The sequence below is a fragment of the Sinohyriopsis cumingii genome, chromosome 11 (assembly GCF_028554795.1).
Source record: "Sinohyriopsis cumingii isolate HCF-2022 chromosome 11, ASM2855479v2, whole genome shotgun sequence".
NCBI classification, from domain to species: domain Eukaryota; kingdom Metazoa; phylum Mollusca; class Bivalvia; order Unionida; family Unionidae; genus Sinohyriopsis; species Sinohyriopsis cumingii.
Window position 1 is genome coordinate 20,292,000 of NC_142971.1, and position 72,089 is coordinate 20,364,088.

The 72,089-nt window shown below is 37.3% G+C and overlaps 1 protein-coding gene across 3 annotated transcripts; it reads right to left on the reverse strand.

Annotated features, from left to right (window-relative positions):
* Positions 1-10,462: 10,462 nt before the first annotated feature.
* Positions 10,463-54,113, reverse strand: LOC149787713 (uncharacterized). Of its 3 annotated transcripts, none has more exons than XM_089973906.1 (11): positions 53,862-54,113; positions 49,702-49,864; positions 47,468-47,526; positions 30,388-31,110; positions 29,392-29,834; positions 27,979-28,622; positions 27,334-27,418; positions 25,228-25,444; positions 24,456-24,696; positions 21,509-21,643; positions 10,463-20,169 (listed from the first exon to the last, which is right to left on the reverse strand). In XM_089973906.1, exons 2-11 carry the CDS (start codon positions 49,806-49,808, stop codon positions 20,121-20,123), a joined length of 2,703 nt encoding a protein of 900 aa, XP_089830032.1. In that variant the 5' UTR covers positions 49,809-49,864; positions 53,862-54,113; the 3' UTR covers positions 10,463-20,120. The 3 variants fall into 3 exon arrangements, with proteins under 3 accessions (XP_089830032.1, XP_089830033.1, XP_089830034.1); XM_089973907.1 differs by lacking the exon at positions 53,862-54,113 and adding an exon at positions 53,700-53,846; XM_089973908.1 differs by lacking the exon at positions 53,862-54,113 and adding an exon at positions 53,572-53,704.
* Between the last annotated feature and the right edge of the window lie 17,976 nt (positions 54,114-72,089).

Genomic DNA, 72,089 nt, shown 5'->3' on the forward strand with positions numbered 1-72,089 from the left:
TTACTCTAACATTATTCATCTCTCCAGCTAAAAGTGATGAAAGAAAAGGTCACAAAACGCTCACACCTATTATTGCCAGAATATTAGTACCAATATTAGAAAAATGAAATAAAAATCTGAAACAAAATGAAATATAAAGTTAAATACTCCTACGCATGAAAGTAATTTGGCACATGGCACAAAACGCTCGTGTACGAATCGACTTTCAAAACTTTTTTTCAATCAAACTAGTTTTCAATATGAAAACTCATCCTCTCCGTTGAAAACATGTGTGTGTTGGATGTATGTCATAAACACTGATAACTATTATATGGTTTCATGGCATGTAAAACGTACATGTCTACACTATTTAAGCGCATATGTGTTATGTATATTTATTTTTTATCTTTTGTTGAATATTTTTTTTCCATCAGTTTTAATTGTATTTTGGACTTCAGATCGTCCCAAATCAGGTTCACTGTGTTAACTGCTAGAGACAACGATGATGTTTTATATTTTGTAAACAAATAATACATAGTTAATATTTCACCGGGAGTATGGGTAGTTCTCAATAGAAGTCAATATATTTATTATGGTCTGGATCATGGTTTAATGGAATTCCCCAATATAAAGTACCTAGCCTACCTGATGATTGTAATATTCTATACTATAATTTTAGTAACAGAATCTATTGAAAAGAAGTTAGAAACTGCTAAGTGTGACCTAGGTCAAGCAGAGAATTTTTTAATCGTGTTTACTGAACAAAAAACTATTTATTCTTGCAATAACATCTGAAACAGAAATCAGTCTTTTTGCTGTGTTCAGTATTTGATTTGGGCTGGAATTTATTTATTCAAATTATTTATTCACTGGAAATAGAAAATGCTCATAAATAATATTCTTGGACAGATACCTTAACTTCAAATTAAGGACATTTTGACTTATGCTCCCAAGACTGATAACCTTAAAATGAAATATGAAACCGAACGATAATCAAGCAATATGAATCTACATAAATTTAACTGTTTAAAAATAGAAAACAACATTGTTATATACTAAACTGTGAAAGATAAAAATCGTTATTGTTTAAATATTTTTCATATTTGCCTTCCGTCATATATTTTCACATGTGAAATATGAAATTACGAGATTTCCCAACATGCGACGACTAATTGCATGTGCCTAAAAATGTCATCTTTGCAGCACACAAATAAAACCAACACAAACGTGAGCATTTTGTAAGAAATACAAGAAAACTGTATAATGTTTCAGTTTCAGGCGTGGAAATTATCTTTTGCTGGCCGCCGTTCGATTCTCTACGAAGTTATGTCCCCTGTACTACCTTGCCTACGTACAGAAAAAAAAGAATAAAAAACATTGTGCTCCATAGCTCTGTTGGACTGGCTTTTGTGGCTGGAATAGGTAAGATAGTTTACAAAATGTCATAATATGGCAGATTTCTTTTATGTAATGAATTATTTTCAAAAGCTGACCAATCAGAATGATTCCCACTCCTTTTGGAGTGGATTGTCCATGCAGCGTGTATCAGTTCAATCGGGCTGTTGGACGGATCACATGGAGTCGCTACCATGTATTGCCAATTAATTTAAATTCTTCTTAATTATAACCACAGAATAAATGTAGCTAAAACTTATTTTGGTTTGCATTGTTTTTTTATTTTCGACCTGCTACACTTGAATTAGAGACGAGATGACCATAGTGATATAATGTACACCTTTGACCCAAGACAATTTACAGGCATCATAGGACAGCACTTATAATGACAAAGTAAAATTTCCCATAGGCTTGAATGTAGAAGATGTCAGCAGCTGGATAATGCAAGAATTGAGATGGTTCAATTGCAGTTAAAAGTTTGTCAAGGAGGCTTTTTAAATAATTTATCAGACGTCAAAAGAACATCTAGATAACTTTCTCACTCTTCTTTTACAAAATGAATGTTATTATGACTGGAATCTATGATACATTTTATCGTATATCAGGGTTTTACAGATCAGATTCAATTGCTGTAAGCAAGGAGTTAGTAAATTTGACGAAAATTTTGATTTGTAAATAAGAACGTCCTGACAAAGCTGCTGTCAAATTTTCTCTTCTGATTTCGTTCTGATCTGATTATCATCTTCTTGGGGATCCAAAAGAAAATATTTGTGGCAGCTCGGTGAAGTTTTAGTTTTCGGTATTTTTAATTACTGCAACAAGCGAATGGATATCAACATCACATTAAATATCCTGTAATCAGATAATAGGTTTCAGATAGTTTTGATTTTATTCGGCAGAAACTTTTACCTCAGTTTTTAGATGTGCTAGCTCAAGTTGAGCGAATTTTCTGCTTCAGGTTTGCTGATGATATTTGAATTTGAATAAAGACTGGATAGATGTTCCTTTGGAAGATTTGTGTTTTGCAATTCAGCATGACTTGATTCTCGTGCTTTAAATACGACGGCTGAATCTGACACCTATAGAGCATCAGCAAACTTTTCTCGTGGTATTAATATTCGCACTTTAAGTATTCGGAAATCAAACCTGTACTACCTACTAAACGCAAGAGTCTTGACGCTTATTAGACGATTTAATCTTTGGATTTATGGAATGATGTGAATAATGTCCAGCTTGTGTGTGTGTGTGTGTGTGTGTGTGTGTGTGTGTGGTAATACTTGACAGTAAGATAATAAACCTCAAACCTCAATTGATTGTTTAATGCAAGAAAAAGGCTGCTAGAATTGTCATGGTCCCCGTTCTTCATGGTGGGATTACTGGGATTACAAGTTTCTGTGGACTTTGTCTACGATTTTTTTTTAATTTCATCCTGATGTGGTCCGTCAAGTTTTGACTGTGGATGTGGAATTTTCTCATCGGGTTCATGCTCATCAAACTCTGGAGAATCTTGCTCATCATCTTCTTTATCAGAAATCCATCACCTGCAGTATTGTTTCTGTATCATCCTAAAATAGGCCACGTTCTCTGTAAAATCTTTTGCCAACCCTTTTTCCGCAGTTTTCTTTGGTGCTTTAGGTTTTGCGCTCCCATACAGTCATGGTCCTCGTTTATGTTGCGTTCAATCTCTTGCGTTATACATTTTGGTGCCGATAATTGCTTCAAGTATTTTCGTATTTATCTCACTTATAGTACCTCTTATCGTCGCCTCCATTTTATCTGTGAGACTAACTGACTCTTTGAGGTTGCAAAAAGATTTTACCTTATCATAATTATCAAGTTCGTGTGCAGCTAGTTTGCTCTCTTATCAAACAGACAAAAAATGCTTCATATTAACGTCTATTCATCCTTATAGGGTTTAGTCTCAACAGTTTATATAAATATTTCATTTAGCCTTTGTTGTCGTAATGTGACTTAACCAGTGCGCAGTCAAATTCAGTTTATCATACCTCGCCTCAAATAGGAGTTTATTAAGTTCACATGTAATCCTCACGAATTCTGACTGTACATGTATTATGTTGTTTACAATAATCATCTAGCGTGAATATTTGAAAATAACTAAGACCAGGACTCGTAGGCGTTGCAAAACACAAATTATTGGGAATGTTTTGTATTTACTCGTACCTGTAGGTTATTCAGGATATCGAAGCTACAAATTTAAACGCTCACATTATACGTACTTGAGAAAAGTGTCGTCGTGCTGATTGTATCAGTTGATGCATCATGACACTTATTCTCGAATTAGTTTCCAACCACGCTTCCTATATTTTTTCTGATGAAAAACGCAACAGACAAGTTCTAAAACCTGGCGAAACCCCGACAGCGAAAAAGATGTGTGTGTGTGTGTGTGTGTGTGTGAGAGAGAGAGAGAGAGAGAGAGAGAGATTTGGATTTTCAACGAAGCACTAAAATTGCACATAAGTTTATCATTAATATAATTATTTATCGCTTTAGTGTCAGCAGCACACTTTGTAATTTTTATGCTCGCCATATTGATATGGTCTGAATAGTTCCGCCAGATAGCGGCAACACATCTGGCGCAGATAGCAATTGAAGTTTTGTCCGGTAGACAGAACGCAACCTTGAGATAAATTGTTGTTGGTAGCCTCTGTAAGCAGAAGTTTCGCACCTATTTTTTTTTGTGAGTGTAATTTTGTTACCTGTTTGCGCAGTCACGTCTTTAGGTTTTCGCGCTGACATTAAATTGTCCTGTCTTCATTTCGCCAGATTTTAGTACCTGACTGTTGCGTTTTTCATCAGAAACTGTTGACTCTGTTACTTGAGTTAATATCACCGACAATGATAGTAACAGAAGCTATATAATTACTCATTATTTATAGTCTGCTCACACATAATGCGCATTGTTAACTCTGTGTGTGTGTGTGTGTGTGTGTGTGTGTGTGATATTTGGATTTTTAACGTAGCTTTAACATATCGCTACGATGTCTGCAGTGTGCCAGTTTATAGTGATGTCTAGCATTGTGGCATCATGCAGCAGACGTAGCATGGTGTCCCGCCCAGTCACGTTATCCTGACACCGGTCCGACCAGTCCTAGCACTAACCTTTTAATGCTGAGCGCCAAGCGAGGCAGCTGCTAGTACTATTTTTATAAGTCTTTGGTATAAATCAGTCGAGGTTTGAACCCGCGACCTCCCGCATCGAGTCGGACGCTCTAACCACTAGGCCACTAGAGTGGTCCATTGTTAACATTGACCCAGAAGACGTCTAGATATCGTGGGACAATATTTTGTTTCTTGATTACCACCACATGAGGGCAGGTCTAACTGACTTAGGCAAGAACAACCTACTTCTAAAGATGCTACTGAATAACGAACTTAGCTATGACAATATAATTATATATAAGCTCAGTCTAGGAAGGATAAATACAAAATAATTAGTGACGTTGATGAAACTGTAGGCACTTCTGATGTGCTGTGTTCACATTATTGGAGCGATAAGAGATAATCCCCGTAAAAGAACTTGATGATGAGATAGATTCTGTGAGATTGTTTGACCACATACAAATTTATAGCGACAATATGAATAAAATCAAGGAATATCTCAAGCTGTACATAGCGAAACATGCTATGCAATTCAACATGGTCGAATCAATCTTATTAAGATATACAAAAATATATCAGACGCAGCACGGACTATTTTGTTTCTAGCTTAGACAACACCGATATCAAATCTGTTGTGCGTGATAATTGTCGTGGACTAGACGCTGTTAACTTTAAGCAATGTGGAAGAGGTTTCTTGAACGCTTGGTCTAACTTTGACCAATTTTATCTGCCAGACATGAATCGGCTGGTAGAGAATGATGTGTGGGTTGATCAACATTTACAAAACGTAACATCATTTGTCCGATTAGAGAAGCCAAAAGACAAGGTTAAGGTCACAACATCTATATCTTCAGTCCTAATACTCCACCAGGACTGCTAATGACAATCAAGTTGTCGCCCCTGATTTAATATCATGTGAATAATGTGTATTAAAAAAAACAATAGAAACCATAATGACGATTCTAGACAAACCTGGAAACAATGTCCGCTTGAAGAGCCAACCCGTGACATTTGATTGCATCTGCGCTCGGAAAACAAAACTATGTAATGGTGTTGTATAATCAGCCAAGACGAATTAAGCGCAAAAAGACTGTTGGATGATTTTTGGAACGCCATTTCGCAGGGTAGCTGTTGTGACACCTGACATAGCAAGGAAAATTGGTCCAGTTGCACCTAGTTTTTCAACGGGTGTCGAGTCTTTTTTCAGCGCAATTGTCAACAATGTGAAGATTGGCGACATTGCCAGGCTGCCTAGACATAACTTAATACCATTTCAGACTGCAGACGGAAATGCAGACCAGCTGCATAACAGTCAGGTATCTAGCATCTTGGGTTTGACACTGATTGCTGTCAGAGTCAATAGCAAACAGTATCCCGAATGTGAACTCGAATATAATTTTACAGCGCTAAATAATATTTTTGTACCGGTTTACTTGATGCTTCAACAGGTTATGTGAAAAAAATATCGGAATGTCAATACAGGAACACAAATATCTATTGATGACTTTGCAAACTTGAATCCTATTTTTATCTCATTCGGACGCTACTAAGTATATGGAACGTACAAAAGATCATATAGCAGATATGTAGATAAGTTGACTATATTACCTGCCATCATTGCAACCTCTAATGTATATGCTCGAATTACTTCAGACAGATTTCTCAAATTGGATGCTCTTAGCGGCCAAATGAAAGTGATCGTGTAAACATTTTGGCCATCTAAAGAATATTATACGAGATACATCTCAGTAAGCGTTGTTCTGAAGCCAACGCAGCATCTAGATTTAAACTGTGCAAAGAACATGGCGTGGCAATTAAACTGGAAAGCAACTAGTTGGGCCGAGGAGAACATATTCTGTAACTAACAAGAAAGCAACATATTAAATGTAACGTAGCCAGTATTACTGGCAGAGGCTTAACTTTAAAATTATCAGCAAAACAAATGTCTCGTATGGGAGGTGCTTTTCCAGCAATCTTACCTCTTCTTGCAGCTTGGTGTCCATCAAATTTGTCAGTACCTGGATCTCTTGTGTTATCAGCAGCATTTGGTGTCATATCATACGCTATAGAAAAAGCAGTAACTGGTAGATGACCTAGGCACAGCAAAAAAGGGAAATATGTTTGATGAGAGTTGTATCTAAACATTCTAGACAGAAATGCCGTAACAAGACGTCTCTCTATCACTCTCTCTCTCTGTATATATATATATATATATATATATATATATATATATATATATATATATATATATATATATATATATATATATATATATATATATATATATATATGTGTGTGTGTGTGTGTGTGTGTGTGTGTCAGGCTGAACGTGAAAGCAATTGTATTAGCTGCATATACGGGCAGCAAATTATCAATAAAGCTCTCAAAAATCAGCTGTATTCTGGCAGCGATAAGTCCAGCTGAAGAACCAAGGAGGCGTCTTGCCACTTATTCCTCTTCTAGCGGAAAATGGTGCAGGCATTCTATTGCCTTCGCTCTTAGCAAAACATTTTTGGGTGCGGCGTCGGTAAGTCGAGAACATCAGTATCCCGGAACACAACGTCACTGAGTAATTTTAACACCGAGAAAGGCTGAAAGACATAAAATCATTTCGCGGCGTGTTTTCTAATGACACGGGGCCATAAAAAAAGAATTGGGGTGTTGAGAGCCGCTTTATCACCTATTAAGACAATATGGTCTTAAACTAATAGAAAAGAGTGAGAACCAGTAAGTCTTGTAAAATTCAGCAAACAATATATTTCCTTAGAAGACACGGTGAAAATATAAAAATAACTTACTGTATTGCGAACTAAATCCCAAATAAGCCTATACTTTCTAATGCCAGTCCTAATATTCAAAGTTCTGAATAAACTTTAGTGGTATTCCAACGTTGGAAGTGCAGACGTGCTTGTGGTGGCCTGTGTTGTAGTGATGTGTCACCAGTCTTTTTTTAATCACAATAATACAATCCAAGACTATATCCTTATTTAAATTTCACTATAAATCCAAAGTCTCTTTTTCCAAGAATGTTATTATTGAGCACTTTTTAATTCCATAGAAGAATAACTTGAATTAAATTATTTGAATACATAAATTCCAACCCAAACGAAAGACTGGATAAAACAATAATACAGCTGATTCTGCTTCGATCTTACGGCACGAATGAATAATTTTAGATAAACAAGATTATATAGTCCTCTACTTCACCCCAGGTCACAATTAACACTTTCTAAAGAAAACTATCACCTAATGGAAAAGTTCATTCTGGAAGGTTCCAGATGTTGACAAGATAAAATATTGGTTACAATTAGAAGGTCTGTTTCTAAACTAATAATATAAAATGAAGTAAACAACAGGTTGAGCAGGAATGATGGCGAATTTCCAATGTTTTGGGTTCAGACTGAGGTAAACGAGCTTACAACACCAAAGTCAATGATTTAGATCAGGTAGAAAATGAATTTGAGTTCGCAGAAGGTTAGTCCAGAATTCATTTATTCATAGCATACAATTTAAAAAATGCACATTACATATACATACTACAACAATTTTCTTTTGATGGCTCTGAAACACATTTGGTTGCCACAGTGAGAAAGCCGGAGAGTGGCGACGCAGAATATTGTGAGGCGTTTGATCTGGCCCTATTGGCTGATATCAGAGACTATTTATCGGGTGACAAAGTTGTGTTCAATTCATAGTTAACTCAGCATGTGGATAGTTCAGCCACGATTGTATTTTTGTTTTTTAATCAGAACACGATGCCAAGGAAACTGCGCCTTGGACATTTTGCTCAAATTCCAGGCGCTCCTAACTATGGAAAACGAAGAGTTAGTCTTGATTAAGTTTAGATAGCAGTAGGTCATGTCAGGTCAGTACGCTTAATCTAAAAATTCAAGTATAATGACAGCATCGTGATGCTTGTTGTGCAAGAATAATGCTGAGTGCCTTGAGGAAACTTTATCTCAGACAATGAACAATCTTTTCATGGTGAAATCAATATATGCTTAATGCGGTAGGAAAATATCCGGTTTTGTCAAATCCATTGTTGGCAGCGGCTGTCCTGAGCAGCCTATCTTTGTCATGACTTTTTAATATCAGAACAACTTTGTGTTTAGTTTAGATTTATTGATATATATTGCTCGCCTGCTTTGATGGTATTTGTATCCAAGGAAACAAAATAGTTGGTCATTGTATATGTTCAAGCAGCTCAAAATATATGACAGCGCCTTTGATCTTCATGCGCTTGTTGGCAAACTTCCTGAACCAAAAGGCGGTTGGACTCTACCTGAACAAAAATATACTGGCCTATATTTGAACGAGTAAGAAGATTTCAACGACCGACACTTCCTAGAAAAGAACCATTCTGCCGAATTGAGTCTGGTGATTAAGACATTTTAAAATCCCATTACAACAGAACAACTTAGAACGTCGGCTGGTTTGTAAAGAGATATCGGCCTTGAACATCGAAGTAAAAGCGTCATGCTCGTACGCTTCGATATTTGTCACTTACAAAGGATGCGTGGTCTTTTTATACTAACCAACTTTTGTCAAATTATTCTCTCTCAAGAGACTGCGTAGAGATTTTCAATACAACTCTCTAGCTGTTTCCGTTGACGTCATCGATGATAATGTCTCCTGGGTTGAGACCATGACATTCGAAAAAAAGAGATGCGCGCTCAGTATTATTTTTATAGAATATATATATTCTAGCATCTGCAATGAGGCTGTATCATTTTTTTTTAAAGATTCTTCTTACGCATGTTGTTCTTTTTCCTCACATAACATGTCATACATATGCACGTTAATTTGGGGGATGCCATTATGACGCCCTTCCTCTATACCTAAATTGTAAGCGGAACAACGGAGAATCCTTAATGCCTTTTGCAGATAGGTAGTTAAATTACTATAACACTGAACGGAAAAAATCATAAAATTTACAATGGTGGTATGACTTGTGTGATTTAATTTAAAGCTTAATTCCAATCCTTATTTAAATTGTCTTTAAGACAACAATTCAACAAAAATACTTTCTCATTTTCTGTATCCTGTGCGAACCAACTATAACCAAATCCATATCTGAATAGCATGTCTTCAAATATCGAAACCCATCTACCTTTATTCAACTCTTCCATTTTTATCAGCACAAGATAGTGACTTCGATATCAGTTATCATCCATTTTCATCAACCTAATCCAATACTTATTACATTTACAATAATAATTAAAGCATAGATGTAGTCCTCCACAGTCTCCTCATGATAAAAGGGGGTACGTATGTCTCGGAAGGTTTAGAAATCTAGTGCAGAACTTATCATGTACCTATTCAATTATATGTGAATATTCACACACCCAAATATCTAGTGCAGAACCTATCATGTACCTATTCAATTGTATGTGAATATTCACACACCCAAATATCAGCGGTACAGGATAATACAGAGACATTCGGACCTTTCTATGTTCGATTTTTTTATACTTGATTTTCAGGCAACAAACAAGCAAATAATACGTGAACCTCCTGAATGTGTATGTAAATTCTGTAAATAATATCTCGAAATGGAGCAAAATTTTCAGACATTTTGCTTGTATGTATTACCTAGTAGTATATAATTCCAAATATATTGAATATTTTGCGAGTACAAACCTATTAGAGTATTATTATGATATCATGATATGATTGACAGCTGCATGTCTGTAGTTTAGGAAACACATTCACAGAAGTGAAGGATTGTTACTTAAAAAAGTATTGTGTACATCGCATACATCGATAGAATTCTGGATAAGATAGTCTTTCCCATTGTAATGTTATTGATGTAAGTATTACTTTTATTTACTGGTAATTGCAGTCTTCTGCGGTAAATTTATTTGCTAGTGACCGTTCTTTTTAGTACATTTTATATCAAACGCACACATCTAAAAATATCACTTGATAGGTAACGTGAGTACCCTAGAAAGATGACAAGGAGATAACATTGTAACAAAACAACTTTATTAAAACAGCTTACACAAGGTCAGAAAGGAGAAATACTGTCAAATACAACCTGCTTAAAACCATAGGCCAACATTCACCAATACGTAAACAATTTCCATTACAAACAGGAAAACTATTTCACAAAAGTAATAAACAACAGTTCCACCAGAAACGAGAGGAAAAGGTAAGATGAATAAAATAATTTCATTCCTAAACTTGTAGTTCATCCTTTAGGTATATTGTAAATTAAACAACAACGTTGTTTTACATGACCTTACCATACTAGTTTAAATGGAAAAGAACGGTTTAGATATAGTCTATCAAGCCACATGTATGTTTAAAAAACTATTTACTATCTAGAGCGGGGGCCCCGAGTGGCCGAGTGGTCTAAAGCGCTCTTCGTTACGGATCAGTGCCATCTCACCTCTGTCTGCGGTGGTTCGAGTCTAAGATTCAGCCAATGTGGGCATGTGAGAAAGCTTGCCAGTAGCTTCTCGTGGGTCGGTGGTTCTTTCCGGGGTTTTCCGGGTTCTTCCTCCACCATTAATACTGGCCGCCTTGTATAGCCTATCGTGCTGAAAAATGGCGTTAAACCCCACAACAACAACAACAACAACTATCTAGAGCGACGGCTTTTTCTATATCCATTTCTCTACCTATCCTATGCAGAATCACATGGAAGGTCAACAGACCAACTGAATTAAGATTTATACATAGTCGGCATGATTTCAAACATTTCAAACTCCAGTGAACTTTTATCGACATGATATGAAAGAAATAAAGATATTAAAACAAACAGGATTTGCATGACATACTATCACAGCATAGAAATAATGGGACGAAACACATAGCGCATAACGTAAAAATACAAGAAAGCTACGTATTTTAAAAGGCACTAATTAAATGTAAATTTAGTTTTTTAGGTAACAAAACAGCACATGCGATTACCCAAAGAATGCAAAGCAAACAAAATAAAGTCAGGGTAAGAGAAACTTAAAGGTTGAAACCACAGTTTGGGACTGAAAACAAGCCGAAATGAAGATTTAACTTACCAAGAAAGGACCCAGCAGTGTGGCACTTCGTGATACAGAAGACAATTACAGTAAAACATGGGAGCGCAAATATTAGCTGCCATCATGACAGGGGAGTTGATTGGTTAGTTAGACGGTGGGGTTATTATTTGCAGATTCGTGTCTTACGAGAATCCCACGAGGTGCGCATGTAAGGCTAGGAGGAGACTTCAACCTGGCAGATATTGACTGAGAGAATGAGTGTCCACTACCACAAGCCACAAACAATGCCCAATGCCAACATCTACTAAATATCATAAAGGACTCATTCCTGGAACAAGTTGTAGATGCAGCAACACGTGTAACTGAATTTACTTCAAATCTGCTTGACCTGTTCTTTACAAACAACACAACACTAATCAACAAGTGTAATGTCATACCAGGAATTGCTGACCATGAAGCAGTTTACATAGAGTCCAGCCTACGACAAATGAAAGTGAAGAAAGCAGCTTGTAAAGTCTTCCAATACAGGAATGCAGACTATGGCCAGTTACGTGAAGAATTTAAGTCATTACAAGAATCATTCATACGTGAAACAGATAACTTTTCTGCAAATGACACATGGAAAATGTTTGAGGAGAACATCAAACGGTTAATGGATAAATTTATACCATCTAAGACCTTATCTGGAAACAAAACAAACAAACCTTGGATAGACAAATCCATTAGAGCCCAACACAGAAGACGGAACAAATTTTTTGCAAGACAGAAAACAACAGGAAAAACAAGAGATCGGAAACTATACAAAGAAGCAAAAGCAAGATCACAACGCTTAGAACGGCAGGCTTACTGGAGATATATTGGAAATTTGATAGAAGTCGGTAACCCACATCGAGAAAAACAAACAAACAAGCAGAAGAGATTTTGGAACTACATTAAGTCCTTACGGAGAGACAGCTGCGGTGTGGCACCACTCAAGGAACACGGGAAACTACATTCAGATGCATCCGACAAGGCTAACATACTGAATCGTCAATACCAGTCAGTCTTCACACAAGACGATAAGAGTTATCTACCAAGCCTACATGGAGATCATTACCCACCAATGCCTGACATCCAAGTTACTGTAGAAGGTGTGTACAGCTTGTTGCGGAAAATTAACCCACAGAAAACTACAGGACCAGACATGATTCCAGCAAGGGTCCTGAAAGATCTAGCAGAAGAGCGTGCACCATACTTGAGTTATATTTACCAGAAGTGCCTCTCAACAGGTTATGTCCCTGATGTCTGGAAAACAGCAAACGTTAGAGCTATCTTCAAAAATGGAGAAAGATTCAAGGCCAGCAATTATAGACCGGTCTCCCTTACATGTATCTGCTGACAAGTGCTTGAACACATCATAGTCAGCAGCATGATGCAACATCTAGATCCCTAAATATTATAACAGACTGCCAGCATGGTTTCCGTGCCAGACGAAGTTGTGAAACACAGCTCATAACCCTAGTGGATGAGCTCGCCAAATCCTTAGACAGAGGGAAGCAGTATGACCTTGCAATCCTTGACTTCAGTAAGGCTTTCGATCGTGTCCCCCATGAAAGACTCCTCAGTAAGTTGGACCACTATGGCAACAGTGGTAACACACAGAAATGGATCAGAGATTTCCTATCAGGAAGATCGCAGAGAGTTATAGTAGATGGAGCAACATCAGACCCAGCACCAGTTGTTAGTGGGGTACCTCAAGGGAGTGTTTTGGGTCCCATACTCTTCCTGGTGTTCATCAATGATCGACCTGCAAGTGTCAAATCCAACACAAGACATTTTGCAGATAACTGTATAGTCTACCGGGAAATAAATGTCTCCAAGAACTGTGACATCCTTCAAGAAGACCTGAACCAACTGGCCCTCTGGGAAAGAACTTGGGGTATGTCGTTCCATCCAGAAAAATGCAGCATCCTAAGAGTTTACAGGAAAAAATCACCAATCTTGTCCGAATATACTCTTAAGGGGCACAAGTTAGCCAATGAGCAGGCAACAAAATATCTCAGGATGGAATTGTCTAGTGACCTCTCTTGGAAAAGGCACATAGACAAGATAGTGAAAAAAGGGAACAGTAACCTTGGTTTCCTGCGCCGCAACCTCCAAATCAACAATGAAGAAGTAAAAAGTGCAGCATGTTTCACTCTGGTTCGACCAGGTCTTGAGTATTGCTCGACTGTGTGGAACCCACATAATAAAGATCTAACAAATAAGATAGAGATGGTTCAGAGGAGAGCGGCTAGGTTTACCACAAATAAATATCGCAACACTAGCAGTGTCAGTGCAATGCTCAACCATCTCCAGTGGGAATCACTCGAATCCAGGCGAACCAAGGCCCAGCTAACCATGATGTACAAGATTGCGAACAACCTAGTGGATATACCAGCAGATACCTGACCCTGGCATATAGCCAAACTAGGGCAAACCACAGGAAAAAGTTCCAATTAAAGTCAGCATCAACAAATTGTCTCAAGTTCAGCTTCTTCCCATGTACAATAGGGATTTGGAACAAATTACCATCAGTAATTACAGACGCTCCTGACTTGGTATCTCACAAGCAGAAGCTTTCCAAAATCACGTTCTAATGAACTAGTCAGCTACAAGTAAGACCTAGTGATTCTCAGGGCTATGCCGGTTGAGGTTCCATATCTCATTGCCGCTATGGTAGCCGGATTGGTCTGAGTATGAAGGATTGAAAACGTACACTGACACAATTTTACTTATTTCTGCCTTTCCTATCATTACTCTTCTGACTGTCCTATCACTTCCATCTTTACTTTATCTTTGTACCACCCGTTACTTAATAGTCAAGTGTAACTGCGTCAACATATTTATAGATAGATAGCAGATCATACAGTTACTTGATACAATTACTAGTCTAAATGAATTAAAATTTCATTGGTCTCTAAAGTGATTTGGCAACTAATTTCATACAATAAAAACTGCATCTCTAAACTAACACTTGAAATATGTTGAGGTGTTTTAATTCTTGAGACATCTAACATGTCTGAACATCTAAGATTGTACTTGCCGTATTAAAAACTTATTAAATCATCCTAACATTTGGGAAGACATTTATTTAGAATTTTACAAATCTCTAGAGTCATGTACGTAAGTCCTTATGCATTCAGGTGTGGCATTTTGTTTTACCTTATGTAAATGTTTATGATAACTGCTAGTGTTTGTCTTTAACGACACTTTTTCAAAATTAATGTAGTCAGTATTAACAGATTCTGAGTAGTTACTTCAAGACAGACAAGTAAATAGAGCATTTTGAAAATAATCTACAAAATCACTCCCATCAAAATCTTTTAAACGTCCACAAGATTTGTTTATTCTGGTTACTGCTTCATAAAATCCATATTATGACTAGCTTTGTTTGTTTGTAACTATTAGCTCAAAACAAGATGGATGGCAACCATTCTTCCAGAATTACAAATGCAAAATTAAAAATAGCCCATATATTCTTTAGACGATGAGATCTGGAAAGGCCCTGCATGTCAAAATTTAGGTCACCAATGACAATAACATTTTCACATTTAACCACACTTTTGTCGATTGGCTTTACAAAATTATCCAAAAATAGTTTTGACTCACTGATGTGGGTTTATACACACCATGAATTAGCCATCTGGTCTTAAATAGGTACAGTTCATAAGTAATTTACTCCAGATACATTGACTGTGCTGATTTACGTGTATCTAACAACTTCAGAGAGACACCAATGCTAAGCAAGAGGAACAGACACCTGTAGAACTCAATGATATTATCTGCAGATGACTTCTTCTATGAACAGGCATGAGTGCGCCATACTGAGTGCCATTTTGTTCTTTGTTTCAGCTGGTAGAACACTTCCAGATGACGATCTAGTTTATGCATTGACCAGTCACTTGACACAAAATCTTTTGTTCGCAAGTCGATAAAAATCTAGTATTTGGATTATTAGCTTAACAGAGTTTCCAGCAGAAATTAGGACATAAATCACTTACAAACAGAAAGACTGAAAGACTACTTTATCCCGCCATACAGAAGAAGACTAAAAAATCTCTTCTGAATATATCCATTACTGTTCATCTGTTTTGTTTATACTATGGCCGAAGAACACAAAACTGCCAGCATTACTTTCAAGTTATGATTAAATCTCTGGAGAGTCGAATTTTTCATCTCCATCAGTCCATTTTCATTATCTTGTACTTTCACTCAAGTTCAAAATAATAGCATTCGTCCCACGACTACTATGCAGAAACATAAATGCATTGTAAAGCGAATGACCTTTTCTAACCAGTGCATGGCTTATTTAAAACAAAGGAATGTTCTCCTTTTCTTGGAGTGTGATTGGACTTTCACAGCTGGACTCTACTCACAAAACTCAATTGAATTTGATACATAAAACTTACAGAAATTGTCAGTGTTTGGATTTTAATAGGGATTAAAAAGCAGTTTAACATCATTATCGTTTTCTGTCTAAATATAATTCTAACGTGTATCTCATTATCATGCTGCCCAGTTCCACCCCATCCTATCTTCAAATGACTCGGCATTCGCAAGGTACGGATATCGAATAACCTCGTACACAGTTCAAAGTACCAGATGATAGAGCAAATATCAATGCATTAGTCTGTTATATACCATTTGGATATGACAAAAAATAATATCAATTAATAAGGAAAATTAAATTAATAAAGAATGAAACAAATAAAGAAAAAAAAATCATAAAGGTAAATGGAAGCAACATATTAAAGAATCAAACGAATGCAAAGTTCACGTAAGTAAATGGAAACAACAAAGGAGAGTAAACAGACAAAACTAAGCTTAGAAACAAAACGTTCGTTCCTGTATGCACATCAACACTCTGACATGGAAGAGAAATTATCAATCCATATGATATTATCTTAGCATATTCAGCCATTTTTACCAATTCTTGCATCATTGCAATGCATTCCATAATAATACATTTAATCTTTTCAGTCAATTAATTCATTCATTCAGTATTATTCACCCTGTCATTGCTTTTAGAATAAGAGTCCAATGTGAAAATCATAATGTTAGTACTGATATAATTAAAAATGTGGGTATCTACATAAATGTACAAATTATATTCAATTATTTATTTATCCAACTGATATAAAGCTTAAAATCAGCATCATAAAACAATAATTTTGACCTATAGTTACAATTTTGATGAATTGTTAAATCTATGATTTAATTAAGTAAATATATATAAATATATATAAATGAATATATATATATATATATATATATATATATATATATATATATATATATATATATATATATATATATATATATATATATATATGTAAGTACATTACATCCATAATCAGTTAAACCCTGGAAGATATAGTACGTTACATCCATAATCAGTTCTACCCTGGAAGATATAATACGTTACATCCATAATCAGTTCTACCAAGCATGTCAATGATCAGTGCAATCAACAGCCTGTAAACACTTTTTACATGGTTGTCATGGTGATATTCATACTGATTTGAACAGTCTATATAAGTGGTTATATATGTACAGTTGAATGCTACACACATATTTGTGATCAGATACACCTACAACCACGCACCCAACATTTACCTACCAACTTTTACACGCACATACTTGCATTCACTAACACAAGGAAAATATTCTCCATCATGTTCATTATCAGTATGAGATTGTTCAGCATATACACTAACACCTAGCCTTCAATTTTACATATTTTATTGGCAATGCATGCACAAGCCAACACCATCCACCCACCCACCCACACATTGGCACATGTGTGAAAATAAACGAATAGGATGGTATGTTTCATTCCAGAAAGAAACAAAATCTATATGCAAGTAACAAAACAGGGTAAAAATAAGTTATATTAAAAATAATATAAATATTGGTCCATAACAATGAATTTCGTTCCAAAGTGATAACAATGCATAAGCCTCACAGCAGGTTACCTCCATTAGGGAAAATACCACAAATATCATAGTGGTGTAAATTTGGTGGTAAAATGCCACTTGAAGAAAACCGTATCATTTGATAACTGTATTTCACGTAATTTAGCTTGCATCTGCTGTGGTCTTTACTCTTCAACTGTTTTGGTGCAGAATGTGATGATTTTGTCATGTAAATGTGAAAATAAAAGTCAGGAGGAACAGAGCTGTAACACAGCACCGATGATGTTACAATGTAGCTTGCAGCAGACATTGCAATGTACCGATCACATCACAATGAAGCATGGCTCAGCAGCAATACACAGGCTGGTTCTTTTCACTCCTTTCTGATTGAATTGTAATGTTACAACCTGCTGCATATCTGGGACAATCTGTTAACATCACTCATCATTCCATTGAGTGATGTTAACAGCCAGTAATGATTAAATCAGTATGTTGATGAAAACCTTAGAGTGAGGATGAAAACTTCAGATTAGCTTCCTCTATATTGTTTGTGTATGCGACTGAGAAGTTAAAAACATTGTCCAGTATCAATAATATATATCACTACTTTGCATACACTGCAAGTAGGCCATTCAAATACTGAAGGTAAAATAGCCATTATAAGAACAGGAAGCTGCCTATACAATGTTTATTGTTCCAGCCTCGAAATGGCTGCAGTGTGGAATGATGCATGACTGAAAGTAGGTTGAGCAAAGGCAAAAACTCAGTTAAATAAAGACAAAATCAGATTAATACTTTCGTTAAAAATTTTGATCAGTTACTGCTTTACAGTGCATTTGATTGGATACCAAAATAAAAAACACTTTTTATGCTAACATATTCAAAAGCAATAACGGTCAATATTCTAATTCCACTGAAGGACATAATTCTGTTGAACATGTCTAAAATAAGATGATCATCAAACTAATCTTACACCTTTGAAAGATACGACTTTATGCCAAACTTCAGTGAAAACAAACAGTGTGTATGTTGGTGGTATATGTTGATGTACTCTATCTATTGGAAAGCTATTATCAATCATGTCATCCTAATCAATCATATCATCCTAATCAATCATGTCAGCCTAATCAATCATTTCATCCTAATCAATCATGTCAGCCTAATCGATCATGTCATCCTAATCAATCATGTCATCCTAATCAATCATTTCATCCTAATCAATCATGTCAGCCTAATCAATCATTTCATCCTAATCAATCATGTCATCCTAATCAATCATTTCATCCTAATCAATCATGTCAGCCTAATCAATCATTTCATCCTAATCAATCATGTCAGCCTAATCAATCATTTCATCCTAATCAATCATGTCAGCCTAATCAATCATTTCATCCTAATCAATCATGTCAGCCTAATCAATCATATCATCCTAATCAATCATGTCAGCCTAATCAATCATATCATCCTAATCAATCATGTCAGCCTAATCAATCATTTCATCCTAATCAATCATGTCAGCCTAATCAATCATTTCATCCTAATCAATCATGTCAGCCTAATCAATCATATCATCCTAATCAATCATGTCAGCCTAATCAATCATATCATCCTAATCAATCATGTCATCCTAATCAATCATTTCATCCTAATCAATCATGTCAGCCTAATCAATCATTTCATCCTAATCAATCATGTCAGCCTAATCAATCATTTCATCCTAATCAATCATGTCAGCCTAATCAATCATTTCATCCTAATCAATCATGTCATCCTAATCAATCATTTCATCCTAATCAATCATGTCAGCCTAATCAATCATTTCATCCTAATCAATCATGTCATCCTAATCAATCATTTCATCCTAATCAATCATGTCAGCCTAATCAATCATTTCATCCTAATCAATCATGTCATCCTAATCAATCATTTCATCCTAATCAATCATGTCAGCCTAATCAATCATTTCATCCTAATCAATCATGTCAGCCTAATCAATCATTTCATCCTAATCAATCATGTCAGCCTAATCAATCATATCATCCTAATCAATCATGTCAGCCTAATCAATCATTTCATCCTAATCAATCATGTCAGCCTAATCAATCATATCATCCTAATCAATCATGTCAGCCTAATCAATCATATCATCCTAATCAATCATGTCAGCAATCAATCATGTCAGCCTAATCAATAATATCATCCTACTCAATCCTAATTAATTATGTCATCCTAATCTGAGTATCATCACAGGTAACTGAGATTCTAAGATGGATCTTCCATTACATTTAGTAGAAGTCAATAAGTGGAACAACAAAACCGCCAACAGCAGGATTTAGAACCATGAAATATATGTTACAATGACCTAGTTTTGAACAATGGCTTTTGTACTCTTTGTGAAACATTTACATAAGTAGTCATTCGACTCTACAAGCAATGATGTCCAAAAAAGAGAACCTAAATGCAAACACTAATTTCAGTGTTGGCAACAGACGGATGGTGTGAAAGACATATCATCAATTCATAAGCAGGATGTGATCTGAAGACAAAAGCATTTGGATTGCACTTCAAAGTCAATTATAATCTCTCAACATTAAGTTATAAATCTGCTCAAAAGAGATCATTACGTTCCCCTGAGCCCTTTTAAAAATGTAACCTTCTCTTTCTCTCTCCATACCAGCATGTATTATGGAAGCAATAGAATCTGGAGATCTTAAACGTTGATTACAACTTTCCTACTGAACCTGTTTCCATCTGGTGACCTAAAAGGAAGCAATAGGAGAAAATTATTAGTGCTAGAATTTATATCTAATGTGGCAGTTGTTACAACTCTATGGTCTTAAACTATGAAATGTAACGAAGCAAAACCAACAAATTTAGAAAACCAACAAATAAAATTATTTCCCTAGAATATATCTCTCTCTAACACAAAATGAAATTTACAGCATTGTGAACTCAATCCCAAATAACCCTAGCATCACAAGTACAAAAGTATAGAACGTTTTGAATAAATTATAATAACACTGAATGTCCTGGTGTACTATAATAATATAATCCAGAATGTCTTTAAATGAGTTATCAATAATCCCAAAGTTGTGTTTTAGTCCAAAATTCAATGAGCTCTTTGTAAATCTAATGAATAATTTAAACAAATAATTTATCTCAAAACATATCTGAACACATCTATAAACACTTATCTTAAAAACTCATATACTGACATTGAACAGGAATCAACCATTTGTTTACCAAATGCTTTATATATATATATATATATCATTTGATCTACACCAGAATAGTATTTTCTATGGAAAACCCTGGTCTATGACTCAGATTCAAGTAAACATTATTGTTTACTTCTTATAAACATGACAAACATCAGATAGGCAAAACTCCATTTTTTAAACCCTCTATCACGGACGTGTAGAAGACAGGTACACAATAAATATACATACCAGATGAAACAAAAGCTTTATTGTGGAAGAAATTAATGTATCAATTATGATAAATGATAAGCTAATTTGAATATGTTCATCCAATTTCCATTTTTACCAGGAAAAAAGACAGCAACACCTATGTTTGCCCATCCAATGTAGCTGCTGCAAGTAGTGTTCCAGAAGCAATAATAGAATAGAGATTATGCTTGAATGCCTTCAGTGTAAGAGTACAATTCGAGTCAGGGGTTCAATGAGATGCGAGGATAACAAGACTTGGGTTTTTTCTCACACCTGTTGAATAAAATGTTACCGAGTGTGGTGTAGCTCTTAGACAGACGGTATGCTTGCTTACAGTGGTACAGAAAACTACGCATCATCATAATGGTGGATAACACAACTTCACCAACAGCAATTTAAACCCACTTTTTCGTTAAATTATTCCTTTTACAGTTGATTTAATAGTTTCACAAAGATACTTGTTCTGGTGAACTTTACAACACCTCTGAATAAATTTGGATGTATTTATGACTTAGTATAAGAGTCTTGTATATGAAAGCTTAGTAATGAGACAAAAATTTGGCAGCAATGAAATTCTGCCATTAAAAGGTATGGTTTCATTTTTTACTAACAGCTCAGTTTTAACTACAAATTTGTTTTAGACAATCACCTTGTGATTAATGCGACTGGTCCTTTAACTGGAATCAACCCTCTTACTGGCTGCCATGTTTTCTTCTCAGAATTGAAATAGTCCACAACCAGTCCAGGAAATTCAATGTTTACCTCTAATTTTCCATCAGCTATCCTGTACAAGAAATAAAAAGGTGAGAAACAATTATACCCTGGAATAGTCAACAGACATATGACTGAGACCTTGAATAACAAGAACTGAAAATATGTAAACTATTAATCATATCCACAAGCCATATTGTGGCAGGGCAGAATCGATTCAATAAAAATTATACAAGACAATAAAACTGCAATAAAGATTTACCTGCCTTAAGTCTGTAATGCAGACATGTCTTTTCATAATTTCAATACGGTATCAATACGAGTGGCACAGAATATAAATAACTCAGAATTATATGCATTGATACATCTAATACCAGGAATATATTATATTTAACCAGATAAATGTTTATATTTTGAAATAATATTTTAGTTTCAGTTTTAATACAATTCATCCTTAATTGTGTGTACATTGGCAATAGGATACTGTTTCCATCGCTTTCATGAGTAAATACCATTATCTGAGGGAAACATGTTACGCTTTATCATGCGCAACAAAGTGCTAACCAGACAATTAATTTTTTATGCTATTGGATTGTTGTAACCTTCAACTGTGTAAAAGGATAAAGTCTTAAAACATTAAATATTTCAAGCTTTCAGCAGCTATAATTCGACAAGATAACTGGGCATAACAGAAAAATCCTTTTAACAGCAAACTCTCCAGTCCATACTGGAGATGTAGGACTTCAAAAGAGGTCTTTTTCATCCTTCCTTTACTTTTATTTTAATTTCTAAGTAATTAAATCATCTCAAATATTCATAAGTACCTAAACTGGTTATAAAATTATTTTCCTAACGTTTCAAATCAAATAATGACATGAAAAGGACAGCACACAAATCTTTGGCACAGCTTTTGACTTTGCACATGGCTTCATGGCTGAAAGATTAATTAATATGTCACTGATGCTAACAAGATACACCCCTGAACTCAATTTCGTTTCTATTGAAATGACATCATTCAAGGTAATCTTCCACAAACTCTGTATAATAAATATGCACTTGTACTTTTCTATTCTCACACATCATTAAAAGTGAAGCATTTGACCTTGAAATCACCATCAATGTGCAATCAATTTTGTTTAATGAAAACTGACAGCATAAAAAGTATGATAAAAACCCATTAACATACGCACAAGTCACTGTATTTAGACATGTGCATTTGACTTGGCCTTAAGGTCACGTAGGTCTGGATTTTCAAACTTGTTCAAAATAGTGTGGACAAGTTAGTGGTTAGATCTACGCAGTTTTCATTCAGAACCAGCTAAATATTTTAAAAGATATTTTTCTAAAACACTATATCAATTACACCATTGGTTTACGAGGGGTGGTGATAACAACACTATCTGAAATGGCCACTATTGTTCCCATTCAAGATCAGCGATGTTTTGTTTCACTGCTTTAGATTTTTAGACCCTATGCTGATCCAATCATTTGTTCATGAAACAATAAAACATGAAAGTTTTCAAGATGGCCAACAAGGCAGCAGTGCTCATGGTTATATTACAAATTAAATACCCAAATTAATACACAACCAACAATATACTCCAAAACATGCTTCGTTAAAAAGTCTATGTCAATTCAACCATCTGTGTTGGAGAAGAAGGCTTGACAAGATTTTCATGGTAGTCATTCTGTTTATGTGAAAAAACACTCAATTTCTTTTGTACATCTGTGCAGGAAAAGTAGCTAAGATATGATTTTCAACATGTCCATCACTGTGGCCATACTGAATGTCAGATCAGCGCCATTTGCATTTATCGAGTGTATCAAACATATTTGTTCCCAATAGTATGCCTAGTAATGTGATTGGTAGAACCTACTGGTACACTACAAATATTGAAAGAATATGAACTTTGAGTTTCCTTTAGAAAATGATACTAATGCTTCTACCAATGGTAAGTAAAAACAATTAAGACTCTGAAGATAAACATGTTTCACTTTTAATGCAGGATGGTATGAAGATGATCCATGCTTAGGGTAGGACCACGTGAAGTTCACTTTCAAAAGTTTCAGCAACTGTAGGAACAGTAATTACCTGTTCTATGCAATTAGCATCATAGCTTTGCAAATTTCTGCTTGTTGGCTATAAACTATATTATGATGTTCGCAGCACAAATTATTAACGCTAAAATTTAACGTTTCCATACTGCAATCGTCGTCGTAGCCGATGACGTCACATGTAAAGCCTTGCAATCTCAAAACAAGGTGAGAAAAAGTCAACTACTTAATATGATGTACATGGCAGTGTATGTGTATGTGTGTGTGTGTGTGTGTGCCATGAAATAATATATTCTCACAACAAGTCATCAGTGATACACTCTTTAGATAATAACCTCTTCGATGATACACCATTAAGATAATAAGGTCATCAGCAATACACTATTTAGATATTAAAGTCTACGTTGATACTATTTAGATCCACTAAGACAACTGCATTTTGAAATTTGCTATGTTAAGCAAAGCTAGTGTCTCCTAAACAGAAACCATACCAAAGTGATTTACACCTCTCTGTATCTCTTACATTCAACCCTGAAAATCCAGTACAAATATGACTGATGTTTATAAAACGTTAACAAGTAGAAGAAACTTGAGATAAAACTGTATTTAATTGTAGAACACACTAGATATTGTGCTACCATGTGTCCAGCAAGGGAAACAACTCCTGTCACAATTATTTATATGTGTATACATGAAGAAAATATTATAGATACGCCGCTAAAGTAAGAGTACACATGGATCATCCGTTCATATTTAAAGTTTTAAATCTTAGAAAGAAAGCATGAATGCATTACTCCATACCCACACCCCTAGCACAAAAAATGAATTACCTAGCACCAGGAAGAGGTATTCTGTACTTGATCCCTAGCTTATCAAGCCTCTTTAATTCCTTGTGACCTAAAGTATATGCAAAATCTGACCAATCAGCTGCTTTCGATGTAGGGTCCTTAGTAGTTTCCCACCATGCTTTATGCCACGCTCTCTCTGCAACAGCCAATAGTCGTGGAAATATCATGTAGTCCATTTGTTCACCTGTCCTCACGGTTTCTGACCATAACTCTGCCTGCAGGCCTAAAGGAAATGGAGAGTTTATCTTATCATTATTGTGGAGGAACAGAAAAACTAGCACAACTAGCAGAAGATGTATTAGATTAAAAGCATGGCCTGCAATGAAAAAAGTAACTACATAAAAAATGTAAGTAATATACTACGTATTCCACGTCCATATAGACGTGCTATTTTTAGGACTTTATGCAATATTGTCACATTAACTCAAACACAGAAATAGGAGAACAATGTTAAAAATATCACTGCGTAATATGTGATGAATTCATTACACCTGCCACTTTTTAAGATTTTAGAGACTATAACATGCAAATGCCTTGAAAGACATGTTTTCATAAGCACTGATGCATTTAAATGGTTTGAAAGGGGAGAGGGAATGCATCATATCCCACAGTTATATCAAGAAATAGTTTCCACTAACTAGTACGAAATAGTTTGGTGGCAATCAGGCAAGAGTGCAAGGAAATATAAGTTGCGCTACTCTTTACAGCTAAATTATGTATCCCCCAATTATGATAGGAAACTATCCATACATACCCACTATATTCTCTGGACTCTGCAGGTCGTAGCACATGGACTTATCCCCCGCAGCCCGTGGGCAGGGAATACTACCATCTTCTCTCATGTCATCTAGAGTAAATCCCCATGTCTTCTCTGTGGAAATCATCCGCCCTGCCCAATAAAGACCGCGTTCCTCAGGGTCCGGCTCATAAGGATGGTCAAAGTAGAAATGGTCACCATAAGCGAGAACAACCTAAATACAATAGTTGAAAGATTAATAAACAATTAGATTTATTTGCTACTTCCATCTTAAAACATAGTTCAGATCTTGCATCATTTGCCTGTTCTTGGCGGGCTATGCATTGGTATATTATGGTGTTTAAAGTTTTAACTTAAGAGGGCATTTAGTGGAAATTCCCAACAATGACTCTAAACTTTGCACATGATAGCACCTGTGTTTGAATCCTGACATTACAGTGCCACAGCAAGTGATTGCACTTTGTTTACTGCCCATACGAGTTTTCTTTTATTGTTTTCTTTTGCAGCTACATTCAATAAGATTTTCGTGGCCCTTGCTTCAAAAATACAGACTAAAACATATTTAGTATGGGCACTTGCTGAGTTTGGTCTTTAACTGGTAATATTTCCTAGAAGAAATACTCCCTTACAAGTCACCAGGATACTTCAGAATAATTTCTCTAACTTGTTCCACTTCATAGTCCCAAATATACTAATTTAGTAAAGTACCCACCAGTGCAATACTAAATTACTGTTTCATATCGGTGGAGGCAAGGCATGCTGGTATTTTGTTGCAGCAGTTTCAATTGGCTCAGAAAGTGTCAATCGCAGAACAGTGAAATGTCTTGGTTTGCTTTTGTGGTGTTTAACACAATTGTTCAGCACATGATATGCTAAATATAGTGGCCAGTATATTTGGTGGAGGAAGGACTCGGACAGATCTTAGGAAGAAGGACCAACCCACGGGAAGCTACTAGCAAGCTTTCTCACATACCCAATTTCTAAGATCGGTTAAATAATTCAATTTCTGCATATAGATTATTTGTGTACACCAACATTGTTTCCATTCAGGCATACATACCATGTCCATCTGCGTTGCATTCAGAAAGTTCAAAGGAGTGTTTAACATGATTATTAATGAGATTACATCTACTTGATTTGTATTGGGCAATTTATGTCATGATTACATCTACTTGATTTGTGTTGGGCAATTTCTGTCTACTTGATTTGTATTGGGTGATTTCTGTCTACTTGAGTTGTATTGGGCGATTTCTGTCAATGACTTTAACCTTGAGGCAGGAGCAATCATGGTTTAAATCAGTTGGATATACATACATTTATATTCAATGTAAATGTGTGATGTGGCAATAGCGATCGTAGCATGGGTTCTGCATAACACGGTGTCGAGCCCGTACACGGGACCATACAGGCGAGATACTCATCCTTGAATATCTGGTTATTAATTACTATCATTCCAGTGTTTCATGTGAATACAGCAAATAACATTAAAGTTTTTGTGACCGACATATCTTTAACAACAAATATTAAATTGTTGACACTTTCTCTACCTGAAAATTGAAGAAGCATATATACGTTGATAGTAATTTGCAAGTTGGACAATAACTGAGAAATAAATGTTCAACTGCTGGCTGCAACGATAATACTTAAGTAATGTTCACCATCTAGCTGTAATACCTAGAGATCAGTAATAACATTCTGTGGGCTTAAAATCACCAAAATAGATAATGTCCACATTACCAGATAACTTCATCAACTCTAACGCCCCTATATTTTGTGCTAGTGTCACATTACCATTTCTGCTATGAAGTTGAAATGGTTTAATTATTTAAGATTCTTTGGGCTCAAACAAAGGCCTTATTTGTACAAGGTCGAATTCGATATTAAATCCAATGATAAATAGAGACAAACTGATAGACCTCTTTTGGTTCGAACATTGTCCTTAATTCTACAGGTCGAATTCGATGCTAAAAATCAAACCATAAACAGAGACAGACTGACAAACTTGGTTCAAACACTGGTCTAATTATTTTACAAGGTCGAATTAGATGCTAAAAATCAAATCATAGACAGAGACAGACTGACAGAGAGGGGAGAAGCTGCTACCTTGTAACCATTGTTGGCAAACAGAACTGCTCTGTGTGGAGAATACACCTCGCTCTTTCGTTTCCAGATGTACGTATATAGATCTCTGAAAGAGCAGTACAGTATGTATGCTGAGTACAGTATTGTTATAAATGAATATGCACTATCTAAGACACTCGCCATTCACTGTTAACGGTTCTGTTCGATCACAGCTGAACATAATACCCCCACTAAAACTGCTAACGCGTGAAAAAGGTCAGGACCAAACGGGGTAGAATCCTCTAAATATCTTTTTAAAATATGTCATGGACAAACATTATAAAATGGACCATTATGTAATAATAAAGTCACTGCGGCAGAAAATATAGATTACACTTACTTATAGTACACTTGCCCATAGTGTTCACTGATATGCAATTCTTTATACTGAGCTTGAATGTGGCATAAACAGTAATGGAGGCAAAACAATATCAAAAACACTGTAATTTGATGCCAATGCAGGTACACGCTGATGTAGATATCCAGAATGACATACAGTATATGCACATTCATTCTAGGCAATGGCAACAAAACCAAAAGAGACCCCTAATAATTATTGGTACTGGAAATCATTTCACCACGCTGTAAAAAGTATCCTGGTGACAAAATATTCTGGCTATAGCTTACCTGTTTTGAAAACTGTTTCTTGAAAATGGGACAAAATTATCATCCCTCCATTCTAATAGAGCATCCTCCCATGCGCCGACAGAAATATTCACATCTGCCGCTATCTTAGCTACATTTTTAATGAAGTATTTCATCAAATCATAGTCTGTTTGGAGGTATGAGTTTTCACTCTTCATCCTCTGACATGACCTGGACCCTTCCCAGGGATTTGTCGCCACTTCATCACCTCCAAAATGGTAAAATTTTAGGGGCTGGATGTCTTTGTGGAGTTCTTTAACTTCAGAAATCACTTTCTTCACGAATCTATACGTTGAATACAAACACGGGTTCATTACATTACCTCGGAAACCCTGTCCGGAAAAAGAAACAGACCTATTATAATTTTCGGTAATTGAATAGTCTTGGTCGTTCTTTGAACTATGCCTTCCCCTTGCATTCATAGACACTATAGCAGCACGACTGTGACCAGGCATATCAAACTCTGGAATTACTTCAATATGAAGTCTGTTGGCAAATCTTAATATGTCCTTGTAATCCTCTACAGAATAAAATCCAGAACCCGAAGATGTGTCGAAAGGCCCTGAACCAAGCATCGGCAGAAGACACTTTTCCTCCGCTGGGTCATGACAACGTTTGGAACCGATCTGGAAAAGAGTAATAGATCATGATGTAATCAAGCCATCATAACATCACTATCATAACTGACATTTATTTCATCTCAATATATATATATATATATATATATATATATATATATATATATATATATATATATATATATATATATTAGGGTTTGGACCAAGAAAAGTTAATCCCACCACTCAAGGTATTGCATTGTTTGTCTCCCCATGAAGCTCTGCCATGGGGGGAGACAAAACAAATGTAACCCCACGACTGGAATTTCCTTGTCTTGGTTCAAGCACCGACATAGATTATTTTTCTCACAAATGTTTTCCAATTAAATGAAAATAACCCTGCCTTTTGCAATTTAGTTAACAGATTCAAAAGGCATGATTATTCATCAGGTATTATTATTGCTTCATACTCTATATAAAAGTCATCAGGTATTGTTATATTTTATGAGTAATTATTGAAGTAGAATCTAGCTATATGTGCCGTTCTTAGAAAAGGAAACATATCAAGAAGAAAATTATAACAGCTTTTAGGTGCTGGACGTTACTGCACAACAAGTATTTCAAGCCACGTGGTATTGTTGTCCAAAGTTCGCTTTCATAATTTCTGACATCTAGCATCAATGACCCATTCATTGCCAACTTCAGGTCAAAATCTCCTTACGGCCCCCTTTCAATGAATACGTCATTTTGAATAACTTAAATCATCACTAAATTTGAGAATAAAGTTAAATTAAAAAGAAATCTAAGATTATACAGGATTGAAAAATAGATTGCTTACTGAGGTGAGCTGATGAATCCCCGGAATCTCAAGTCGCCATCCCTCGTCGTCACTCAAATGAAGATGCAGTCGATTCATTTTGTACATAGCCATGGAACCCATGATTTTCTTTATCTGTTCTTTGGAGTGGAAATTCCTGGCAACGTCAATGTGAAGACCTCGATACTCAAAACGAGGGGCATCCTTAATTGTGATCCGGGGAATACGAGTATGTGGCCAATCGTGGTCCATGAGGCTACGTAAAGTCTGCACACCATAAAACATCCCCTGGGATGTACTAGCCATGATGGTAATTATGTTCTTGGTTGGATCTACTTTCAGTGTATACGCCTCAGGATGGTTGTTGGCATTACCGTTAGAACCAGTTACTATGATGTCACCTTTCACAAACTCTATGTACCTATTGCCAGACTTGGGTATACCAACACGTATACCGACAACTTCTGGAAAAAAGAAAGGAAGAAAAACAAAATGGTACTCTGTGGATGGTTGGTTTCATTGCTCTTAAAGCGCTTACATATTTCAGGAATCTATCCAAAGATGAAATACTTTAGCATGATACATACATTCCAATCCCGGATATAAGATATGCTTCTGATGACGTGCTGGTATCAGAATTTCACATAATGCATTTTTATATCTTTACAACACATTATTATACATAAGTTATAATAAAGTGATGCTGCGCAAATTTGCAATTTTTATCCTTCCTTACAATATGAGTGGTAAAATCTTGAGCTTTCCAACTACAATTTCTGCGTGTTGTAAGACAATCAACTTGGAGTGTATTCATTAGGATGCTCATTAAAGTGCGTGAAATGACCAAAATGCAAAACATGACCAAGGTGTGACTAACACACAGGAGGAACGCTGTGCATTCTATCCTTCTTCTGGTGGAACATAAAAGCATAGTTTATGAACGAAAACGTACGCATCAATAAGGATCCTTAAAAGTAATTATTTAATAAGGTATTTAAAGAACGCAAAACAAAATACCTGACAATATCGTCACTTCCTCCGTGAAGAAACTTGATTCCAAAATGACCCATTCATCTGGGATAATATGCACAGACTCTGTTTGTACTATTTTCATCTCTAATGGTGTTGGAATGACTGGCAAGATCGAACCCCAGTCTTCTATTGCTGCCGAGTTCATTTTAAAACGCTCCTCTGGAGACCAAGGATGGTATTCATCATTCGGACGCCTCTTCCACTTATTGACTGTGTCAAAGTATCCAACATACCGCAAACTCTCGCCTTCTGTGCTGGCAATCACTCTCGCAGAAACATTGTCAGCGGCAATATACCAGTTGGGCATTAAATCTGTCCTCGAAACACAGAATCCATCGAGTTTGAATCTAAACGACCTTTCTTCTTTTGTTTTGATGTCTTTAAACACTCCCGCGATAGGTCTAAAGTAGTACAGGCTACCATCTACATGATGTACCTTTAAACCGGAATTATTGATTTCAATGCCATTAGGATAAGGCATGTGTTCAGCTTCAACAGTTCTCATGAAGTAGGCGTAGATTCTCCAGTCGGCAGCCATGATGGGTGTTTGGCCGCGGTTGGTCATTGTAATCCTCACCAGAAAGTTACCTTTACCATCTTTCTCCAGTTTAGTCCCACTGATGAAATTATCCAAAACATCAAATCTTATGTCTAAGTTTTCCGCAATTTCATCTATCATTGCTTGTGTAGCATGAGGAAGAGTCTTTTCTACAATATATAATAGAAAATTTGACTTAGGTGTTATATTGTTAAAGAAAGAGATGGGAGTGACAAAATAAGAGAAAGAAATAGAGATACTACTAAAATATTATTAAAGAAAACACTTTGGACAATACGTTTGCAGCTTATTTCGATTGCAACTGCTCACCAGATAATGCCGAAAACATTCAAAATCGAATGCATGATTCAAGAACAGTAAATGATCGAGATTTTAAAGGCTAAACTGACACACCAAGTTTTAAACAATATGGCTCTTTATATCTCAAACAACCAGTTCATGCATAAAAGTCAAGGCAATAGATTTAAATTAAGATCCTATTCGGATTTGCAATTAACAAGACGTTTAGTCAAAAACAACACCTCCTCCTCCTCCACTGTTGTCCCATATTTCTTAAACACGAAAAAGGACATGAACCAAACACTTCTCTCGATGCCATTTTAGTGATATTCAAGCTCGATTGCCAGTATTCTGGAGCAGAACGAAAAATATTTAGATTTATTAATATCTTAAAACAAGACATACTACAGAACATCTGGACATGACAAAATTATTCATTAAATGCTTAAGGGCAAAACTCGCGCAGTCAGTACTGCACTATGTTTACTACACAATAAGTCACCCAAAAAACAATGTTTAACAAGAATCTGGAAAACGTATGACGAGATGCTTTTTTATGGTTTTCTTTTCTTTTTCTTTTTTCTCTTTCCCGTCTTTGTTTGGGGGGGATTTTTGTTGGGATTTTTGATGAGGTGTTTTTGTTATTTGTCTTGCTTGGGGTGGGGGGATATATATGACAAAAGTGCTCCTACCAGTTATGGACCAATGTCGCTTTTGAGTTGTGGGGAATTATTATGGAAATGGACAAGCTCAAATGCATGTGGATTTAGCAACTACATCTCCTAGATAAAACAGTGTGTGTGGCTAAACTCACGTGAATTAGACTTTAAACCCGTTCAAGCAGGTGTTCCACGATGTCAGTTTAAGGACTGCTACTCTTAGTTCTATTTATAAAAGATAATGGTGATGATATGTTCAGTCTTATGAGATTAATTATCTGCGGACGATAGTTCTTGGGCAAATGCATCAAAAATGTTATTGACAGTTAAATGTTTTAACACTACTTTTGAAACTCTACAGGCCTGATCTAACCAATTGCTAGTAAAGTGTAATTCCAACAAAAGTTGATACTCTTTACTACCTGATTGTCAGCTTCCCCACCAGATCTAGTCTTTGACATCGAAATACTCAGCCTTACTTGTCTCTACTAGATCTAGTCTTTGACATCGAAATACTCAGCCTTACTTGTCTCTACAAGATCTTGTCTTTATACATCCCCACTAGAACTAGTCTTTGACATCGAAATACTCAGCCTTACTTGTCTCTACAAGATCTTGTCTTTATACATCCCCACCAGATCTAGTCTTTGACATCGAAATACTCAGCCTTACTTGTCTCTACAAGATCTTGTCTTTATACATCCCCACCAGATCTAGTCTTTGACATCGAAATACTCAGCCTTACTTGTCTCTACAAGATCTTGTCTTTATACATCCCCACTAGATCTAGTCTTTAACATCGAAATACTCAGCCTTACTTGTCTCTACAAGATCTTGTCTTTATACATCCCCACTAGATCTAGTCTTTGACATCGAAATACTCAGCCTTACTTGTCTCTACAAGATCTTGTCTTTATACATCCCCACCAGATCTAGTCTTTGACATCGAAATACTCAGCCTTACTTGTCTCTACAAGATCTTGTCTTTATACATCCCCACTAGATCTAGTCTTTGACATCGAAATACTCAGCCTTACTTGTCTCTACAAGATCTTGTCTTTATACATCCCCACTAGATCTAGTCTTTGACATCGAAATACTCAGCCTTACTTGTCTCTACAAGATCTTGTCTTTATACATCCCCACTAGATCTAGTCTTTGACATCGAAATACTCAGCCTTGCTTGTCTCTACAAGATCTTGTCTTTATACATCCCCACTAGATCTAGTCTTTGACATCGAAATACTCAGCCTTACTTGTCTCTACAAGATCTTGTCTTTATACATCCCCACCAGATCTAGTCTTTGACATCGAAATACTCAGCCTTACTTGTCTCTACAAGATCTTGTCTTTGACATCGATATACTCAGCCTTACTTGTCTCTACAAGATATTGTCTTTGACATCGAAATACTCAGCCTTACATGTCTCTACAAGATCTTGTCTTTGACATTGAAATAGTTTGCTTTATACATCCCTACTAGATCTAGTATTTGATGTCAACGTAATTTGCTTTAACGTTCCTACAAGATCTAGTCTTTGACGTCAAAGTAATTTGCTTTAACGTTCCTCCCAGATCTAGTCTTTGACATCGAAATGATAAGCTTTACACGATCCTACTGGATCTAGTCCTAGACATTTGTGTGTGATTTAGATTGTTTACATAGCTTTAACAATTTGGGTCATATCGTTACGATGTCTGCAGTGTGGCAGTTTATAGTGACGTTAACAACGAGGGCATCATGCTGCAGACGTGTAGCATCATGTCCCACCTAGTCACATTACCCTGACAACAGGCCGACCATTCCTAACACAAACCTCTTAATGCTGAGCACCAACCGAGGCAGCTGCTTGTACCACCTTTATAAGTCTTTGGTATGACTCGACCAGGTCTCGAATCCGCGACCTACCACATCCAAGGAGTACATTCTACCACTTAGGATATCAAAATTATTAGCTTTACATATCATAAACATTTGAGTGTGATGTTTTGTTCTGGAAAATGGGCATCATGTACACATTATCTATGTCATTCTGTATCCAGAATGATGGATTTAATTAGGGCAATCAAAGCAACCAGGACGTCTTGAGAACCAAAATATACTCATCATTAATAACGATCACGTTCTGCCCATGCATACCGTATATACTCGCTTATCAGTCTAGCCAAACGGCAAAGAACAATGATCCTATCTGTTGTAGCATAATGCGCCTGTAGATCAGGATCTATCTTGTTTGTTCTACTTATTACTCCAAGCAAACTGCATAAAAAAAGAACAGATCTGCCGGCGCATTATGCGAAAGCAGATCTTAGTATGTGCGGTTAGCATTTGGAATGGTCTTATAAGCGAGTACGTACGGTATGGTGTATGGTGTGTTTATTTTCAAAAAACTGATAGATCAGAAAGACTACAATTTTAAAAGCACCACGAATTGTTACTAGACTTACCAATAGGACCAAACTTGAATCTTGCATCGGGACACATTAGAACAACATAATGCAAAACGACCAAACTTTCATAGATCAAGTATCGTTAATAAAATAAAGTAAATGCCTACTTTATCGTTATTATATAGTATCACCTCTCATTGTAGATCTAACATGTTATACACCAGGACATATATTTGATTTCAAAACTCCAAAATTCAGAACAAACATATTAAGAGGTTATTTGTTATTTTAATATACAGATTTTTTTATTGCAGAATAGACTTGTGGCAAACATATGACTGCCCCTGAGTTTCTGAATTCAGGTGACATATACATTGGCAAAAATGTAAACCAACCCATCATAAATACGACAAAAGGAAATATGATAACCTCTACACAAGAATCATAAATACATGGAAAGGCTGTAAATAACGGCGTATTTGTTAACCGTGAAATTCAATCATTGTAGGGTTATCGTTTTGATGATGTACATGTGTACTTAAACTGCCCGTCGCAGGATCCGATTTCTAAGTTTTGATCGCTTACATTTTCATGCAACGATTGATCTACTAGTTTAAAGTTTATTTAAACTATTTTATGATCTTCAGTGTAAAATTATACAACTGTTCAAGAGTTCAGCAAGATAACTAAGATTTTGCTTATCTTCATAAGCTTGTAAATGATTTTATTACAAGACCGATGTAAATATGCGTAACTGAGTCATGAATGTCCATATATTGCTCTCCCAGCCCCCCTCAGATTCATTATATTTACCTGGATATATTTATTAGTTTTCATCTACATATAGCCTGTTTGAGATATCCTCACTTGAGCACACTTAAAACGTACTGTCAGGACAAATTTATAAATGTTCAAGCTTTCTCGACTTCATTTATAAGGATATGCTATGACATGTACATTATATATTTTTAATCTTAAGTTCAAAAGTTGAAAAGGCGTGTTCTTTTTTATCATCATTTATATGCGCGTCATGACAAGTAAAGTCATGTGTCAGCCATCCCTACCTAGTTCTTTGTCCTGTTCAGTCTGTAGAGTAACAACGGTGTTTTAATTCTTTCGACTTCCTTGAGTGTGATTTAGTGAAATATAGGACAAAAAAGTAACAAAGTCGTAACAATTTATCGAAAACAATACCAAAGTTAATTCAAGAATAAAATAAAACTCCAGTGTGACCAGACACTCAGAATCGGAGGAGAACTAAATTTAATGGACTGTACAGTGGCAGCAAATGACCTATAACCAAAATGAGAATTCTGGTATTTCTGGGCTGATTTCTTTCATTGCATTTATGTTAAGGCAATGAACATTAAAATCCAGATAGCTTATATCTATGTCGTTTGATAGGATTAGAAATTTTAACATGTTTCAGTTTAGTTAACTACAACTTACTACGTTCCATTGCAACAGTTCTGAAACATTGGTTCCCCACCCCCTCTTGAAAAAAAGCTGTTAAATAGTAGCCATCGATCTTCTCACTTTGCACAGTGGCCATGGGTCTTTTGACTTTGCAGCGGCCATGGGTCTTTTGACTTTGTATAGTAGCCATGGGTCTTCTGACTGCATAGGAGCCCTGGGTCTTTTGACTTTGTATAGTAGCCATGGGTCTTCTGACTTTCATAGTACTCATGGGTATTTTCACTTTGTATAGTAGCCATGGGTCTTTTGACTTTGTATATTAGCCATGGGTCTTTTGACTTTGTGTAATAGAAATGGGCCTTCTGACTTTGTATAGTAGCCATGGGTCTTCTGATTTTATATAGTAGCCATGGGTCTTCTGGCTTTGTATGGTAGCCATGGGTCTTCTGAATTTGTATAGTAGCCATGGGTCTTTTGACTTTGTATAGTAACCATGGGTCTTTTGACTTTGTATAGTAGCCATGGGTCTTTTGACTTTGTATAGTAACCATGGGTCTTCTGACTTTGTATAGTAGCCATGGGTCTTCTGACTTTGTATAGTAACCATGGGTCTTCTGACCTTGCATAAAGGCCATGGGTCTTTTGACTTTGTATAGTAGCCATGTGTCTTTAGACTTTGTATAGTAGCCATGGGTCTTTTGACTTTGTATAGGATCCACTGGTCTTTGGACTTTGTACAGTAGCCATGGGTCTTTTGACTTTGTATAGCAGCCCTGGCTCTTTTGAGTTTGTATAGTAGCCATGGGCCTTCTGACTTTGTATAAATACCATGGGTCTTTTGAATTTGTACAGTAGACATGGGTCTTCTGACTTTGTACAGTAGCCATGGGTCTTTTGACATTGTATAGCAGCCATGTGTGTTCTCACTTTCTGTAGTAGCCATGGGTCTTCTGACTTTGTATCGTAGCAATGGGTCTTCTGACTTTGTATAGTAGCCATGGATCTTCTGACTTTGTACAGTAGCCCTGGGTCTTCTGACTTTGTATAGTAGCGATGGGTCTTTTGGCTTTGTATAATAGCCATGGGTCTTTTGACTTTGTATAGTAGCCATAGGTCATCTTTGTATAGTAACCATGGGTCTTTTGACTTTGTATAGTAGCCCTGGCTCTTTTGAGTTTCTATAGTAGCCATGGCTCTTTTGAGTTTGTATAGTAGCCATGGGCCTTCTGACCTTGTATAAAGGCCATGGGTCTTTTGACTTTGTAGAGCAGACATGGGTCTATTGACTTTGTACAGTTGCCATGTGACTTTGTCTTTGTATAGTAGCCATGGATCTTTTGACTTTGTATAGTAGACATGTGTCTCGGGTCTTTTGACTTTGTATTATAGCCATGAGTCTTTTGACTTTTTGTAGTAGTCATGTGTATTTTCCCTTTGTATAGTAGCCATGGGTCTTCTGACATTGTATAGTAGCCCTGGGTCTTTTGACTTTGTGTAGTAGCCCTGGGTCTTGTGACTTTGTATAGTAGCCATGGGTCTTCTGACTTTGTACAGTAGCCCTGTGTCTTTTGACTTTGTATTATAGTGATGGGTCTTTTGACTTTTTGTAGTAGTCATGTGTATTTTCCCTTTGTATAGTAGCTATGGGTCTTTTGACTTTGTATAGTAACCATGGGTCTTTTGACTTTGTATCGTAGCCATGGGTCTTCTGACATTGTATAGTAGCCCTGGGTCTTTTGACTTTGTATAGTAGCACTGGGTCTTCTGACTTTGTATAGTAGCCATGGGTCTTCTGACTTTGTACAGTAGCCATGGGTCTTCTGACTTTGTATAGTAGCCATGGGTCTTTTGACTCTGTATAGTAGCCCTGGGTCTTTCGACTTTGTGTAGTAGCCATGGGTCTTCTGACTTTGTACAGTAGCCCTTTGTCTTTTGACTTTGTATTATAGTGATGGGTCTTTTGACTTTTTGTAGTAGTCATGTGTATTTTCCCTTTGTATAGTAGCTATGGGTCTTTTGACTTTGTATAGTAACCATGGGTCTCTTGACTTTGTATCGTAGCCATGGGTCTTCTGACATTGCATAGTAGCCCTGGGTCTTTTGACTTTGTATAGTAGCCCTGGGTCTTCTGACTTTCATAGTACCCATGGGTCTTCTGACTTTATATAGTAGCCATGGGTCTTCTGACTTTGTATAGTAGCCATGGATCTTCTGACTTTGTATAGTAGCCATGGGTCTTCTGATGTTATATAGTAGCCATGGGTCTTTTGACTTTCTATAGTAGCCATGGGTCTTCTGCCTTTGCATGGTAGCCATGGGTCTTCTGACTTTGTATAGTAGGCATGGGTCTTTTGACTTTGTATAGTAGCCATGGGTCTTCTGTCATTGTATAGTAGCCATGGGTCTTTTGACTTTGTATAGTAGCCATGGGTTTTTTGGCTTTGTATAATAGCCATGGGTCTTTGAACTTTGTATAATAGCCATGGCTCTTCTGACTTTGCATAGTAGCTGTGGGTCTTTTGACTTTGTATAGTAGACCTGTGTCTTTTGACTCTGTTTAGTAGCCCTGGGTCTTCTGACTTTGTATAGTAGCCCTGGGTCTTTTGACTTTGTATAGTAGCCATGGGTCTTCTGACTTTGTATAGTAGCCATGGGTCTTCTGACTTTGCATAGTAACCATGGGTCTTTTGACTTTGCATAGTAGCCATGGGTCTTTTGACTTTGTATTGTAGCGATGGGTCTTTTGACTTTGTATAGTAGCCCTGGGTCTTTTGACTTTGTATAGTAACCATGGGTCTGCTGACTTTGTATAGTAGCCATGGGTCTTTTGACTTTGTATAGTAGCCCTGGCTCTTTTGAGTTTCTATAGTAGATATGGCTCTTTTGAGTTTGTATAGTAGCCATGGGCCTTCTGACCTTGTATAAAGGCCATGGGTCTTTTGAATTTGTACAGTAGCCATGTGTCTTTGTCTTTGTATAGTAGCCATGGATCTTTTGACTTTGTATAATAGCCGTGGGTCTTTTGTCTTTGTATTATAGCCATGGGTCGTTTGACATTTTGTAGTAGTCATGTGTATTTTCCCTTTGTATAGTAGCCATGGGTCTTCTGACATTGTATAGTAGCCCTGGGTCTTTTGACTTTGTATAGTAGCCATGGGTCTTCTGACTTTGTATAGTAGCCATGGGTCCTCTCACTTTGTATAGTAGCCATGGGTCTTCTGACTTTGTACAGTAGCCCTGTGTCTTTTGACTTTGCATAGTAGCCATGGGTCTTTTGACTTTGTATAGTAGAAATGGGTCTTCTGACTTTCAAAGTACCCATGGGTCTTCTGACTTTATATAGTAGCCATGGGTCTTCTGACTTTGTATAGTAGCCATGGGTCTTCTGATGTTATATAGTAGCCATGGGTCTTTTGACTTTCTATAGTAGCCATGGGTCTTCTGCCTTTGCATGGTAGCCATGGGTCTTCTGACTTTGTATAGTAGGCATGGGTCTTTTGACTTTGTATAGTAGCCATGGGTCTTCTGTCATTGTTTAGTAGCCATGGGTCTTTTGACTTTGTATAGTAGCCATGAGCTTTTTGGCTTTGTATAATAGCCATGGGTCTTTTGACTTTGTATAGTAGCCATGGGTCTTTTGACTTTGTATAGTAGCCATGTGTCTTTTGACTCTGTATAGTAGCCATGGGTCATTTGACTTTTTATAGTAGCCATGTTTCTTTTCACTTTGTGTAGTAGCCCTGTGTCTTTTGACTTTGAATAGTAGCCCTGGGTCTGCTGACTTTGTATAGTAGCCATGTGTCTTTTGACTTTGTATAGTAGCCCTCGTTCTTTTGAGTTTGTATAGTAGATATGGCTCTTTTGAGTTTGTATAGTAGCCATAGGCCATCTGACCTTGTATAAAGGCCATGGGTCTTTTGAATTTGTATAGTAGCCATGGGTCTTTTGACTTTGTATAGTAGAAATGGGTCTTCTGACTTTCATAGTACCCATGGGTCTTCTGACTTTATATAGTAGCCATTGGTCTACTGACTTTGTATAGTAGCCATGGGTCTTCTGATGTTATATAGTAGCCATGGGTCTTCTGACTTTGTATAGTAGCCATGGGTCTTCTGCCTTTGCATGGTAGCCATGGGTCTTCTGAGTTTGTATAGTAGGCATCGGTCTTTTGACTTTGTATAGTAACCATGGGTCTTCTGTCATTGCTTAGTAGCCGTCGGTCTTTTGACTTTGTATAGTAGCCATGAGTTTTTTGGCTTTGTATAATAGCCATGGGTCTTTTGACTTTGTATAGTAGCCATGGGTCTTTTGACTCTGTATAGTAGCCCTGGGTCTTCTGACTTTATATAGTAGCCATGGGTCTTCTGACTTTGTATAGTAGCCATGGGTCTTCTGCTTTTGCATGGTAGCCATGGGTCTTCTGAGTTTGTATAGTAGGCATCGGTCTTTTGACTTTGTATAGTAACCATGGGTCTTCTGTCATTGCTTAGTAGCCGTCGGTCTTTTGACTTTGTATAGTAGCCATGAGTGTTTTGGCTTTGTATAATAGCCATGGGTCTTCTGAATTTGTATAGTAGTCATGGGTCTTTCGACTTTGTATAGTAGCCATGGGTCTTTTGACTTTGCATAGTAGCTGTGGGTCTTTTGACTTTGTATAGTAGCCATGGGTCTTTTGATTTTGTATAGTAGCCATGGATCTTTTGACTTTGTATAGTAGCCTAGGGTCTTTTGACTTTGTATAGTAGCCATGGGTGTTTGGACTTTGTATAGTAGCCATGTGTCTTCTGACTTTGTATAGTAGCCATGGGTCTTTTGACTTTGTATAGTAGCCATGGGTCTTTTGGCTTTGTATATTAGCGATGGGTCTTTTGACTTTGTATAGTAGCCATGTTTTTTTAATACTTTGTATAGTAGTCATGGGTCTTTTGACTTTGTATAGTAGCCATGTGTCTTTTGACTTTGTATAGTAGCCATGGGTCTGCTGACTTTGTATAGTATCCATGGGTCTTTTGGCTTTGTATAGTAGCCATGGGTCTTTTGACTTTTTGTAGTAGCCATGTGTATTTTGACTTTGTATAGTAGGCATGGGTCTTTTGACTTTGTATAGTAGCCATGTGTGTTTTGACTTCCTGTAGTAGCCATGGGTCTTCTGACTTTGTATCGTAGTCCTGGGTCTTCTGACTTTGTATAGTAACCATGGGTCTTCTGACTTTGCATAGTAGCCATGGGTGTTTGGACTTTGTATATTAGCCATGGGTCTTTTGACTTTGTATAGTAGCCATGGGTCTTTTGACTTTGCATAGTAGCCATGGGTCTTCTGACTTTGTATAGTAGCCATGGGTCTTATGACTTTGCATAGTAGCCATGGGTGTTTGGACTCTGTATAGTAGCCATGTTTTTTTTAATACTTTGTATAGTAATCATGGGTCTTTTGACTGTATAGTAGCCATGGGTTTTCTGACTTTATATTGTAGCCACGGGTCTTTTGACTTTGTATAGTAGCCATGGGTCTTCTGACTTTGTATAGTAACCATGGGTCTTCTGACTTTGTATAGTAACCATGGGTCTTCTGACTTTGTATAGTAACCATGGGTATTCTGACTTTGTATAGTAGCCATGGGTCTTCTGACTTTATATAGTAGCCATGGGTCTTCTGACTTTGTATAGTAGCCCTGGGTCTTCTGACTTTGCATGGTAGCCATGGGTCTTTTGACTTTGCATAGTAGCCGTGGGTCTTCTGACTTTGTATAGTAACCATGGGTCTTCTGACTTTGTATAGTAGCCATGGGTCTTCTGACTTTGTATAGTAACCATGGGTCTTCTGACTTTGTATAGTAACCATGGGTCTTCTGACTTTGTATAGTAGCCATGGGTCTTCTGACTTTGTATAGTAACCATGGGTCTTCTGACGTTGTATAGTAGCCATGGGTCTTCTGACTTTGTATAGTAACCATGGGTCTTCTGAATTTGTATAGCAACCATGGGTCTTCTGACTTTGTATAGTAACCATGGGTCTTCTGACTTTGTATAGTAAACATGGGTCTTTTGACTTTGTATAGTAACCATGGGTCTTCTGACTTTGTATAGTAACCATGGGTCTTCTGACTTTGTATAGTAGCCATGGGTCTTCTGACTTTGTATAGTAACCATGGGTCTTCTGACTTTGTATAGTAACCATGGGTCTTCTGACTTTGTATAGTAACCATGGGTCTTTTGACTTTGTATAGTAACCATGGGTATTCTGACTTTGTATAGTAGCCATGGGTCTTCTGACTTTGTATAGTAGCCATGGGTCTTCTGACTTTGTACAGTAGCCATGGGTCTTCTGACTTTGTATAGTAGCCATGGGTCTTCTGACTTTGTATAGTAGCCATGGGTCTTCTGACTTTGTATAGTAGCCATGGGTCTTCTGACTTTGTATAGTAGCCATGGGTCTTCTGACTTTGTATAGTAACCATGGGTCTTCTGACTTTGCATAGTAGCCATGGGTCTTCTGACTTTGTATAGTAGCCTAGGGTCTTTTGACTCTGTATAGTAGCCCTGGGTCTTCTGAATTTGTACAGTACCCATGGGTCTTCTGACTTTATATAGCAGCCATGGGTCCTCTGACTTTGTATAGTAGCCATGGGTCTTCTGACTTTGTACAGTAGCCCTGTGTCTTTTGACTCTGTATAGTAGCCATGGGTCTTTTGACTTTGTATAGTAGAAATGGGTCTTCTGACTTTCATAGTACCCATGGGTCTTCTGACTTTATATAGTAGCCATGGGTCTTCTGACTCTGTATAGTAGCCATGGGTCTTCTGATGTTATATAGTAGCCATGGGTCTTTTGACTTTGTATAGTAGCCATGGGTCTTCTGCTTTTGCATGGTAGCCATGGGTCTTCTGAGTTTGTATAGTAGGCATCGGTCTTTTGACTTTGTATAGTAACCATGGGTCTTCTGTCATTGCTTAGTAGCCGTTGGTCTTTTGACTTTGTATAGTAGCCATGAGTGTTTTGGCTTTGTATAATAGCCATGGGTCTTCTGAATTTGTATAGTAGTCATGGGTCTTTCGACTTTGTATAGTAGCCATGGGTCTTTTGACTTTGCATAGTAGCTGTGGGTCTTTTGACTTTGTATAGTAGCCATGGGTCTTTTGATTTTGTATAGTAGCCATGGATCTTTTGACTTTGTATAGTAGCCTAGGGTCTTTTGACTTTGTATAGTAGCCATGGGTGTTTGGACTTTGTATAGTAGCCATGTGTCTTCTGACTTTGTATAGTAGCCATGGGTCTTTTGACTTTGTATAGTAGCCATGGGTCTTTTGGTTTTGTATATTAGCGATGGGTCTTTTGACTTTGTATAGTAGCCATGTTTTTTTAATACTTTGTATAGTAGTCCTGGGTCTTTTGACTTTGTATAGTAGCCATGTGTCTTTTGACTTTGTATAGTAGCCATGGGTCTGCTGACTTTGTATAGTATCCATGGGTCTTTTGGCTTTGTATAGTAGCCATGGGTCTTTTGACTTTGTATTGTAGCCATGGGTCTTTTGACTTTTTGTAGTAGCCATGGGTCTTTTGACTTTGTATAGTAGCCATGGGTCTTTTGACTTTGCATAGTAGCCATGGGTCTTCTGACTTTGTATAGTAGCCATGGGTCTTCTGACTTTGCATAGTAGCCATGGGTGTTTGGACTTTGTATATTAGCCATGGGTCTTTTGACTTTGTATAGTAGCCATGTTTTTTTTAATACTTTGTATAGTAGTCATGGGTCTTTTGACTTTGTATAGTAGCCATGGGTCTTCTGACTTTATATAGTAGCCACGGGTCTTTTGACTTTGTATAGTAGCCATGGGTCTTCTGACTTTGTAGAGTAACCATGGGTCTTCTGACTTTGTGTAGTAACCATGGGTCTTCTGACTTTGTATAGTAACCATGGGTCTTCTGACTTTGTATAGTAACCATGGGTATTCTGACTTTGTATAGTAGCCATGGGTCTTCTGACTTTATATAGTAGCCATGGGTCTTCTGACTTTGTATAGTAGCCCTGGGTCTTCTGACTTTGCATGGTAGCCCTGGGTCTTCTGACTTTGCATAGTAGCCATGGGTCTTCTGACTTTGCATAGTAGCCATGGGTCTTCTGACTTTGTATAGTAACCGTGGGTCTTCTGACTTTGGATAGTAACCATGGGTCTTCTGACGTTGTATAGTAGCCATGGGTCTTCTGACTTTGTATAGTAACCATGGGTCTTCTGACTTTGTATAGTAACCATGGGTCTTCTGACTTTGTACAGTAGCCATGGGTCTTCTGACTTTGTATAGTAACCATGGGTCTTCTGACTTTGTACAGTAACCATGGGTCTTCTGACTTTGTATAGTAACCATGGGTCTTCTGACTTTGTACAGTAACCATGGGTCTTCTGACTTTGTATAGTAACCATGGGTCTTCTGACTTTGTATAGTAGCCATGGGTCTTCTGACTTTGTATAGTAACCATGGGTCTTCTGACTTTGTATAGTAACCATGGGTCTTCTGACTTTGTACAGTAACCATGGGTCTTCTGACTTTATATAGTAACCATGGGTCTTCTGACTTTGTATAGTAACCATGGGTCTTCTGACTTTGTATAGTAACCATGGGTCTTCTGACTTTGTATAGTAACCATGGGTATTCTGACTTTGTATAGTAGCCATGGGTCTTCTGACTTTGTATAGTAGCCATGGGTCTTCTGACTTTGTATAGTAGCCATGGGTCTTCTGACTTTGTACAGTAGCCGTGGGTCTTCTGACTTTGTATAGTAGCCATGGGTCTTCTGACTTTGTACAGTAGCCATGGGTCTTCTGACTTTGTATAGTAGCCATGGGTCTTCTGACTTTGTATAGTAGCCATGGGTCTTCTGACTTTGTATAGTAACCATGGGTCTTCTGACTTTGTATAGTAACCATGGGTCTTCTGACTTTGTATAGTAACCATGGGTCTTCTGACTTTGTATAGTAGCCATGGGTCTTCTGACTTTGCATAGTAGCCATGGGTCTTCTGACTTTGTATAGTAGCCTAGGGTCTTTTGACTCTGTATAGTAGCCCTGGGTCTTCTGAATTTGTATAGTAGCCATGGGTCTTTTGATTTTGTATAGTAGCCATGGGTCTTCTGACTTTGTATAGTAGCCATGGGTCTTCTGACTTTGTATAGTAGCCATTGGTCTTCTGACTTTGTATAGTAGCCATGGATCTTCTGACTTTGTCTCTCAGCGGCATCCATCAAAATGTACATTCTAATACTTCTCTTCCCTAGTTTTGTTTCTTTATTTCTTTCTTTGTAATTTTTCAGCTGGGTTTATTTGTACATTTCTGAAACAATTGTACAGCATTCTATTCTTAAAACCCCAATGCCACCATTTATCATGTATTTCACTATTCTTCCAATTCAACTAAAGCTTGAAAGGAAGGAAATGGTTTTATATATATATATATATATATATATATATATATATAAGCTATGTAAAATAATTCGTTCTTAGAAGTAATCAAGATTTTTAGGTTTAAACGATGTTAAAATATTCAGTTTAGTATTAAAAGGCCCACCCCGTAATTCATGGATCTAAGTCGCTCGTAATTCCGATATTGTTCCGGAATGCTCCGAGAGTACTTGACAAATTCCGTTAGTGACATGTACAGCAGCATTCCCACTTGGAGCACAATTTGATTCGAGAATAGATGATCTGAGAAGAAAACGCGTGCATTAGATAAACAAAAGACTCGGTGAATATTGGTGATCAGCTGGGGTAATCGAATATATAATGAATAGCGAACTGGGTCTGAAAACAATCGGACGTATCGTGTGTTAGAGTCTTATGTTTACAACGGTGAGGTTATTAAATCCTGAGTGCTACCTTTCGACTGAAACTGTTTGACCCACAGATGTCACCGATTAACATCGGATGAATTCGTAAACTATCGCAGTTCGAGGGAGAAATGATATGGCTCATCATGTGATGGATGAATCGTCGATATTGTCTGGTTTGAATGGTACCCAACGATGTATAGGACCAATGTCTTTCGAGATTCAGTATTATTCAAATGATTTGGCATATGTGACTATGTGCACGTAACGGCGACATTGGAGTTTTTATAAGAGATTTGCGCAACGAGCTGTTAATGCAAGGGGAATGATCTTACTTAGCAAGGTCGTTTTTAATTGTCGCGTGTTTCCCAGGGACAGTAGAGAACAATACGCCATATTCCCAACATGTGCATTGGCAACATAATGTCAATTGTAGGTCACGTTTATTAACAATCACATTGACGGAATTCCATACTGCCAGCAAAGTGGACGAGATGTCATTGTCTGCCATGCGATGTTAATTTGTCATCACGAACACGGGACTGTAATGCTGATCATAGATACTTCACCAATTCATTTACAGAAAGCCATGATATCTTCAACGAAATACTGTTGATCAAAACTGTTCGTGTTTTGGAATTTTAATTTGCACATTTCACTTCGGCTGATTTCTTTCCGAAAGACAGGGCAAACTAATGCAAATTTCTCAAATTAAAGTTGAAGTGTTATTTGTTAAAAATAAACAAATATAAGTGTATGCTGTTAGCATGTATAGCATCATTCAAAGAATGCATCTGGGTTGTTATTTTACATAATATCAATGTCATTTTACAATATTTTAGGTAGCGAGCGTATAAGATTCTTTTAAAGATTTTTCTTTCGATATCAAGTAGATCAAAATTAAGATTACTTATTGCTAATATTTCGTTACAATTCAAGAAACAGTTATCTATGGCTGCACTTAAAGCCTTGAATGCATTTCACTCGTGGCCTCGATCTGACATGCAGATCTGACTGAATGAGCAATCGCCCGTTCCCCTATATGAGATTTTTTTTCTACAAACAAATAGCTAAAGCCTCGAAAAATAAACAACTGATCGATAGATGAGTGGAGTTTAGTCTCTGCATCACACAAGGTATAAAACAAAAATTCCAACAACAAAATATAACCGAAATTCTCTACATTGATATATGAGACAGTTTATATTCAGATACTCGTTAAGAACTCGTTTCGGATTTACAGTTTTAAAGCCGCTCAACTCGTCACTATTAAATTTCAAACGCCCTCTCGCATGCTCGTGGTTGTATTTGTTAAAAAAATAATGTTCTCGTGATTATCTCCCTTCTTCCATGAGAACGAGAAGAGAGTCGTCATTGCAGTGACGATAAAGAGGCATCATAAAAAGGCAAATTGCATTCAAGTCAAGACACTGATACTTTCACCATACCCAGTCCAAATACTCAATGGTTGTATACTGAGCATAATCAGTTTTGTTTATGACATAACATTTCATATGTGACCACAAGCCCACAGCTGTCACAGATGATACCTACGTAGTACTCTATTAGCACACACTCAAATGCTACAACGGTTCTGAACTGGACTTGGATTTCTACATTGCCAACACTGTAGAATGTTGAGAAGAGTTAAATATTGTTTGTTTGGTATACCTCGGATAAAGTCAACGTACTTATGAAACAAATGGATCGATTGGTGTTAAGATAATCAATGGCATCCATCTAAGGCTTTTCACTCTCTAGGAGTCTAGGTATTAGATTTGTAATGTTTAACTTTGAATATTGTTCTGCCTGGAATGAACAGCCTAATTACGCTGTTCATCTCCCAGTTACCTTAGATTTAGATTTGTATTGTTTAACGCTGAATATTGTTCTGCATGGAATGAACTGCCTAACAGCTCTAAAGAAAAGTGGAAAACTAACCTCCAAAAACTGTTCGATAAAAGTTGTATTTTGTTGCAGTATTCAGTTCTCCGCTCTTCCTGAAAAAATATATTTACATGAAGACCATATGCATGTGATAGATAGATAGATATGTAAATAAATAGACAGATAGATATATATGCAGCTATGACTAAAACAACTGATAGAGAAAGAAAGGAGACAGCTATAAATCGTAAAAATAAATGAACCTCTTTATATGACAGCAATCATGAAAACAGTATAGGTACGACAAGATGTAAAGTCGTCTCGTATATTATTTCAAAATAATTGCTTTAAGTTTCAAAACAAAAGCCTTCCATTACTTCAGGTATACTTTATTGATGTTTAAAAGTGCATATATTATGTAAAAGAAACATGTTTGGGTAAGCAATATTGTAAAATTATTCAGCGCTTGGCAACAAAAGACATGTCGCAATTATTATGTATATCTATACTATCTGTGTTAAGTTTCAAAATTATGGATTGTAAGGGTCATTTACCAATAAGTATATGGAATAATAATACTCTTTCCAACTGTAGGTTTGTACGAGAACATTCTTGTACACACAGTCGTAGTTTCAAAACATAGTATAGTAATCATTCTGGCCAGTTCAGTTATGGTCAAGAGCTTTCAGGAAAAAAATGCTGACCTAATTCTTGATTCGTCGCCAGCTGAAAATTTAGTAAAGTACTTGACCTTGTTGACAAGAGTAATTTCGAAATTATTCATTGAAGCCTCTTTCTACTTTCTGTATTGCGTCTCAGTTTTTTATATAAGGTATGATTTACTAGAAATTAGTTATTCCTTTGCATTATCAACAGTCTTAGAAGTGACAAACAGCTGTAATCTTTGAGTGGATTTGTTTATTTCAATTATTTATTGGAATTACTGAGTACTCTGGCGTTTCGGATTTAGTAGCGTATTGAATTACTCTGAATTCACTGAAGGATTTATTGGATTCTAATTATGATACATAAAGACTACTGGCACATCAGCACTATAGAGTGAACTCAATTCAGATTACCACTGGAACTCATTTGGATTATTCCATACTTTTGGACTTGTGATAGAACTTTTTGGACTATTTAGAATTTCATTCCCCATGCTTTAAATCAATTTAAATTTTCCACTTCCTATTTCAGAAAAAATTAATTATATTTTGAATTTTACAAAACTATTTGGTTTTCATTATATCTTACTTAGTGTAAGACCAGAAGAGTCGTAACACAATTCAAATAGCCATCAACCACTCGTTGCATGAAGGTGGGATTACATTTTGTAACTTTTGAATCAAAAAAGTCGATACATATTCAAACATTCTCATTACGTGCTTCGTAGTTCGAATGTGTTAGAGGACTCCAACGCCACTACGAAAACGCATATGCACCCTATCATTAAAAAACGCACAGGCATTATCAAACAATCAAACCTTTTGTGTGTGTGTGTTGGCTGGATGTTTATTTGTTAATTTTTTGTTTCGCCAAAGATGAGATACCAACACCTTCTCATTAGATTAGAAATGTTATAAAATATCGATGACTATATTCTTCAGAACACAACCGTAACGAAAAATGGCATGAATTTAAGTAAGCCCACGGACTAACAATTTCATGAAAAATGGCTGAGAAATATACGAAAAAGAATGTGTTATACATATTCCGCGTACATACTGATAATAACCTATGTGTCAGAACTTCAGTCTTGAACTATCTAGAAAGTTTGTTGCGTATGTAATAACTAATAAATCAATATGTATCACTACACCAATTGAGTCAATCAACTGTTATTGCACTTTAGTCTGAAAGAAAATATTAATATTTTATTACCTGATTTTTCACGGAGATCTGATAACTAGTGACGAGTGTTACTTTCATTGAACAGAAATTAGCTTCAATACCGAAAAGTTTACTTGCATTAAAATTCCAATCAGTGCAACTCGATTCAAATGCAGCTATTTACAGAAAATACAGCGTATTCCAAGCTGATTTTCTGGACATGCTGTATCCATGGCAATGCCCAACAAATATAAGACTGCTTCAGTGCATAACTATTGCGCTATATTTTATCACAATTGTTCTTTTGAAAACAAAATGAAGGGAATATATCAAGAACTTAGTGTAGTGATGCTGTACATATTGGTGGCAGTAGTATAGCTAATCAAGCTCATGGACCTATCAGTACATAACGACAGATAAACAGGTGGGAGGACTTTGAGACTCGTCAAACTACTTACCTATATCTTAGTATTATCAGTATCCCAAATAAAACTAGAACAGCAATCAGTCCCTTAGTCCGTTTCAGTCTCGAGGCCATTACAGCCAAATAACGACGACAGGTCATATCCTTTTGCAATATGCTGCAAGAGCGTCTACCTGTCAATCACTACCAGGATTTAGCTGAAAATAAAGAAATGAAATATATTTTGGTATCTCTTAGTTTGAAATATGTAGTTCATCGTAAACAGGCAGGTAGCACAAAGTTGTACTGTACTGTCACCGTTATTCATACATATACTGGACAAGAACTCGTACATGGAAGCCTTTGATGTAAGTTTGACCTTATGAATTGGATTTTTTGGATTTTTTAAACTTAGCTGGAACCATTTTCCAGTCATATAGCTACGATATCTGCAGTGTGGCAATTTACGGTGATGTCTAGCACTAGGGCATCATGCCGCAGACATGTAGCATCATGTACCGTCCAGTCACATTATCCTGACACAAGGCCGTCCAGTCCTAACACTAACCTCTTAACGCTGAGCGCCAAGCAAGGCAGCTGCTAGTTCCATTTTTGGTATAACTCGGCCGCGGTTCGAACCCACGACGTCCCGCATCCGTGGCGGACACTCTAACCACCTTGGCCACCGGAGCGGTCGACCTTATGAAGAAAATAATTATTCTAATAACACATATTACTGCTAGGGAGAGACAGCTTACAACACTCATAGCTGTTGCAGAGGTCTTAACGCCATTTTTTAGCACACGATGGGCTCTACGTTACGGCCAGTATATTTTGTGGGGGAATAACACATACCCACGTTGGCCGAGATCGAGATTCGAACCCACGAGGACAGAGGTGAGATATTAGTGATCTGTAAAGGCGAGTGCCTTGGACCACTAGGCCTCCCATGGCCCCTCGTTAAGTTTATTAAAAATACCACCATGTAAACATCGCACGTTAATGGTCGCCAAAAAAGTCTGTTTTTCCTAGGACGCAAAGAAAATTGTACATCTAAACATTTCAGTTTTTCATCTCTACCCAACAGTAACGCTTACTATAACATAGGTAATTATATCTACAGAAAGTGCTGTAGAATGCAGGAATTAATGGGATTTTGCCTATTGTGGCCGGGGAGAGAAAAGAAAGACTAAATAAAATTATTTTACCACAAAATGGACTGCTGTTATTCACGGTAAGCCGAATAACAAAATAGTGAAAATCAGTTGATGTGTGTGTGTGTGTGTGTGTAACTTGGATTTTTAACGTAGCTTTAAAAAGTTTCAGTCATATCGCTACGGTATCTACAGTATAGCAGTTTATAGTAATTTTTAGCAATGGGGCATCATGCCACAGACATCTAGCATGATGTCCCACCCAGCCACATTATCCAGACACCAGGCCGACCAGTCCTAACACTACCTTTTAATTCTGAACGCCTACCGAGGCAGCTGTTTGTACCGTTTTTATAAGTCTTTGGAATGACTCAGTCGGGGTTCAAACTCGCGACCTCCCGTATCCGAGGCAGACGTTCTAACCATATAGGCCATCGAAGCGGTGAAAATCAATTCATAACTATTAATTTCGAAATGCGTATTGGTCTAAAATAAAATGAATAGGGGTTTTACACTTATCTATATGGTTGAAAATTGTTGATTATTGTTGTTCCGCGTTGCACATGTTTTGCTGTCGCCTCGGATGTGGAAGGTCGCGGATTCGAACCCCGGTCGAGTCCTACCAAAGACCTATAAAAATGGTACCGTACCATCTTCTTGCAAAATTAATGTGCCCTCGACATTAATACTAGTATTAAGCCAAAGAGGTTCGATTTCAAAGTCGGCATAATTTTGTGGTAAATGTTTCCCACATAAGTTGTGCCTAGTCACAAAATCGTCCTTTCGAAATTTGTTTTGAAGAACACAATATACATTGCCAAAAATGTATATCCGGTCTGCAAAAATATTTATCTGGGTACGTGGAAAACAGCAATTCGTTCCACTCGCTGTTCTTTTGAAAAATAATTATTATCCAATATATTTAAGAACGTCCATTACAGTTTTTAAATGTACCATTCTAACCCACCTTCTTGGTAATCTTTACAAACACGACTCCTTTTAATTTTATCAGGTGACTCAGTCTAAAAGTATCTAAAACAACAAATAATGCTATAAATAAATCGTTACGTATTATAGTGCTAACATTTAATTCCCGGTTTTCCATATGGAGCAATCATTCTTCGATACCACGGTGTCAACATTCTCATTTTTGTTTTCTAGGAATACATTTTAGTTTTACAATTTCACTCCCAACACTGTAAAATTTACTGTTTTCCAATTAAGATAGAATTGCTGAAATCTAACATTTTATACAGAATTCTACTGCAAGGAGCGGCAAATATTACGGATTGCAAAATCACCAACTGAACCTTACTTTCTACAAAGCTCAAGCAATATTATGAAAGATTTTTGTAGATACAGAATTGGATATAAATTTCACGTCGAAAAGGAAGATTATCTGGTACAAAACGTTTTCTTTTTTTAAAAACTATTTCACCACTACAGCTCTACTATGTGTTTTTGTTGTTGTTATTATATATTTGCATCTATTTTCATGTAGGTGTTCTGTCATTTTAGGTTAGTAAAAAATCCAACCTACATGTACATTTAAAATTTACATTAGCACATTTAGAAACGTGTTTCGGCCGCACGTGAAAAATATATATTTTTTTAACATCCCTGTTGTGTGATTTATTTGGAAAATTGGAAGATTGGTTTATTTCTTTGGCGTTGAAAGGAACATCAAAGTTTGAATGGTTATATCGTGACGTGTAAGTAAGGTACTCTCTTCAGGAATACATCCACACCGGCCGACTCGCCTTGATTTGGATAGAATTGCAACCCTGACCCACAACTGGAACATCTCGTGAAACAGAGTTAAAACGAGGAAGTCGCCGGAAAATAGCGGAAAACTCAGTCAGATGCTCACATAGACTGGGTCCCGGCTTCATACGCTGTCTGTGACAAATGTGATAGTATGCTAGGCACACACACAAAATTACAATTGTGTCAAATAAGCATTATGATATCTTGATGTGTATAGTTATTATTCTTCCTTTCCAAACCAAAATATACCCAAATTCTTTCCCTGGGCGCCAAAGGTCTTGGAAAGCCTAAACCCCCAAAAGCCAGACGTCTTGGGACGCCAAAACCCCTTTGGGACATCATCATCGCCCCAGTGCCATTTACCATTAGCACACCACGGTTTATAATAATGAGTTCTTTATTAAGAAAACAATATGCGTGTATTTCGATAAATAAAAACTCGTCCAGTCAAATCGAGTGATAATGCACATGTCATTGTTTTGGCAAACAAGAGACAATGGCGTTTAAATTAAACTTTAATGCAATATTTCGTAAGAGATTTTCCGATCATTGTCGGAAATGCCCGAACGTGTCCAAATAGTCACCAGCCCTTTACGGTCACGAGTCCGGACACTAATCTCTGAGCCACCGTGTCTCAGTGAATTTTAAGCGGATGAGATATGCGTAAAACCATGTCTGATCATAAGGAGTCGGTAAAAAGTGACAGAATAGTGAAAGGAGGAGGGTTCGGTTGGAGCAGAACCCCGTAAATGACCGATGAAAAAATGTAGCCTAATAAAATTACAGACCTTTTTGTCTTGCACAATCTTTAAAAAAAAAAACACAACTGCAATATATACATCTTTGCTGGAGTTCGGGCTGGGAGAGGGTGAGAATAAATAGTGTATTAAAATGTAGAACAAGACAGGAGTTAAAGGAAAGTGAATATTATCTTTGTCTTATATTATGTTAGTACTTACCACTTCGTTTATGCCACTATTTGTTTCTTTTTTCACAGAACTCACCTGTGTAAAATTTGCCCAGTCATATACGGTATTGCGCATTAATTACAGATACCTAGTATGGTAATCTAACATTCTAAGGGTGTTCTACTGGCCGTGAAAAAATATATCATCAGAACCACTGTTCCTACCCTGCCGTAGATCCGTCATAGAGTTATTCAGTACATCGATCTCGTATATCAATAAAAGAAGTATGTTTTTCACAGGCAAACTGGTTGTCTATAATCAACCAACCCACCACACCCTCTTTCCTCGTGCTACTTCGTCAATGTATGTAAGCGGTACATACTTACATGTATATGGTTGTTTGCTGCGTGAGAGATGTTACTGCTATCAGACGTCCCATCTGTTGGTAATAAAAAGCTCTCACAATAAGTGCATGTACATCGAGTACGATTCTGCTTCTCTGCTTCTTTTTTTTTTTTTTCTTTCTTTAGGCGCTAAATGCACACACCAGACGTGGCCATATAAAATTTGACGACCGACAGACAGCCAAGCGTGACTACGTTAGCTATGCTTGCTATAGAGTTTTGAAAGGCAGACTACAATCCGGTAAAGCTGAAAATGTCAAGGTTACAACTGCATTGTTCTTGACTCTCGTGTTCGTATAAACGGCGATCAATATAATAGTTTCATTTTTATTGGTGTGCATTAGAGTCACAACGAATTATTTTCGTTTTGTTGGGCTAAGACCACTTTAAGAGTTTTAGATTAAATGGCACGTCAAAGCTCTCTATTATCAATGTTCTGTCGGCATCGAATCTTTCAGGTGTTCATTATACATGTAGAAAAATTAAAGGGTACACCGGACACGTTGAAAGTTGATCGTTGCATGCTTAAACATATTTTATGGCAATACATGTTTACAAATGCGGTCGGGCTACAAGTTGTTACAACTAGAATAAGCCTCCCCCTGGCAATAGGTAAGAAATATACATGGATAGAGATAACATGAATTGAGGACTATGGTAACATGAATTGACCTAACGGGTGGGTGGGTGTGGTAATGTCGGCTATCACTATAATACGTAATGAGTTTAAAGTTATATATTAATTTTTTTTTAAATAACTGCCATTTTCAAAGTTCAGGAGCAAACTTATACGGAAAATGTATTTATATGAGCTACAATAAGCAATGTCATATTGTATTTTTCGGCATTGAGCTAGTGTTGAGCTATTATATTTGTTACATGAGGACTAATCATGATGCAACTAGCATTACACCTTTCGAACACATGGGGCATTGCGTACAGAGAGCGCCCTACATATATTATCAACTTATGAGAGAGTGGTGGGTGTAAGTTGAAGTTGTTTACTTTTGCAACATACACAAATGGAGAGAATGTTGGCAAAACTCTGTGTTACTTTTATGTCCTGTGGCTGAAAATCCTTTGGATATTATACTTACGGAAATTGTACATGATCTAAGCACCCTGCTAACTAAAATGAATGCTCCCTTGTGCTAAAAAAATATCATCCTGAATTAGTCTGAAGAGCATTATCTTTAGCAGTTATTGAAATAGGGAAAATGAATTTTGCCATACTAGACAATACCAGCTTGTGAAAGTGCAATGAATGAATTACCGAATATATGAAACGTAAAAAAAAAATGTTTTCAGCTCTTTTTTTGTTATATATAAATTTACCTCTGAAGTCCAGGAAGTTAAAATGACAATGCAGAGTTAGCATATTTTTTAGAGATGCACATCTGAAGTAAGGCCAAGTTGTATACTCTATAACCTATATTATACCCATCAATCATACGCCAGAATAAAAGGGAATTAAAGGTTCTTTGAACAATAACTAAGATATACAAGGTCTTTTTAAATGGCCAGTATAACCAGAGAGGAACCCGTGGAAATAATTTTCTTTAAAATTTTAACCCGTACAAAATACGAAACTATACAGAGCCACCATAATGCACGTGCCAAACATCACAATGCCAGGTCATGGGGGCTGCCATATTGGTCTTTTTCCAGTCAACCCCGTCCCTTGACTGAAAGTCAGCAGCAGGGAAGTTCTACAGACCAGACGTTCCAGACCAAATAAACCTTCCTACGAGAACTTTCTCCGTAGAAGCCTCGGATTTCAAAAATAAGCCTTCCTCCGAGAATTAATTTGCGTAAATTCACTCCCGACTGCAATTTTTTGTGTGCAAATTCAATGATTCCAAACAAGGATTTGGGGGGGGGGGGAAATTTATTCTGGTACCGATGAAGTTTGCAAAGTTTGGCTGCTGATCCTAATTTTACCTCGCATTAAAACAATATAGTTGAAAATAATATGAGTCCGAAAGCTAGTACAGTTGGAGAGCCTCATTCTGCCAGATTAGCGCGAGAGCAATTAGCGGCATTAAAGAAGCTTATCCCGACAAAACAATTATTCAAGAGAAATGTTCGTGGTTACGAAGATGTACAACATGGAATTGCCGAGGAATCATCGAAATGGTTGAAGCCAGTTACCGGAACAATCGAGCAAGTTGTATTTGGTGACGAAAAAGATCCAGATACCAGGAAAAAGGGAATTTTTCCTATGTTGAAAGGTATTGAGGAACAATCACGAACATTACCCGATCGATTAGCAATAGCAGCAGCAGCACAAGGGCAACAACCTGCAATTGATTCTGGAGCAAGTAATGGAAAACCTGGAAGAGGAAAACCTGTAATGATAAAAGGGAAGTTTAATATCGAGAATTTAAGAGAAAATTTCACCGATGAGGGATGGGATATGATATCACGACCGCTCTCGGCACTGTATACCATAGATCAAATTGGCGATTTTGCAGAAAATTATTTTAGAGATCGAAATGAATATTTGACTGCAATAGGAAAAAAAAGATACGGAACTCGTGATAATTGGTACAACATGATATATAAAGTTTACTCGGGAAAAACACATGTGAGTATGGTAACGGATCCGCGTTACAGGAGATTTTTAGAAGCGGCAAGAGACACACAAAAATATAATAAGCAAGTAGCAGAAGAAAGAAAACAACTGGAGAAGGAAGAAAGGCAGCAAGCGAAGGAAAGAAAACAACAGGAGAAGGAAGAAAAAGCTAAAACACGAAGGAGAAAAGTAATACCACAGGAACCAATAATTCAACCACAGGAAGAAGATATTCAACCACAAGAATTAGGAGCTAGACCAAAAGAAGGAATTCCACCTCAGAAAAAGGAGATAAAATCAAAAAAGAAAAAAGATCAGAGTGATCAGGAACCAGTAACTCAACCAAGCGAATATAAACCATCTGCGGATAATGGTTCGTTTGCAATTGATCCTAATATACCCGCTGATAATTATTTGAACAAGAACTTGTTGTATTTACTCAGAAACGATGATTCAAGAATTCAGATGGCTGCGGATAATTCTCTGGAAAATAAAAGATTTTTATTGAAAAAGGATATTGCCGATAAAATTGAAGAAATTGATTGGCTAGCGATAATTTATTTTGGTAGTTTAGGAAAACCAGTAAAATATTCCGATGAAAATTTTGGAAAATTTTCATCAGATGTTATTAAACACAGATTTACGAGTAAGAAAAAGACAATTTCGTCATCTAAGAGTGATAGTTCTTCTTCCTCCTCTTTTGATCTTCACCATCCCTCCCTTTCTCCTACATTATATCCAAGGAGTCCTCCTACAACGCGTCCCCTTTGGGCCGGCTCCCCACCTCCAGAACCAACATCGACAAACTGGAAACCACAGGAACTTTCACCCAAAGAAAAATGGAATGTTCCGAGAGATGAGCACCCTGCTGCTAGAAGCCGCGATCCTCAACAATTACCATATTCGCCAATGACGTCGCCACCGACGTCGTCAGGGACATTACCAGGGTCATCTTCAACGCCGTCAGACGAAGTATTCCACGTAACGCCATTGCAATCTCCAGAACCAAAAACAGGAAGCGGATATACCGTTTGCCCTGACAGTGTTGTCAACGATGTATCTCGCCTTGAGGTATTAATCGGAGGAAAACGAGCCGGAAATAACTCTCGCGAAGTAATCAACGAAGCCTCAGATATTTGTCAGCGGTTATTCCGCGGTGGCATCATTAATTCTCACATTTACAAGGAACTTGTCGATGAGCTCATCGATTAAAACAACACAATTGAAATAACATGATTGTTCACAAACATCAGCGCAGACCCAAACAGGTCCGCATAGTAAACTCTAGATTGCCCGTGTACAAATATATCCACGGCAATGGATTCGGTGATATCATTGGAAGTCTCGTTACGCGAGTAATACCTAAAATCGGACCCACGATCAAACAATTCGCGTCAAAAGCAATAGGAAAAATCGGCGAGACTGCCATTTCTGGTATCGGTAATTTGGCCAGCAAGGGTTTCAATGCTGTCAAAAGTAAAATATTAAATTTAGTGCGCAAAAAACAATTCGTCAAATTACCTATCACCAGAGAAATGCCACCCGAAGTCAGCAAAGCCATAAACGACGCGGCAAATAAAAAAATAAACGATCTAGCAAAGGAAGTTGCTAAGACAAATATAGCGCAGGAAGTTGCTAAGACAAATCTCGCAAATGAAGTTGCTAATACAAGTTTTATTTCAGGCAGTGGTCTTCGTTTTAGATGATATTCTTAATAATAAATGTTCGCACAAGTGTCAAATGAAGTATTTGACATGGACGAGCCTGTAGGTAGGGACACATCCGTGCGAGATTTCCAGTATTTCTCGTACGATGCAGTTGAACCAAATACACCTAATCGCTTGGAAATTCAAGTTCACGATACAACAAGATATTTTCTTCCATCTGAGGCATATATCGAAGTTATTGGGGAAGTTGTTAAAGCGGATGGTACCAATTATGGGGCAGATTTTAGAGTCGGATTCGTCAATAACGGTATTATGGCATTATTCAAGAGCGCCACTTACATGATCGATGGAAGAGAGATTGAGTCAATTACTAATGATATTGACTTAGCAACAACGATAATAGGCCTAGCTAGATACTCGGATGATTTTACTAGATCAGCTGGCCCTAGTATGATGTTTGCCAAGGATAATACTAATCGTCCCGAAAGTAGGCCGTTCCTTATCAGACAACCCAACGATCGCGCCAATCCTGCTGTTCCCGCTGGTATCGAAGATATGATCATTAAACCTTATCCTGATTATAATCTCGGATTTGCCACGCGAAAGTCTATGCTATCACCAGGTAACAGAAGATTCGCTTGTGCTATCCCGTTATCCCATATATTCGGATTTTGCAGACATTTCAGGAAAATTATCTACGGAGCAAAACACACTGTTACGTTTATTAGAAAGGAAAATAGCAACGATGCTATCTGGCGAGAAGGTGCCGTCGATTACGCTACTGGCGTGATAGGTCCCAATGATGCCGCGAATAATAACGGCATAGTAAGATTACTAAAATTTACCTTGTGGATGCCTGCGATAACCCCGTCAATAATCGAAGAAGAAAAATTATTGTCATTTATGAACCAAGGCGGTAAATCTGTCATGTCATGGCTGACAACAACAACAGATTCCACAACTACCAATATTAATGGTGATTTTACCTGGCGTATTGCATCGCAGCAAGGTACCTCCGCACCCAGGCATATCTTTATCGCGTTTTTGCGTACTGATAGATATCATCAATTATACAGTCATATGATATTTGATCGCATTGGAGCGACAAATGTATCACTGAGAGTAAATGGCCAGCAAGAACCATCGGAGGAAATATCAATTGATTTTGAAAATCATTCGACGGCTCGTGCGTATCATCGCTTGTTAAGTTTCATGGGTCGCGATCAAAATATCGATACGGGATTGCAAATATCGCAGCTAGATTTTAATACTCATTATCCTATCTATTACTTTTCCCTGGAGCATCTCGACCTGGTAAAACAATCCGTCGTTGATATCCATTTCAAAGCCAGAATTAACACAGCTGGACTTAATCACAAAGTGATCGCGGTAATTCTCAGCGATAGAACAATGATCTTGGAAGGAATCAGCGGTAGAATGAGAGTCATCGATGCTCCTGTCGAAAGAATGTGACAAATTCCAAATTTAGACTAAGCGATTATTAATATGCCATACGAACACGTCAGTGTAACTCTGACCCCAGGTCAGATGAAAAAGCTCCAATCAGCGATATCAAAGCGATGCGGTATGAAATTAACACTGAAAAACGATCAGATTCACGGTGGGCCTAACAAACTGTCGCTAACTAGAGGTCAACGTGAACGATTTACCAAGGCCAAATCAGCAAATTCTGGCGTTCATGTGAGCCTTTCCATAGGCGCCATCAGAGACATGGTCAAAACAGGCGGATTTCTTCCTTTTCTCCCTTTGATAAAAATGGCCCTTCCGATGATTGGAAAGGCAATAGGATTAGGCGCGCTCTCGGGCATAGGTTCCAAATTAGGAGAAAAAGTGATGGGAGGGAGATACGGTAAAAAAAAGGGGAACGGCCTTTATCTAAGACGCCCCCCATACGGATCCGGTCTAAGATTAGCACGGCCTATTCAAATTTAGATTTACTTAGCGAAGCAAAGAAAAAAAAAATAAAATTTTTCAGAGGCGTATTTATGCGAGATCAACTACCAGACAAACCAAACTCTACCGAGACGGGAATAATTAATCTCGATAAAAATACCGGCCCTGGAACACACTGGGTTGCCTACGCGATTAATCCTCGCTAAGTTATTTACTTTGACTCATATGGATTAGCACCGCCAAATGAATTTATCAGCTATGTGTCAAAACTAAATCTTCCGATTTGGTATTCGACACTTCCAACGCAGACATTAGCGGATCCGCCAATATGCGGTCCAGAGTCAATTAATATTCTTGACGCAATTTCAAAATCATCCGGTCCGTATCACAAAATTGTATTTGAATACGCCGTAGATAAATATCATGGTTGATATTTACGGTAGATTTATCTACAGGAAGGAAAAAGCAGAAGTGACTGACGTCGATCTATCAAAGTTCGCAACCAAGAGCGATATTAACAATCTTCTATCGCTGTCAGAGGTGGACCCTGGCGAAGTTGCTGTTTTTCAAAATACCGAAGGGCGCTTACACACCAGCAACGTGAAAATAACTGATATAATCAAGCGAGACGAATATAATGATCATATTAGTCAGTTTACTCGTCAATCGGAGATGGTATTAAAATCTATTGCTGATATTACCGATCTATTAGCGGTATTACCACTAAAGGCTAATATCGCGGATGTAGAAAAATCCGACAAAGAGCTATCAGCGGCGATGCTTCTAAAGGCTGATAAAGCATTACACGACGATCTTCAGGACAGAGTGACAAAAAGATTTACCAAGCTAACTAACGATCTTAAAAAACTAGACGATACATCAAAAAATCTCAGTAAAAAACTCGACGAGGATATAAAAAAATTCATCGAAACTTCCTCAATTACACACGGCGATCTCATCGAGAAAACAAAGAAAATAAACGAAGATATCGCCCAAATCAACAAAGATATTGAATCGGCACGTGCATTAATATTTCAAAAAGCCGATAGAACATCACATAACGATCTTACCGAGAAAATAAAATCCATCAATGAGGAAATTACCAAAATAAATACCGCGATGGGTCAGAAAATCGATAGAACATCACACAGCGATCTTACCGAGAAAACAAAGAAAATAAACGAAGATATCGCCCAAATCAACAAAGATATTGAATCGGCACGTGCATTAATATTTCAAAAAGCCGATAGAACATCACATAACGATCTTACCGAGAAAATAAAATCCATCAATGAGGATATCGCCCAAATCAACAAAGATATTGAATCGGCACGTGCATTAATATTTCAAAAAGCCGATAGAACATCACATAACGATCTCAGCGAGAAAACAAGAAAAATCGACGAGGATATTACTAAAATTAACGATGATATTAACGCGGTACGCCAAATCGTAAACGAAAAAGTCGATAAAACATCACACGATGATCTCCACGAGAAAACAAAAAAAATCAGCGAAGATGTTACTAAAATATCCGAGGAAACCTCCGCGGTACGAGAATTAGCAAATAAAAAAAACCGATAAAACATCACATAACGACCTCAGCGAGAAAACAAGAAAAATCGACGAGGATATTACTAAAATTAACGATGAAATTAAAGTGGTACGCGCATTAGCGAATGAAAAAGTCGACGGATTCGTTTACCTCGGTGAAATATCAAAATTGAGCTCGGATATTATCAATATGACTAAAAAAATTAGCGATATTAACACAGAAATATCACCGTTGGATATCCCAAGATTGGAGAAATTATATGTGCCAAATAAATTGATAGACAGAATTTTGCGATACAATCTAACATTTGTGTTATCCATAAATGATTTTACCTGGACACCCGATAATGACACATTTAGCTTTACCGCGCCAATTGCTGGCGTGTATCGAGCATATATTATCTCCGATATAAAATTTAAGGTACAACCGGAACAGAATAATAAAATTTATGAAATCTGCCCTGGATTTTTTATTATTATTTCGTTAAGTGAATATAGCAAAACAACATTCACGCTAGAACCGCCAGACAGAGCAATATTCACGCCAAGAACCAGCATGGGAGTGGTGTATTATTCTGTAATTTTCGAATTTTTATCTGAACGTACACCATATTATCCGCAATTGTTATCGTAAGATACTAATAAATGACCGCATCGGATTACCGTTATAATCAGGCGCGATCATGGCAGGATTCGATAAAAAAACTACTAGACGAATATCAAACAAAAATAAAAAAATACCAGCGTAGATTAGTTATCATTGATGTCGCCGTGTACACGGTATCTGTACACGGTATCTGCGGTAGTCGCTGGTGCGGGTATAATTTTATCCGCGGTAACAACGATAGCGCCAATCGTTGCAACGATAATAATCTTGTCAACAACGACAATCGCAGGTGTTCTCAATATCGTAGCGAAAAAGATATCCTCGTGCACGAGTGAGAAATTATCGTTGTACAAAAACAAATTATCCAAGGTCAACGACGCGTATTCGAAATTATCATCGCTGCTTTCGGAGAGTCTCAATGATGGCGTTATCTCCGATCCAGAATTTTCGGCAATGATCAGTATTTACTCCGAGATTGAACAAATGAATATTAATAATGTCCGAGCTAGCCCAGATCGTGACAAACACGACACCGCCGACAACAACACTAATATCGTTAAACTCAACCAATCCAGAATTTAGCATCAATTTTCCAACACCAATCAGCGTCAAAGAAATTGCGTTAACACAATTGCGTGTCTACAATAGTTGGCCTAATGTTAGATCGACGTCATTCGGTAAATTATTGTCAAATAATTCACTTGTTTTTGCCAACAAAACCAAACCCGATGGAACACCTGATTGGATCGTCGTTGGCATACCAACAGGCAGTTACGAAATTGATCAGCTGGATAAGGAATTTACTACCAGAATATCAAATATAACCGGCGATGCTACTCCGGGAATAAAAATATCTGCGCACGAACCAACACTATCATCGATGATAGAAGTGAAATCGCCGTATATGGTAGATATTTACCAATCATCGATTAGGACCATATTAGGTTGGCCTGAAGTCGCACCTCTAGCAAAACCAAAAAAATCAGATTTTATTATTCCAGGTTGGTACGAGGAAGCTCCTCCAGAACTACCGGAACCAAAAAAAGAAGATTTTACCACCGACGAAGGATGGTATGGAGATATCAAACACAAACCTCTGATCGATAGCGCCATCAACCTCATGAATAACCACAAAATTAACCTGGTAATATTCGCTTTTACTTTTATTAACGAAAGAATTCTCTCGTGGTTGCCTCTTCCTAAAATTCCCCCCGGTGTGAAAATCTTCGACGCTACCCACATTTACAGGATAATAGCCCCCATAGATGGTATCTTGGTAAGAAGAACCCTCGACGAATTTATTCAAGAACATACAATACAATTAAATGTATTGCGGGAATCCTTTCATGAATGCATCTTAAATAAATCAGGCTCATGTAGCGAAATTATCAAACGCGTGAAGATTTTAAATCAACTCGCGAATGATGTTGAATATTATCATGGTATGTTTATTCAGGCGATAGTCGACGATATATCAATTGCCGATTATGTTCTTCCTATTAGCAAATTCGAGTTGATCAGAAATTCAGGAGAAAAACAAAAATTCATGAGAGTATTTGGTTTAACCGAGGAAACGCTACCAAATTTCAAATTTCCTGATTATGACGTTGATAAAATGAGAAAATCCGTCACTGATACCATCGATGATTTATTTCCGAAGTTACATGCCGCGTGGACTAAAAAAATACAATCAGAATCGATTCTCAAACACGATAATGATCCCGCCGGGCAAGGTCGGCATATCTCGCCAGGTATCGTTAATATAACGGAAGTTATCGCGATTTATCTTCACGCGGATGTTGTCGAGGGCAGCTACAATGTTGATTCATCAGAGTCAAATCAAGCGCAGCAGGGTTTTATCTTGTATTCGTTTTCACCTAGCGCCTCTCCGGGTTATTTGATAATAAAGGAGCCGGTGAATCCGTTTTATCTGCGATGTCATAATCGATTGTTGTCAAGGATAAATTTCAAACTGACGGACCAGAAAGGAAATTTGCTTGATATCCGCGGGGAAACTGTTAGTATCAATCTACTGGTAAAATCGTGAGATTCTTCGAATCTATCTGCCATGGAAAAATGGGCCAAAAAAAATAAATAAAATCCAGGGAAAATTTTAAAATTGGAAGATTTTTTTAATTTTTGTTTTTTTTTGTGGAATTTCTTCAGGAAGATATTTCCTTGGCCTTGCTCTCATCGACAAGCTTTTTCAACTGTCTGATGCGTGAACTTGTAATTTTTCTTGATTCATATTCGTCGGATAAAATCAATCTAGCTTTTTCCACTAGCGTAGATAATTTAACAAAATCCTCGACGCGATCATCGCTGACTGTTGCAAGCGATTGATACATCGCGATTTGGATCTTTTTTATTAATTTGTATTCGGATGGTAGCGTGTATTTGTATTCGAGTTTTCCTTGAATGATTGTTTCGAATTCGGATCGGATTTTACTCGTGTCCAACTCTGATGGAAGATTTATTTTTTTCTTCAGGTCATCGATAGCTTCGATGATGTTATTTATATTTTCTTCGTCCATGTTATATTAATTCTGTAATATTCAATTATTCTTCGTCGCTTTCCGAATCGAATATTATTGGTATATAGGAGAATTTGATCCATTCACCGAGATTGTAGGAAAACGTCGCATTGATTTTTCCTTCTGCCGCGAATTTCACCGAGCGTGAATTAATTTCATAATATTTCGCAGCTGCAGTCATCGATTCGAATATCATCTCCTCGCCCGTTTCCTGATTTATCGATTTGACGGCCTTGGCGTATTTAGGGTGTCGCCCAGTATTACCAAAGATGCAATTTACACTTTGAGATACAGCGCGTAGATTGGAAAGTTTATTGTTAAGTTTATTTCCATCGATATGATCAATGACCAAATTATTCTTGATGAGTCCGCGGAAACACTCGAATACAAACCGATGAAGGGCGTAATTTGTGGATCTTCTCTTTCCACCATTACTGAAGTTACATATCAAATAACCCGAATTGCCAACTCTACCAACATGTTTCTTCGTTCTGATATGTCTGACGGTACCATCGGATGATGCCTCGTAACCCTCGATCGTAGGATGAGATCTATACTCGTGTGTGATTTTCATTGCAGGAATCGTCGATTTCATTTCCATTATATAATAATTATCTGTCTAAATCATAATTTGCCTTGAATCGATTAATATAATCCTCTTCGCAGGTTATCACCGAGGAAGATTTCTTTTTGTAATATCTGAGCAATTCTCGATAATTTTTCCCTCCACAGGACAAACACAATCGTGTCTTTCCTCGAGTGCCAACTTGGCAAACTAAACACCGCTGTGGTCCTTTACTGCCTCGTCGAATCGCATATATGTGAGCGCCACAATATTCGCCTCTGCAGGATTTGTCGCATGATTTTGTTGATCCGATTGGTATCCATTTGCACTGCATATTATAATTTAAATATTTGTCTAAAATATAATAATGGATATTTTTGATCTTGATGAGGCAGAATATATCATACCTGAGGTTGATCGTGCCAAGAGAGAATTCCTCGATGATGGGGGGGTTCATGTTTGGTCGACATGGAAAACTAACGCTGTTGATGCTACGATGAATCTGGAACGGGCCAAGAAGATAATCGAGCATATAAAAAACTCGCATTCCGAGGAGCGATTTATCTTTGGAATAAAATTTATTGCACAAATGCCTGACGACACTTGGATTATTCGCGATAAACGAGATCCCGTGCGTGGCGGTAAGAAAAATGTTGTTCTTGATAAAAATTCGAAGCCAGGATTATTATTGGGAATTGACGGTCCTTATTATGCTAGGGCATATCCATCTAGCGCTGTTGTCTATGGAATTTATCGGTTGAATAATAATCCTGACATGAAAAATCTACCTGCGATGAAAGAATCACCGATGATAAATTGCATTGCCGAGCGCGTTATCGAGCACATGAAAAACGCTCGTCGTGGATCTGGTCTGACACAGTTGAGGTTGAATAAAATTAACGCGTGGGCGAAGACTGTTGTTGATGGCGCATCGATTGACGATGTTGCTGTGTTGAGCAAGAAACTTAAATTTCCTATCACGGTGAAAACACTATCGGGAGAAATATTATACTCGTCGCCATATAGATCTCGAGGAGTACCAATCGAGATTGTTGATCATAATTCACATGCGTGGTCGCAGTCGGTAATGATATTCCCGCGAAATCGTGCTGTTAAATTTTATCCCGTGGAAGGCGCAAAAGACAATTCCGATGCAATGTTCCGATATATCAAAATATTAGCCGCGTCTGATCCGATATCAGTTTGGTTATTCTCGAGCGAAGAAAGGTATGATCAATTTATCTTGCCACGCGGAGATATTTACCGAGATGAAAAATTGCATGAATCGATGAAAAATATCGCTGTGAAATATTCGTCAAATCCTGATCAGTTACTGACAAATTGTTTTACTGTTCCGTCTGTTGCTGCTCACGCTGCCAGAGAAAGAAATTCGTGGAAACCTACGAGAAACGAATACCTCGCTGATATTCAACTTAGCTGTATCGAATACGGCCATGGCGGATTGTGGAATACCAAGTATTATTTCGAAGATATGATCTCCGTTGACATGAGCGCGTGCTATCCTGGAAGTTTCCTAGGATACGGCGATTGTGCGGATTATTTTGCTAAATTTGGCCATCCCACCAGCGAGATGACGAGAGTGGCAATTAACGGACCGTTGCCAGATTTTGTTATGACCGGATTCGCTTATGTTACCTCATTCGAATTTGCTGAAAATTTACATAAAATTTGTTATATTTGGTTTGGTCGGCATTTCTCTCAACGCAGATGGGTCCCTATAGTGTTATTGAGATATATGCTAGATTCGTCAATGTTAATATCGTTGACGGTTAGCGAGGCGATTATATCCTACAGAAAACAAACTAAGGTGTGGCTACCGACGGACTGTGAAAACGCGAAGGATATTGGAAGAAAAATAATTGGCAAATTTACTCAAGGAGGATCCGTTGATCATAAACACCGACACGCTAGGTTATTTATCAACGATGCCGAGATGGACTTTATTATTGCCGATACGGTATCGCGAGGAATATTCTGCAACAGAGAGAATATTATCATTGACGGAGTAAAGTTGGGTACCGTAATTAGCTATCTCGATGGAGAATCAGCGCAATATACGCATTTGAGATCATCGATGCTCGCTTATGTGAGTATAAATTTACTGTCGATGATAAATAAATTTTCTGATATCGCGGTAAGGGTCGCAACGGATTCGTTTTATATCGATAAGAAATATCAGTATAGGCTAGAAAATTTAATCGCCGATGGTTCTTGGGGAACTTGGAGGATAAAAAACGAGGATATCCTAGATTACTGTGAGGACGCCGATGTCGAAGATTGCGATAAATTTCATCAAGATAAATGCGAGGAAATATCGATGGCTGCATCTGCATTTGACCCAATTTCACGTAACAAATTCGTTTACATGAATGGTCCTGGTGGTAGCGGTAAAACAACGCGAGCGATAAATTTATTTGCGAAATCTGATATGATCGTGTTGACTCCAACTCACAGATTAGCGCGAGAAATAAGGCAACGCGGCGTTGATTCTTGCACGTATCACAGTTATTTCAAATACAGCGGTGGATTATGGGATTCGGCTCGTATGGGAAATAAATATATCAACAAAATTATAATATTTGATGAAATTTGCACAGTAAATTTAGTTGTATTACAATCATTCCTGACCTGGCTGGAGGAGAAAAATACAGCCGTGATAATGTGCGGAGATCATGGCCAGCCTGATCCGATTGATGGTGAATCTCCTCACGAATGGCTCAGGAACTTTGTTGACTATTATGAGGAAATCGACGCCGATTATAGATCCGATGATATTTTACTGACTGAATTTAAGAAAATAATTCGATTACAACCGAATAAAATTCAATGCGATGTGATGAGAAGAATAATCGACGAGACTCCGATGGATATTTTTCTTAATTTGTGGCGTCCCGATCATCTGATTGTTGCTAGTAGGAAAATTGTTCGTGATGTTATTCAGGAAATGTTATTCAAGCTTCATTGCGAGAAATTTCCAACATTGCAGGTGCCGTTGTGTTACAGGCCCGCTGATACCAGAAAACAAAATATCAGTGTTACTTTACCATGCGGAGAGGAAAAGATCTTAGTCTTGAATGATATTATTCTCGTTGATATTAATCTTGTCAATGACGCGATAAACGCAGAAAGATCACCATGGAAACTAGGCTACGCAACAACGATACATTCATCGCAGGGATTAACCGTGGATGGCCAAGTTTGGATCGTCGATGATAGAATTTCCTGGTCAAATTTAGTTTATTTAGCCGTGTCGAGAGTAAGAAAATTATCTCAGTTAGGTAGAATTCGGTTTCACATTAATGACGCTGGCGGTAGTTGAGTATCTTTCGGTATTATTTGTAATTCCTCCTTGGTAAATCCGCGTTGTGGCGCTAGCGAATCTAGGAAATAAATTGCTGGTCTTCCCGACGATCTTGTTACGGCTGATATTTTATGTGTTGTAACGCTCCAATTTGGATCAGTTGCTCTTTTTCTTCCTCCTTCGGCCTCGCCTTCTTTATATAAATACCGGACCGTGACGTTACCTAGCACAGGTGGAATTGCGGAATCTCGCTTTAGGGGTATTTTCGATTTTGTAATCGCAATTGCGGGTTTCATTGCTATTGTTCTCGTTGTCTCGTTATTTAGTGCGTTAATCACGTGAGGCAACCTCGATACCCAATCGTGAGATCGATTATCTTGGATGAATTCACGCGCGTACTGATATCCGAATAATCGTTCTGCAAGCGTTTTATTGAATCTTTCAACGATAGCTTGATTGTGATGAACACCTACAATACCGCGACGGATTTTAACATTATTCTTTTTCATCAGTGAAGTAACCGCGCCGAGAAATTCTCGACCTGGATCAACCTGGAGAAGCTTCGGCCATGTTAATGGAGATCGTGAATAAATTTCGCTAAACGCCTTAGCAATCTCTGTTGCTGTTTTATTCGATAACGGTTCCGCTTCCTTGTATCTGCTAGCGATATCAACGACTGTCAAGACATATTTATATGTGACTCCGTCGACGGTATCGTAAGGAAGAAACATTAAATCAGCCTGATGGACTTCATTAGGGACGCTGACAGAGAAACTCGCATATGATATTTTCTTAGGTGGAGGAAGATAAATTTGCCAGACTGCCTGTTTCGATAGCCACGATTCAGCAACGGATTGTTTTACTTTTGCTGCCTTGGCGAGTTTGGCAATTGCCGATTTTCCTCGCCAGAATCCTCGCGGAGAATAATATATCTGCTCCATTATTATTTACCAGCACCGAATACTAATTTACCTTTCATCGCGCCTTTTACCAGCCAAGTTGCCAATTTTTCTTTGAAACTTTTGTCAGGAATCGCGTCTATTGCATGAATTAGCCTAATATCAGCGAGATGTCTTTGTTGTAAATCTCCGCTGCGGTATGCGAGATCGTGATAGTAACACGCGTTATCGATGGCGTTTACTGGATCTTCGCCGGGATTTGGTTGATTATTATTGTTAAGTCTTATATCGAGCCTTGTGCCGGGTCCGCAGTAATTGTATCCTGGTAGATGCTTCTCTCCGGGATATTTCGCCCAAGGCAACCCGGGTAGATTTTTCATGGAGGCGGTAATGTCTCCTCCGGTTCTTCTATTTTTTTTTATACAAATTTAAACTTGCGTGTCTTACAAACTTCGCATTCTCCTGCAATTGCGTTCCTGTTATTGCGTGTGACAATTTCGATTGGATTTATCGTAGCTGTGTGAGTGCGACACTTAACACAATATAGATCCATGTATTTTAGTAACATGAATGTAATTGATTTTTCGGCCACGAAGCGACGCGAGCAAGCGAAACACAACGCGGTGTTACCGAATTCGATAAGGATGATAATTATTGGCCCGTCTGGTTCTGGAAAGACGCAGTTGTTGCTAAATTTGATAATGCGATGGCTAAAATGGGATAAATTGTATTTGGTTGCGCCATCCGTTGATGATCAGCGTTGTTATCAAGTGCTAAAGGAATTTAGCGACAATACCGACGAAGGTACGATAGAATTCATCACAGACATCAATGATACCCCATCAGTGGAAAATTTAGATGGCGGTGTTAATAATCTTGTTGTTTTCGATGATGTTATGCTGGATAAGCAAACTAATCCGGCTAGGATATTCTCGCGTGGCCGACACAAGAACACCGATGTGATTTACGTGACGCAGCGATATACGCAAATTCCAAAGGTAATTAGGGACAATTGTAACATTTTGTCGGTTTTCAATGGCGTTGATACTCACACGTTGAGAAATATTCATCAGACTTGGTGCAACGGCGATATGGACTTAAATAAATTTAAAATTTTCTTCAGCCACGCCCAGGCAACACCGCATGGTTTCATCACAATTAATCTTCACGATCCGCGTAGTAGATATCGAATCGGTCTTGATCAAATTTATTCATGAGACTCGCAGCCAAACTTTGCAAACTTCATCGGTACCAGAATAAATTTCCCCCCCCCCCCAAAGTCCTTGTTTGGAATCATTGAATTTGCACACAAAAAATTGCAGTCGGGAGTGAATTTACGCAAATTAATTCTCGGAGGAAGGCTTATTTTTGAAATCCGAGGCTTCTACGGAGAAAGTTCTCGTAGGAAGGTTTATTTGGTCTGGAACGTCTGGTCTGTAGAACTTCCCTGCTGCTGAAAGTCATATTACACGCATACCTGTAACCAGATAGCTATCAAACTCTCCACATTGAAAGTAGATTTGTGGTTGGTAATGATAATATCAGAGAGAATTACAAAACATTCCTGAAATAATACTTTAAAAAAGAGTTATATGCTTGCTACGTTTTACTGCTCTAGATCTCAACTTTTACCTTACGTACTTCTCTAAGTATTACTCCTCCAAGCTTTATATCTTAGGGTACCATCAGTATTTCTGTCTTAATATATGTCTACAGATGATGAGAGGTACTTACCATTACCTACTTATTCAAAATAAGCATATATATATACATAAATAAGATGTATATTGAATTTAATTGCAAATATAAGAACTATTAAAGGTGGAAAGTTTTTTTGTTGACAAAATGGCGCACAAGTTTACAATAATATTTCGAATTGTACCAATATAATCAATTCTTTCCAAGTTGCTAAAATTTTATTTTCCAATTTTTGTAGTTACTTTGTTGAGTATTTTTTGTTGTTGTTGTATGTTTCTTAATTACTTGGATATTTTATTAATAGCTACTTTTGTTTCATGCGGTCGTGTTTCCTGCTTGTTATGCTTTTTGTTCTATCGTATTAACATTTGTCCCTCATCCGAATGGTTACTGTGCGAAATTGGATACAATCTTTAACAAACTGAATACACAACCAAGTAAAAGATGCAACGGCATAAATGACGTTTATGTTCACAAAAATTTTTATATACAGTTTTATTGTGTGCCACATAAGTTTCTTACATTTTATGTGAATGCTCACTAAAATCTCAAAGGCAACGATTATGTATTGAATGTATGTATAGTGTGTGCACTGTATCAATGATATACCAGGAGATGTATACAATTTTCATTAAAAAGAAACGAGGCTTGCCGAGTTTCCTGTTATTGAGAAATTTATACAACGAGTGGTATATCATTGATACAGCATACATACTGTACATGTTTTATTTATATAACATACAAATACACATATCTGCACTTGAATGGAGTTACGATATGCTCTGGACAACTGTAAATTGGCCGGGTGAATGAATTCCTCACATCCCTGCAAGTGTGTCCGCTAAAAAATATAGTTCTACGATATTTCTTGTTCT

Bases quoted from the DNA above. Each gene is read 5' to 3' on its own strand.
- LOC149787713 (XM_089973906.1), bottom strand. From the start codon at position 49,808: ATGACCTGTCGTCGTTATTTGGCTGTAATGGCCTCGAGACTGAAACGG. The intron at 47,527-49,701 runs GTAAGTAGTTTG...ATATTTTTTCAG, and splicing joins CTGATAATACTAAGATATAG to GAAGAGCGGAGAACTGAATA. The intron at 31,111-47,467 runs GTTAGTTTTCCA...TATATATTGTAG, and splicing joins TTATCGAACAGTTTTTGGAG to AAAAGACTCTTCCTCATGCT.